Source organism: Impatiens glandulifera, chromosome 7 (assembly GCF_907164915.1).
Source record: "Impatiens glandulifera chromosome 7, dImpGla2.1, whole genome shotgun sequence".
In the NCBI taxonomy this organism is placed as follows: Eukaryota; Viridiplantae; Streptophyta; class Magnoliopsida; order Ericales; family Balsaminaceae; genus Impatiens; species Impatiens glandulifera.
Window position 1 is genome coordinate 49,264,428 of NC_061868.1, and position 58,526 is coordinate 49,322,953.

Sequence of the window (58,526 nt, forward strand, 5' to 3'; positions counted from 1 at the left end):
AGTGAAGGAAATGTGGTCCCCCATGACAAGTTGAAGGATGAGAGAGAGACAGAGAGACAGTGGACAAAAACACAGAGACAGAAGCAGAGACCCGCACGTGAGAGAAGTGCCCCATAATTAACCCTCCATTCTCTTCCACCACTCATTTTTCAACAACTCATCCTTCTCAATTATTTCTATTTTTCAGAGATTTCAAAATATATAAAAGTTTAATTATTTTAAAATTTATAGGAGTAAGTTTCACTCAAACTTCCATTTTTCTATTTCTATTCAAACATATTGATCTCATTATTTATTTGTTTATTTGAAATTAAGTTTCACTAAAAATTGTTTGAATAAATTTTATTTAATTTGTATGAATTAGATTGATCCGACTTATAAACAATAATGGACTTTAATTACCTAATAAATTGTTAATATAAATTTTATAAAAAAATATTATTTTAATTAAATTTAACACTGACATTTAACAAATAAGTTAGATATCTAGAATAGAGAAAATGATAAATTGACACAAATTTTTTTTTATAATGGTTCATTTATATTAAATATAATAAAATTGTTTAAACACAATATGAAAAAATAAAATAAAAAATTTTAAAATTATCGATCATGAAAATAAAAAAAGAATTCAAATATGTTGTCTGCTTTTTGAAACAAAATTAAAAAATTGTCGTAATAATAACGTTAACGTTATGAATTATAGAGATGCATACGACTACTACGAAAATGAAAGATTATAAACCGAAGCAATTAAACATATTAAACACACTAAACATAATTTGTTTATATGCTGAATCAAACTAGCTCTAAATAAATTTACTCCAAATTTAGTTATTGTAAGCATACAACCTGACATTAAAAATCAAATTTGCATATATAGTTAACATCCTATTTCTTTATTTTGCTTAGAAATGTATACTGTAAGATTCATAATTAAAAAAAAAACATATATATCATAACTTATAATAAATTACAAAAATCAAGTCTTTGCAGATTAAATATGAAATCTGACATATGTTATATTATATTACATTTTGAACATCAATATTAAAAAACATTTAAAAATGAGAACATCAAGACATGACAACACAAAATGCACATAATAATTGAACACAAATTTCATTCTAAGCAAAAGGTGTGGAACATTGACCTGTTTGATGGCTACTAGCCAGCTCTGCACACGGCCAAGGGCTAACCCCAACCGCAGCCCCTTTTACATCAGAACATAGCCACGGAGCAGTTTTTCGAGGCTTTGTTCCAGAATTGAGGTTTATATTCGATAAGCAGATCCCGGTGAAAGGCGAACCACTCAACCCGCGTATCAAACCAGGCTGCAAGACATTGTCCCCCCATACAACCCTGATATTTACATTCTTTACTACTGGGAGAGCGTTTGGATTGAAATTTTCATCGGGATGGTCTCCAACATCTCCGGCTATCTTTATACCTGTTCGGGCTTTATCAATGTAAACATTTGAGATATTAATGTTTTTTATGTAACCACCTCTGCCTATGTTTGTTTTCAAATGTACGCCAATTCCCATGTCGTAAAGGTTTATGTGCTCTGCTAATATGTTTTGTACACCGCCAGATGTTTCGCTTCCTATTGCGATTCCTGCAAATGGTGAAGATCCTGACACCCTTCGGATTGTGATCTCGCTGCTGGCCCGGCCATATGCTATTCCATACTCGTCCCATCCACTTTTAACTGCCACCATGTCGTCTCCGGTTGAGATGTATGAATCCTCAATGCATACATGGGAGCTTGAATCTGTGTTTCATTTTTGTTTAGTATGTAAGTTTAGAGAAGAAAAAAACTAGAAAAAATAGACTTTGATGTAGTTTGGGCAATCGGGCGCTACCTGGATCAACCCCATCTGTATTGGGAGAATCGCGTGGCGCGAGTATTGTCACATATTGAATGACAACATTGCTGTCCACAAGGAATTCAAAATTAGACCCGAAAAACAGTTATTCTTATAACATAGGTTAACAATTCAAAGTCTGTCAATATTATGCAATTTGCAGATCCATTTTGGAACTTTTTTTGAAAAAATCATTTATTTGGCAAGAGAAATTATTGGGAGAGGGAATTTGACAAATATGTTATTAAAGAAAGTTTTGTAGCATATCTAAAAAAAAGTTTCATCTAATTCAATAAAAAAAAAAATCATACCAAATTGCTAACAAAAACAATTTACAAAAGTCACCATCATAAAATACTAATTTCCAAAAATAATACAAAAATTATAAGATCTCAAGAATAGATAAAGATGTGAGATTTCTGAGTTAATCTCAAACAATATCTCACAAATCCATCATCACATCATTCAAATCAACTAAAATATCCTCTGTTTATTAAACATATAAATTTTTATTATATATTTCATTTTACTCTAACAAGTTAATTTCTCCAAATAACCCTAGATAGAACAAGGCCAGAGTCTCATAAGATCTTGTTCCATATGTTTGTTGAAATCAATCAATTATTCAAATCATGTAATAAAATATATTTACTGTACTTTTTATAACATCTTAAGAATATTAAGTAAAAATAATAATTTAGTTATTTAACTCAGATAACCCCAAATGATTACATTTTCATCAGACAATATTTTATAAAAAATCTTAAATATCAGAATAATCCTACATGAGTTTAAGTAATCAATCATATAAGATACACAAGAGACAACAAGCTTACCTGCAATAAACTGGATGGATATTCCAGAAAGGGGAGTTTTTGAAGATGACATTGGAAATGAGAATATGCTTGGAGTTCATGAATTCGACAAGACTTGGTCTAGTAAACTGAAGAGTTCTTTGCCTCCACATATTCCACCAAACATTACCCTGCCCATCAATCGTCCCATTTTCTCCTAATAAAAAACAGATTCATTAGTCTAGAACTAATAGAACTATTAGTTAGAGTTGTCTTAAAACATTCTGACCCAACAGTAAAACAGGACATAAACCCTCTTCCATTACTAACCAGTAATAATCACATCATTGAGATTGTCTCCATGAATGAAGCTTATATATCTTCCTCCAGGAAGCTCCCTCCCCCTTCCATATGAAGGCAAAGGACTAATCAAAGGCCAATTTGCTGTATCCTGAAACATTGTTGAAGATGACTTCATACATGTGTAATGTGAATACAAATATAGCTGCCATATATTTTTATTCACATCTAAGACTCAACAAGTAATGTATTGACTTCGATTTGTCTGAATTGGATTGATGAAATGGGAATGTTCTTCGGCAGTTTTGGTTCATTGAAAGTGATGATGTTTTGGGTTTGACAGTGTCTTCATAGTTCTGATGCTAGATGATTGTATGGGTTGTGTTTATTAGGTTCACTTATGTGCCTTTCATAAGTTGTTTGCTGCATTTTGAATTGAGGTGTTTCCTCATTCAATTTGTTTCTTTTCTTTTTTTCGTGACATGAGTTTTGGCTCATTCACTTGGTGTTCAAAGTGTAACTTTTCTGGCTCTATTAATAAAAGGATCAGTGAATTCTTTACCTTATCTAACCATTATCTTATCTATAAGGTAAATTTGATAGTAATTAGTAAATTAATGAAAGATACAGTAGACAAACATTGTTACTGTCATCTAAAAATGGAAGTATAAGACAAAAGGAATAGTATCCTCTTTTGATTTCCAAGGCCAGAACAAGATAGCCAAAGATAATGTAGAATTACTAAATTCATCTGTTTATGTAAGCAGATGAATTATCAAATTTAAATAATTGACATAAATGATTAATAACCAATAGATCATAGTCAATTGCTACAGCTGTTATGTCTGCAACTGATGTAATTGTTATGCACATGCATGTAGGTCCCCAATCCCCATTATCCTATCAATTCTGGAAATAGTTTCAAATAATTTTTTGCTAACACATGTTCCTTTCATTCCATTGATTCATGATCACACAATTTAGTTCAGTTCATTTGAAAATAGCAACTAAAATCATAAGATTCACAGAAAACATGTATAACATTTACCTGAGTTGCTTTGATTACAGCGCCTCTGGCCAAATAGAGAGTCATATGGCTTGTTAAATTGAAGCTCTCTGTTAGATATTCACCAGGAGGTATATAAAGCAGCGTGCCTCCTATCCGTTTCAGATGCTGAATCCGAAAAATGGCCTCCCGAAATGCTTTCGTATTCAGTGTTCTTCCATCACCTACGCCTCCAAAATCCGTAATCGATATCTTATCGTAACGATTCTTCATCGGCACTAGTCCGGAGCAAGTATCAACATCTGCGCTCGATGAACATATAATGCAGAAAATGAAACAAATGATACTATGCGAAAAGGCAGATCTGTGCATATTTCCCTGTGGTAGTAAATGTAGAAAGCTCCAATTCGAAGTTTATAAGTAATGTGGAAAGAACGAAAGAATCTTCAAGTAGATCTGGAAATGTAGATAAGTCCAAATATGGCGTGAATGGGGACTAAAGGCAATGGGGAGGGCGTAAGGGTTAAAAGAAGGAAGACGACACTAGTCGTGGGTTGTCTTTTTGGGGTATTAAATTAAGGGACCCCTCCCCCCCGTAAGGCTGTTGTAATAATACTACAATGCAAGCTGGACCACAGTAATTAAACCCCACTCCACAACGGCTCAACCCCAACTATCCGTTACTTATTTAATATCAAATTAATTTTAAGAGTTTTTTTTTATCATATTTTTTAATACTCTTGTTCTCTATTCAACTGTAATGTAATAATTTATAAATTATATTATTATTGTTCTAACCATTTACTTATTTTCTTCACTTTCTACAAATAATTCTATGCAGTTCCTTTTCAAAAACTAGCTCCAATTTTTTATTTTATTTATATTAATCAATAATATTGTTATAATCATACTTTTTTCTTTATAAATTGAGAGAAATAAGAAATTGATAAATATGGTAACAGGCTTTATCCAATAGGCCTGCCCTAAGTGGGAAGGGCTTTATACAAAAAAATGGAAGTAAAGCTTGCCCACCTGCCCGGCCCATAATAATTTTCCATTTTTTTTATTATATAAAAAGGTTGTAATGGGTGGAACATTTGGTTTTTGATCTCTTACTACTTGAAATAATTTTTTATTTATTATTATAAAAAATAGCATGTGAAGAATGTATGTCCTTAGCTTCAAGATTGACAGCTGAAATAATAATGATAATAATTAAGAGTCAAAATTGCAATTCCCAAACATTAATGAGATTTATCAATTCTTACAAGATTGCCTATTAAAACGGACAAAAAAGGACCATCTCTTCATGTGATGATTAGGAAACATACTGTAAGTTAGCTCTATGACCTAAAATTCAATTACAAACAAGACCATTAATATTTGATTATCAGATTATTAATTTATTAGGGCTTTAAATTAGATCCTTTCTCTTATTAATAATTTGATCCAATTTGATAATAACTAAACACATAGGAGAAAACACTAGTCTAACAATTTGAAGTTGTCATTACTAGGTAAATGATCCTATACAACCCGAAAATCAAAAGTAATTATTTTCATATTATATTAGTGTCTACAAATTAAGGCCTCGGTTCTAAAACAATTTCAGCACCCTTTTCTCGGTCCTATTGTGCACATGGGCCAGTTTATGTTTTTTTGTTTAATAATTCTATTTTGTTTCCCTTCTCTTATATTTCTCTAAAACCGAATTATGTTATTTCTAAAGTTGTTATAAGTTTGTAACCAACTACTCTTGGGTATTTCAGCCGCTATAAATGTTGATGCTCACCCCACTTTTTGGTCATAAATGAAAGCTTGTGAAAGTTGTTACTCTAAATTATTCTCTCGGTCACCTTTATCTTGAACTATTAGGTGTATTCTAGTAATATTCTCTTCTCACATTTGGTTCTTCTCTCTTTAACCTTGAATTCTCTTCTCATATTATTTCCGCTGCGCTTGAGTATAGAATTCCACGCTCGGTCCCAACTATCAAGAACCCGATTCTTGGTATCAAGAACTCGAAAAGCTAAGTTATAATTTCGAACTTAACAGTTTCACACTAGTTAAAACAAACAGGTAAAACATTATTCAATATTACAATAAACAACTCAATTGTATAACAATATAAGTACTTCTCATTTATTATTGATAAGGGGACAATTTTATCTTTAATATAGGACACCATTATTAAACAAAAATACTAAAATACCTTCTCAAATTTACCACCGTAAACGCTCTTACCGAATAAGCTCGAGTAAATCCGACAACAAAAACATATCACTTACAAACAGTAAATTAAAAGAAAATTCCCTTAACAATTCATATCTGATGATGAAAACATAAGACTACAACATGTTTTTTACAATTGCTAGAAGAACACTAATTAGCAAGAACATCCCAAATCAAATCCGCATCAAACGATGGCATACGATCAAGCGGATAAGAATCAAATACCCAATCCTCCATTCCGACCGACGATGAAGACGGACACTCAAACGAAACAGACGACGGCGAATTTCCACACTTCCATTCCCCATCCGAAACAGCCGGAGACACCATTTCATTACTAAAGCTTTCATTCCCACCAACTGAAACAGAGCCATCAACAACAACAACCTTCTTCTTCATCTCTCCAGATCCAGTACTTTTCTTACAAATCTTCTTACCCTTTTCTCTCTTCACCTTCTGACAAATTGCTTGAATCTTAGCATCAACCGCAGTCTTCAAAGCATTAAGTTTCGACCCATCACTGAATCCCAATTTGGTAGCATCCTTAAGATTAGGGAAATTAAGACGAGCATATTCACCTCTGAGTTTATAAGCCGCACGGTCGTAAGCATAAGCAGCAGCTTCAGCCGTTTCGTAAGTACCTAACCAAACCCTCATTCTGTTTTGAGGAAGTCTAATCTCAGCAACCCATTTTCCCCAGTGCCTCTGTCTAACTCCTCTGTACTGTTTCTTCTTACATGGGTTTATGTATTTGCACGATGATGATGATGAAGAATAAGGAGAGGAAGATAGATAATTTGAAGCTGCACGAGAGGCTGATGGGTTTTCTTGGCAAAATTTGTTCAAGATATCTCTTTGACGGAGATAAACAGAGGATCCTAATCCTAATCCTGAAGGCTGATGAATTGGGTTGGTGGTGGTGATTGGATCTGATGATGGGTATAGAGAGAATATTGAATCTAAGGTGTTGCCGCCGGTTAGTATGATTTCTGATAAGGATGATCGGATGTAATTGGCGTTTTCGATGGTAAAGGGGGTTTTGATTTCTTGCATTTTCAAAGAAATTTTGGATTTCAATTTCAAAAATGAGTGATCCAGGCTAAAAAATATATGGATCAGAGATCGAGAGAAGAGATTGAGAGAGAGATTGTAATGAAATTGATCTGCTGTGTTGCCCTATTTATAACACTGCCATAGTCTACATTATACAGAGACAGAAGAAGAAGAAGAAAGAAAGAAAGAAGATTTTCTATGGCTCATGCTTTTCGGTGATAAAAGAAAATTTATAATTATTTTATTAATCAAATGACTATCCTACCCTTCTCCTTTCTTTGGACAGACTGTATTCTTTGGAAATATAGTTACTAAAAAAAATTAAAATTATAATCTATAGTTGTTTGAATTTTCTCCTAATTATTGGGATATATTTTATTGGTATTAGTTTAAAAATTATGATATTCAATAAATTATATTTAAATAAAAGTTACGGTTTCGATTCTTACTTAAAACGTCCTAAAGCTAAAGTAAATGTTATTGTTGGAGTCTTTTTATTAGTGACATAACAAACAAACCTTAATATTTGGGTTATCATTCAAATGGATTTGTCGAATTTTTAACGATCGTGTATTCGTTTGATCACATCATTCATAATATAATTTCTGATATTCATTCCGCAAATCCGGTGTAGTTAATTTTGTGATTTTGTTTCTCTACCAGTCATTTTTAGTATACATAATGAATGATTTTTTGTTTTGTTTTTTTTAATTAAAAATATAAAAGTCTTAATATTATTATAAGAGGGTGAAGAATGTAATTTGATTGCTGAGACATTTTTCTAAGCTTGAGTGTGGACACCGTGTCCGTACTTAAAATTAAAAAGCTAACTTTTGGCTTTTATTGCCAAAGTCAGCTGTATAATCTAGACCCTCTTTATTCATTAATATTATTTTTTTAATAGGTTAATTAAATTATATTCATTTTTTAATTTTAATGAATTGATTGATATATGTTTTTTCCTTTTAGTTTTTTTTTTTTTATAAAAAAAGTAGTTGTATGATAATAATGGTATTTTGCCACGTTATATACATCTTTACTAACATAGGCCCTTTGTTTTAAATTTGTAAAATTCAATTGATAATTAAATTCCAATTACAATATATACTATATATATCACATCATCTAATATTTAATCATTTAAATATATAATCTAATGCGTTATAACCTAAACATTATATGTAATAGTGCATGATAATTTATAGTGAAAAATTATACTCGTAATTTTTTTTTTATCTTTTAAACAATTCTTAACTAACACTTAAATTATTTATTATTATTATATATATTTCAGTGAAATATGTAATACCTTGATGTTTTAATGTGGTTTAAATTAGATAAGATAATGGAGATGCAATGTATGAAGTGACAAGTACCTAATAAAAACAAAAGTGTACTAGTTTTGATTTAACTTTAATACGATTACTATTTATTGTTTTACCATTTTTAGCTAATGTGCACTACTTGTGACCCAAATTCGGGTGGGGCGTTAATTATTACCATGTTCAAACATTTATTTCATGTTTCTTCATTTTTTTTATTAATCAATGTTAGGAATTAGGATACTTTTTTCTTACAAATATGGCCTATTTATTATTTCTTTTTTAAATTTGAGACATTTTTTTTTATTTTTGTGCCATTTTTTTAAAATTGAGTTTTCGAAAAACAAAATTGAATTTTTTTTATATTAGCTAGGAATTATTTCAAAAATTATCAAATTAGAGAGTGAAAAATAAGGAACCTACCCTGACACAAGAATATATTGCCTAAAAATTCCATTAGTATGATCAATCGGTTGCATCTGTTTTAGATTCTATTGATATCTTTAGTATTATTTGTGAGATGTTAACGGATAATAGTTTATAATTTATTATATATATATTTTTAAAAAAATCAATATATTAAAAATGATAAAAAAAAAATATTTAAGCACAACAACAAAATATAACATTAAAAAAAACGTTACTTTAATAGGTTATCGAGCTCGTAAGTTATCGAAAAGAATGATTAACTCCGACGGATTTTATTCGATTTCCAAAATTAATACAAAAAATGTCATAATAATAGTATTATGAATAATACGTACGCATCGAACGACTACGCTAATCAAAAGTGTAGCGATTTTCTCTCAAACCCGATAGTCTACCAAAAAACAATTTGAATGATAACTCAAATATGTATATTTGTCATATCAGCTACATTTATCTAAATTTCCTAACAATTACTCAAAGACTCGAATATCACTAATGAATTACAGTAATACTCCAAAAAAAACCTCTAGATACTAGTCACCTTTGACAATATAAAAGTCAGTTCGTTCAATTCTCCAATAATTATTATTTCAAAAACATTCTAATAAAGGTTGTTTAAATGAGGATAATAAGACATACTAAATTGTTCATTTCTCCAATAATTATTAATTCAACAGAAACATTCTAATAAAATTTATTTTTTCTCGAGGTATAAAAGTCATAAGATTTTCCATTTAAAATACGAATTATATGATTAAAATTATAGGGAATAAGATCCTTAGCTACATAAGTATTGTCGATACAAACCAAATAATATAGTACTAGCTAATTATACAAGTTTAATTTCAAATTAATTATTATTCACCTTTTATTTTGTTATATATATATAGTAGTACGAGACATCCAAACTTATATTAGTCTCCTTATTATTTTCTACACCTTTATAGTCTATATATATTTGTATTTTCTCATTGTAAAAAAAACATATTTTTATTTGACCTAGCTAGCTTGCTAGTTGTACAATATTATATTAATAACATGGTATAAGAGTTAGGGTTAATTAGGAACACAAATTAAGCATGGAAAGAAAAAGTTGGGCCAGTAATTAGACATGACATGTCGAATGTGTGATGAATTGAATGATCTCCACATGAAGATGTCAGCTATATAGATTGAATTAATGATTAATAATTAGCATATATATATAATTAATCACTTGATCTTTGCATGGAAAAACTATAGACAACTACCTAAACCAACCCATGAAAACATCCCATTTCGATCGAATCATCACTAATTATAATAAAGTTAATTAAATTAATTATCAACCACTTATGAATTCATTCATTGGAGACTAGATAGATAGGGTCGGTATCAATGTGGGTCCTAATGTTATGAAGGTGCATTAAAGACGTAAAGTAATTGGATGGACATTGAATTTCAATCGAACGTGATCATGCAGGGTCGGTCTTCAAAAGACACTGCTTGTGATGTGGACCATATATGCATCCACCATCTTCTTCTTCTTCTTTAATTTCTCCTTTTCCCTTTACAATTTTATACACAAGAGCTAGCTTAGCTAGACATGTGAACAAAACCTAACCCATCATCTCACTTTGCCAAGTCAATCCAGAAAAGCATATTTGGACCACTATACTATCTCAATTCTCATGCTTTCTTATCTTCATTCCCCACCTAACTCTTAATTATTTCTTTATTTTGAAATCTATATTACCTTTGTGAAAATTATTAATTAACTTAAAAAAGAAGAAGAAAAAAAAGAAAGAAAGTGTATATATTTTGGCAGGTCATTTTCAAGTAATGAATGTAAATTGCCAGTTGTTAAAAAGAAGAAGGGTATTAGTGGAATTTGACGTTCAAAAAAGTTGTATTTTGGCAGGATATGAATTGGTCAACATTATACACAGTCTGAGTCGACACCGACTTTGAATGGTCCCTTTGTTTCATCGTCCATTTGCCGACGACACGTGTCACATATTGGTGGCCATCACTGACACCCTGTCGTTAAAATCATTTATTCATCAAAAAGTTATTTTTTGACCTATCCTCACAACCTCCTCCGTGACTCAAGCTCAACGATGTCGTTTCAACTCAATTTTTTTTTAATTTTTTTTAAAGTGATGTATGAATGACTTCATTAAGTTCTCAAATTACATCATCATGTGAAATTTCTGGATAAATTCATTAAAAAAATAATAATTGATAATGATTTTGAAAGTGTAGAAATATTATTTTTAATAAAAAAAAGACTTTAGTCATAGTTTTTAAAGATTGAATATATATATGGAGTTAGACATTCTAGATAAAGTTATTTTTTAATAAAATTAGGAAAAGAATACAATATATTGCTACAAAAAGAATGTATAAACCCGTTACGGAATGCTTAAATAATAAATCAATAATTGTGAGTTTATGTATATAAGACACTTGTCTTCTCCGATGATGACTTGATCCGATTTGAACGGGAACCTCATCAATTTTATCTGTAATAGAAAGTGAAAGCTGCTTAAATTTAGTTCATATAAAATTTTCATTTTGGAGATAATAAGAATAAGCTAGGTAGTAGAAGTTGTGTGGTACTAGTACTTACACGCCCATAAAATTAGGGGAAATTACATATGGTATGATATGTTAATAATGTTACTGTCATCTTTTTCAAATAAAGTTTATATTAATGTTATAACTTGTCATCGTCGATCCTTATATGGGACGTGACAGTTATTAGTTGAGGTGTAATTTCCATTTTATAATTCATTAATAGGTATATTGATGAGGTTCTATTTTCAATACATATTGTATATTTATTTATTTATGATTTATTGCATATCATATCATAGTTTTGACTTTGGATGTGTTCATAGCCACTACTTTTGCATTGGAACAATTTAATATGCACACAAAATCTTCTAAAGTCCAACTACAAACTTTTTAGACGATTGTACACGACTAGGTCTCCGGTCAAATGTAATCTTTTCGGAATCAATAAATATCCTCTTTTAAAATCTTATAGTCCTCCGTTTTAAAATATATATGTAAGATGAAAGAACTGAGATTGAAAGAAAATAAAATTTATAAGCAGAGGAAAAACTTTCGAATGAGAGTTCATACTCCTAGATTTTTCTTCATTAGAAACCAGTGATAAAAATTGCATAAAAATAGAAAAATATATTTTTAGAGCCTAAATCTACATCAAGAAAGTATCTAAAAGTACTTTCATTTTGCTCTATTTTATCATGCAATTGGTGTAAGCTTAAATCAAATGAGATTAAATGACTAAGCAAACTAATAATTAGAATACCTTGATTCAAAGATCTTTAGTAAGTTATCAAACCTACCTACAAACTTCTATGTTAGCGCATCATTCTAATTATGCAAAATAATAGTTTAGTTTCCAACTCATTTTCATTTCTTCTTCCAAAATCATTCCTTTGAAAGTGTAATTCCTCCTCATTTGAATCATCTCAACTAATACGATCAAATGCGAATTCATTTCGAAAGAGGGAAATCAAATGACTTGACCAAATTCATTTGGTTTAATTTGGGAGACCAACTTCTTATAAGGTTCTATTTCATTTAAAAAAGTAACCAAATTTTAGAAATTTCTTTGCAACCTTCATTGATATTTAAACTTAATTCGTGTAGTGTAGATTAATTTTACAAAATTTTAGGCAACTATAGAACTATGACTTGCAAAATTCTCAAGTCATTCCATCAAATTATATCACAGGTTATGATCCAAATTTCAGCAACCTCTAAGATAAAACAGTGGACTCTCTTAGCCAAATCAACTTTTGCCCAATCAACTAGTATGAATCAATATCTTGCACTTGCTCAAGACACGAGAACATGAGTTTTTTATCTACGATTTAGAATTCAGAATTGGAGTGAACTTAATAAAATAACTAGTTATATTTTTATTTTTATTAATAATTAAATAAATAAATAATGAATTATATTTCCTCGGAATATCAAACTACCTTTCTTAGCGGCTACCAACAAACAACAAATTCCATCTTTTACTTCCGTTTCAAATTATTTGATTTACTTTGAGCGTCGTACTTCCAAGAGCTTGTTGGGCTGTTGGTTACAAAATGGGCTTCTGCAAATCCGGCCCACCTTGCAGTAATAAAATAAAAATGTTAAGCCATCTGTTTATCAAACCCAGCCCATTTTTTACAATTGATTTTATTTAATTTTATACAAAAAAAAGAAATATATATAAAACGTGATATTATTTTATTTTATTCTTTATAATTTTTAATAATTAATTGACATCTAATTAATTATAGAACTCTACCGAATTTACTATTAAATATTGACCAAGTTTAACGAGTTTATATAGGAATATTTCAAAAATAGATTTGTTGGCACCAAATTTAAAAATTAATATAACTACTGTTTACAACCGATTGGCATGCAATAATTCAATAAAATACTTCTACTTAATTAATTGATGCATAATATAAACTAGTTCATAGATAAAAAAAATTAATATATAAAAACAAATCACATATTTTCTCTGAAGATTCATCTAAAATTTTGAGCATTAAACTATAGTCACTAACTCACTAGGAAAAAGATAAAATTAACTAATTAATATACCCAATACTGACAAGCTCAGCATTAAACAAAGAATTATTTAATTGTCACACATTAAATCCATTGTATAAATGTCAATAATAAAACAATATGAAAATAGTTAAAAGAGGATTTGCAAAGTAACCTGAAATCATAAATCCTTCCGTTATTGCTTCCTTTATCAACAAAATAAAATTATATTTGTAACAATCTTTTCTCAAGATGAAATTCTACCTATATTCATCCTATCAAGTAAAACCTTAATCTATCCAAACCTAAACATAACTAAAAGATCTTTTCAAATTACAAATAAAATAAACAGACCCATCAAACATCAATTATCTGCAATTAGTGTTTTTTGAGTTCAACCACAATTACAGTAATATTTTCTAAGCTGTTCTTGGCCAAAGCTATCTCTGCAAGCATGGCGGCTGCATCCGCCGCCCATCCACCCATAGGAAACTTAAGTAAGAATCTCGCCGTCGCTTTACAAGCTTCTTCGCCGGAAACAGCCCCCCATAAACCCCCACTTCCAATTATCAAAAATTCATCTTCTTCATCTCTGTCTTTAATCAAAACCTCTACCATCTGTGAATTCTGATCATACCCATTCCTCTGTTTCTTATAAACCCTGTCAATCTGCAAGAGAAACTAAATATAAGAAACCCTAGAAATATAAGAAACCCTAGAATGTTTTTTCGATAACAAACCTCTCGATCATTGATTAAAGGAACAGCTTTACCACCACGGCAAAGAACTGCCATGGAATGACAGGTGACAGAAACTATAAGCTTCTTCTCCGTCAAAACAACTACAACTCCGGCCACCGTAATCACTTCCCCTGTATTTGAATGCAAGTGCATATCTTCAAAACTAGCTCTCATGATCTTAGCCCAATCCATTCCACCTTCTTCTCCGGTGGAAGAGCTTTCACAGATTAGTCGACGGTGAAGAAGAATATGGAAACGGGTACTCCAAAAAGACGCTAGATTTCCTCCGTCGTCGGTGCTGTGGTAAACTGCGAATAAAGAGATTTTGTTTGATGAAAGTAATCCTGGCGCCATTGTTATGGCGTCTCCCATTGTATTCTTTCTTCCTGTAAGTGATATTGATCCGTATGGAGGCATAATTGCTTTGAACGGCGACATTGAAAGATGATTTCTTGACTTTCTTGAATAAGAAAGAAGATGATAATGAATTGCTATAAAATTAACAGAGGATTTTTTTTTTAAAAAAAAAAAAGTGGGTTCTGAATAAGAGAGAAGAATTCAAAGAAACCCTAGAAACAACTACTTATTTATAAGGAAGGAAATAAATCTTTTTTTTAGAAATAAACTATTCCGAGAATTTCTTAAAATATTACCTAAAAAATCTAAACTGATCATAAAATATACTGAACTCCTTTCTTAATTTCATATACATAAGCAACCATTTTTATTTATAATAAATAAATTGTTTTAAAAATTAATAATAATAATAATAAGACCATTTGCAATTAGGTCTAAATGATTTTAATAAACTAGAGACATGAGTCAGGTGACTGTATTTATTATTTCAAAGAAAAAAAAATCCCACATCAAACTAAATTACAATAAAAACTCTAAACACCAAAAACAGGCATAAATAAATCGTCACAAAAAAATAAGTGACACAAATTCTGTGTCGAAGGCGCCGATAAATATTGAATAGGCTAATAAGCTAAATGGTTATATGATATAATGCAAGATAAATAAATGAACAAAATTATCACCCCGTAGATCGTTCCTTGTCTCATTGATACAACAATGACTGAGCCATTATTCTTTCTCTATTTGTGTTCATCCTCACTTGTACTAATACTACTACTACTTCTTGGCTGTCTTCTTTCTCGCTTTTACTTGCTTTTCTAGGCTTCTAATCCTTTGACTAAGAATGGCTGAAGGTGGTATCCTCCGATCAACAGGTTTACTTTCATCAGTGGAAGTCGATTCCATAAGCCCTCCTCCTTCTTGCTTTTTCTTTTCAGCCGCGTACTTCTGTGCAGCGGCGTACTTTTTCAGCGCCTCAAAAAACGGGAGAGGTGGTTTTGCATCAACTACTGTTGAGGGTGCTATAGTAATTACGGGAATACCCAACATCTTTTTCACCCCAGGGGCTTTAAGTACTGTAAAACCAAGATAGGGCAAGAAGAACAATAATTACGCAAACACCATAAAAAAAACCCATCTAATTGTCGAGATAAAAAAAAGAAGAAAAACATACCCAATCCATATAAGAGCGAGAAGATATTGGATGTCACCCAATAGAAAAATATAGCCTACAAAGATCGAAACAAAAGTTTGTACTTAAATAAATTTTCCCCATATAGTCGTGTAATCATTTGTACGTTCTTACCATATTACAGAGTTAAATCATTCATGGTTTACTAAATTAAGCTATATTTTCTAACTTAATTATTTAGATTACATGATAAGTTGTGTTATCAAATGAACTTAATTTAAATATAAAATAAGATTTGAGTGAATAAAATTACCTTAGGAAAACTCATTGTGAAAGGAACTGTAAGGGCAGCAAAACCCCTCGACACATTTTTTATTGTTTTAACAGCAGGATTACCTTCCATGCCATCTTGCATATTGCACTGGAGAGTGGGAAAATGGAAGCCAGTTAATTAGCAATAATATAAAACGGGAAGCTAGAAGATTCATTCCAGCAACAAAATCAAGATAAAAAAAGTTGGCCTTGACCTTTCATCCCATATTAGCAAGATTGTGGTTAATAAATAGAACTCAACTCACCTCCACGGTTATCCAAAATGTCAATGCTGCGCAACAAGGAAGTATGTACATGCTATCTGGAGTAGTTAAATCAGTGAACCAAGATAGTCCTCCAGTTTTGAGTGAGGGAACCTTTTCTACCATGTTTGTTATCTGTTGATCAATTGATTGAATTGACAGTCAGGAATCACTTAACCAAATTTTCTAAATGTTTTACCATCAAGCATGATGATATGTTCTTACAGCGAAGAAGAAACTGATAAAAACTGGACCCTGGAAGAGCATGCCCTTCAGTGGGGTGAATGGAGTTACTCCATATCTGCGTTAATAAACAAAACTTAGTGGGAAATGTAGTGAAATAGAAAATAAGTATCCAGTCATGATCAACAACAGCAGGCAATGCCCATGGATATCATATGATTAATGAAATATTAAACAAGTAATTAGACTGAAGCTGTATCAGAAAAATCCAAGGTAGGGAGAGTAATGAAAGAATATACATCATACAAAGTCTGTTATTCGTTATGTAAAGCTGAAACATGTATTTGAATTGAAATGAGTTGTTATAAATGCTGATTTGTTCTATAGAATTTATAAAGAACCAACACATTTGATCCCTACACTACAAGCAAGGAAGAAGTTTCTTACTCCTTGAATAAGGCCTGCATACGTTGTTGCCCTTCAGAAACAGCTTGAGGATCCATGCCCTTGTAAAATCAAGAAATCATTTGGGGTCAGATTAGACAAGAAACAGAAGTGAAGGAGTGCATCATTCTGTAGGCGTAATAGGCAGAAACTGATGAAGGTGAAACAAATCTAGAACGTAGGGCATGCTTCCTTAACCAGTAATATTCTCCTATGATGGTATACACTTGTATGTAAAAGAAGATCTCTATGTAGAAACATAACCAAAATCACAGGATTGATAATCAGGAAATAAAAGAACTTCTTAAGGTAATTCAACATACAAGAAATGTAAGAACTCCCTGATTTAAGCAGGGGGTCAATGTTGTGGGTTGTCATAATCAGGAAATAAAAGAACTTCTTAAGGTAATTCAACATACAAGAAATGTAAGAACTCCCTGATTTAAGCAGGGGGTCAATGTTGTGGGTTGTCATAATCAGGAAATAAAAGAACTTCTTAAGGTAATTCAACATACAAGAAATGTAAGAACTCCCTGATTTAAGCAGGGGGTCAATGTTGTGGGTTGTCGTGCAAGAATAAACTAAAAGACCAGTTGTTACCAAAGTTGGTTTTCATCGTGGTTCTTGGAACATAACATGGGCATATTATTCCATGAATCAATCCGTTTACTAATCGCAAAACAATCTGACTATGGGAAGTGTTCCCTCAATTGAATATCAAGCAACAGTCTTGAGTTGACCAGTAAGCAACTGAAATTACAAAATTGTAAGTTGACATGCATCAAAATTTTATATATTAATTTCATACCCTGGCTGACACTTCTTGTTTGATTTCCTCCAACTTTGGCCGTAAAAGCTGCAACACAAGATCAACAATTAACGCTAGTCCATTTTAATCCTCTGTAGCCCCCCACCCCTCCCAAAAAAATAAAAGTATAAAGAACATAAGGAGTTCATGCTTGGATGAGGATGCACAGCCAAGACATAAGGCATAATAATAAGGTGTTCGATAAAAATAAGAAAGTCCTAAAAACATAAAATTTTGAATTATTTTCAGGTAAGATGTTCAGTATCAAATAAAGTGAATTGACTTAGTTTTTGCACTTGTTTTCGTCATTGTTTAACACATTTAATATATGTGATTAGTTCTATGTTGTTATTAAACCAAACTAAATTTAGAAAAAATATGAACGATCAGAAATTATGTGCTGAATACATAACTTAAGCATGTGATACAAGAATGATGATTGAAAATAACAGAAAAACTTGCAGAAAAAAAGTAAGACATCCAAACTTCCATGTTAAGCTTCAATTAGAAGCTCTAATTTAAAAATTCTAATCATTCTGAAATCTGGAGACTCAAATTGGAATATGGTTCAGGTGGGCAAAATATTTACTAGGAAGTGCTTAAGACTGTACATTAGACATAAAGAGGAGCACTAAAAAATTGTCATTGCAAAAGAATCCACATGACTGTTGACTGAAAATGACATATAAACATGATAACATTTGCAGCTCCCTTTTGTACTTCATACCTTCTTTTCACTCTTAAAGTTTCGAGTTCTACTCGAGAAATCAGATGCTTCTCCAATTACTTTTAAGATGTATGAAATTAAAGTCTTTGAGATATTGAACAAAATATTTCAGACATAAGCTTATAAAGCTTTTGAAAGGAGTCAATTTCTTGAACACAAAATGTAAAAAAAAAATAGTGTATTAGCTTGTCTGATTGACCATCAACAATTGAAAAGTAAACTGAAAAACTTGCACAAACAAGTGATTGAACTTACACTCAGCTGTGTAGTGGATTTAAGCTGGTTTATCAGCAATGGAATTGTTGCTCCACGAATCAGAAAAGTTGTTAAAGCTATAGAGGCCCACCTGGAAAGATAATAGTTTTTTCTCAGATAATTACATATCCCTAGAGCCTGAATTTAAAGATAGTTAGAAGTATAATTTTGATCCCAATTAATGCCATTTATTTATGTTCTGAAGGCAATTATGATGTCAGATTGGTTATCTGAAATGTATCAATAGAGGAATTACCAGCTCCCCATTACATCTTCTTCCACCTAAGACTATCATATAGAGGTAAGTCTCGTAGTCTAATAACATGACACATACTCCTACAATAATTTGTCTGCAAGGGTTATCCACAAGCCTCACATGAACCCAGAGACAAATATGACAAGAAAGAAAAACAGTCTTATTGTAAAAAAATGTGATCAAATGTCATGGATAAATGAAACGGCGTTCTAGAAGAATGGAGGTTATTTTGTTAATAAGTATTAGCTAGTTAGTTTCTTATTAGCGGTTACACTTAGTTTTACTTTTAAACTGCTCTATATAGCATATTTTAAGGCTGGCCTTGTGATTGAATAAAAAACAATAACATTAATAAGGAGAATTGCTAAAGCTTTTGGCCTAGCAGCAAAAATAAATAAACAAGCAAAGCTTCGCCGACATGATTTGTTGGTCAAGATAAGCTTTGTTTAATCCACCACGATTCCCCTTGAGGAGGGAAAGTAATAAAATGTCATGGATATATAATATGGCATTCATAGAGGTTATTTTGTTAATAAGTAACAATTAGTTTCTTATTAGCAGATACCTTTTGTTTCATTGTTATTCATACTGCTATATAAATCAAAACAAGTTAACCAAACCCAATTACAATAATCCAAATAAACTATTTCCAATTTCAACTTCTTCTCAACTTTTTACACTTTTATCAATAGGTCTCACTTCAAAATTATAGCTAGTCAACGATAATTTATAGATATCAATCACGATCAATGTACTACATTGTCCATTAGGGGCTAGATTTAGTATTAACATATAGAAAAGTAAGATTTTGTATTTTCATCATAACAAAATATGAGTGTTACTACTTCATCTTCAGTGTAACATAAGCAAAATGCATCTCCAAACATGACTAGCATAACTTCAAAAACTAACTGTGATAACACTAAATCATAGCATAAAAAAAAGGAGAAGGCTAACCAATTTAATCCAGTATAAGTATGAACAGCATCAATCAGGTGCTGCAAAGCTGCCACAGGAAGGGCAGAATCAGCTGCTGCAATGGCTACTTCATTTGCTATTGGAGTCGCTGCAGAAACAGCAGCAACAGCATCAGTTGTCTTGTCCACTAGAACTTCAGCCATATCAGTCATGTACTCAATCTTATTCGTCTCTTCCCCAATTGCAGTTGACATGTGTCTTCCAAACCCCATGGATGCGGCCATGGATGGAGCAAAGAGCTGAGAACATAATTTAGCTTGGTACAGAGAACCAACCCCAAGAGAATTATTTAAATTGGTCAAAGAGGGTTGATTTTGCTGAAGAAAACTATGGAAAGACCGATCGTTATGGTAGCACTGGTGTTTTCGGTCATCGTCACGATTAATATATGAAAAAGAAGGGCTGAAACGCTGCCTGTAAAAAAGCCCTGCTCTTTCTGAGAGGGTTCGCCTGTACGCCATTTAAGGTTAACAGGCAACTACATCATAGTGCAGATCAACGTTGACAATTAGCAACAAAACAAAACATAAAAAGTATGCAAATCAAAACATGAGGAAATCGAATTACCTTAGAACCCTAAACTCTGCAATTTTCTGCTGTTTGGAGGCGCGAGACTTTACTACTTCAACCTTCGCTTATTGTACTGCCCGTTTTACCCTTTTGATTTTGGGTTTAACTTCAATTTTGCAATTATCTTTACCCCTTTTTCAAATTTTACTTTTAAGTAATTAATTAATTTTAAAGTACTTCATTATTTTTTTTTTGGTGAAGTTTTGTTTGATGTAGGTTTGAAAAAAATAAACAATGTTTTGAAGTCAACAATAGTTTATTTTAATTAAGTAATTAAAAAAATAGTGTTTAATAATATAAAGGTTATACATAATTAAATAATGTTATTTTAATTAAATATTAATAATTTGATAATAAAAGATGTATAGGACTAATAAAATATTTATTTTGGAAATTAAGGAGAACACCTACATCGTCCCCACTTAAATTAAAAGCATTTTCAAATGAAATCAGGCTAATAAAATATTACACTTGCATATAGATTTTAAGGACAATTAAGTTGATTTGTTTAAAATTGTTTTGGTTAACTAAAATGTTTAATAATTGAAAGTTTTTGAATATTTTTTACAATATATATCAATAAAATTATTAAGTATAAAAAGTCAACTTTTCTTGAAATAATAATATATATAGTATTTGTATTTACCAATCCTCCATCCTAAAACTACATAAGTTAAAATGGAATAAATGATTGTGGTTCTAACCAAACCAAATAATTGAGTGAATTAAATTTAGAATAATATTATTATTTACATATGTAATAACAAAAGAATCTATCCTTTTTTGTAAAAATTATAATGAACGGTAAGATCACAAAATTAGAAGAATGGTCTATGTTTTTGGACTGCAATTATTGCAATTCTTACTAATAACCTTTGTAAACAGTTATTGTGTATAGTAAGTAAAAGAGAGGACAACCCACATTCCATTTCATTGTCCATTAGTTACAAATATTTAGGGTTTTACAGAACCCAATTTAGACAAAATGGGTTGCATATATAGTAGACTATAAAGGGATGTTAGAGAATAGGAATAAGAATGTTATTTAAAGCCTTAAGGGTATGGGTGGTTATATATATATATATAGTCTATGATGCCCTATTGTCCATGCAAATGAAAAATAATAATAATAATCTCTCAATAGTTGTATCCATATTCCATTAAGTATGGCCAATCTGACCAGGGCTCAAAGAAACCACCCAGATAAATATGCATGAAATAAATAATAAATTTGGGATGTTCTGTAATTGGGTAATTTTTATCCACACTCACATCTGTTCTGTAAAATGGGAAACACTCTTAATTAGGCTTGCTTTGGCGTTTTCAAATGGGATAATCAAAAGATTTTAGTGTTTCGAGTTTCTAAGTAAACCCATTAGAGTAGCTCAAGTGTGAAAAATCGCCCTAAAGATTTGCCCAAACATCCAAAGTCAATCATGATTCTTATGACAGTAAAATGAGCAAAATGAGCAAAAGCATAACATTATCTCAACCTTAAGTTCTTATGCCTTCAACATCACTTCTCCTAGTCATTTCTGCCTTTACCTTACTAATAATAATAATGCATAATGTCAAATGTTGTAACTGCAGTTACAAGCAAAGCAATTACCAAATCATATGCAGAAAATGACAGACATATAATGAAGAAGAAGAAGAAGAAAATGTATATATTACTAGTAAAACCTTGTTCAAACTAAATTAAAGTATCTTTTGTTTCAAATAGTATGTGCTAATCAACATGTTGCAAGAAATCAGATATATTTCTTCTTATTCAGGTGGCTAATTCAGTAATTCACTATCTTTTCTACATAATTCACTTCTTTATACCTAAAGTTTAGGTCTTCATTAAGCATGCATTCCCAATCTCAGGATCAACTTCATCATCATCATCATCATCAACCCTGCAAATTCAGAATAAAAATTATCAATAACAACAACAGCAGCAGCATAAGCAGACTGACTGAGAGACAGAAAGAGATCATATTCATACCAGAGTTTCATAAACTCGATAATCGCTTGCAGAAACACCCACCAAATCAGTGCCCGGAAAAACATTCTACATAGAAATATCAGATGAGAATTACAAAAACAAGAACAAAAGGAAGAAGATGAATCAATTTCTTACATCGACATGTTTCTGAACATTCTTGGACCTCTTCTTGGGCCTCCTCGCAGGTCTCAATCCAGTCATAGCGTAAACATCTTCTTCAACCTCCTCTCTAGAAAGCGCGACCCAAAACTTCCTCTTCGCTCTCCTTTCCGCCATATGACTTTCACCCAATCCTCTAAGCCTCATCGATTTCACATGCCTTTCACTTTGCGGCAACGGAATTGCAGTTCCGATCTCAACCCCTGCCTTCGACACAACCTTCCTAGGCCTCAGATTCCACGGCTTCGCCGACAATTCATCAGCATCAAAGATCTTCTCGCCACGATCATCGCCTCCGCCGCCGCCTTCGGCGATTCCATCCACAGCCACAGCCACAGCCACCGCTTCCTGATTCTGGGTTGAACAAGACGTGAATGAGAAACGGTTTTGCGCCTGGGATTTACTCTTTGAACCCACATCCGCTTCAATCCGCGACGGAGATGCATTGACATGTACTACCGAACGAGGAGGCGTTGGAGGTGAGTTGTGACCCGATTCTGCCGACCTCCGAAACCTATTGCCGCTGTTGATCTGATTCTTGTGTCCCCATTTCAAACAAGGTAAAGAGAAGTTATGCAGAGGCTGAGACTTCACCGGCGCCGTCGCCATGAAAATGCTAGAATTTCATCCACCGGAGAAAGATGGCCGGAAAAAAGAAGAGAGATAGGGATTATATATATAATACAGGGGCACGGCTTTTGGCTATACGTACAGTACACAATTACCTATATTGCCCTCCAAATCTTGCAGTTATTCCATTCTACTCCCTCTACTTTTAACGCTCATTGTTTCTGAATTTGTCGGCGGCGGTGGCCGCCGTTAATCAGAAGGTGGTTTACAGGCGTAATATACACGTGGCAGTTATGTCTATAATAGGGTACAATGGCAAGTGGGTCCCACCGTAGAAGTGTCTCTTTCCCACTGTTTCTCCCACTTCCTTGCCATGTCAGCATCTAACAAAAATTAATAAAAAATAATAAAAATTTTGGATTGGTAAAAGGGTAATTGAGATGAACAAGTTATTTGGGTTTATTTATTTAATTTGTATCAACATGTTTTATTTTATTTATTTTGTTTTAGTCTTGGAGTCTTAATTAAAGAATGAAAAAACTTCATTATATTAATATTAAATAATTAAAGATGAAGAGAAAAAATTTATAAACAATGAAAATAGTGAGAGAGAAGCCACTACAATTATTTATTTATTTTTAAAAACATATTTATCACTTTTAAGACCAACCCACCATAAATCAAACTCAAAACATACTTTTAAATGGATTTCTTGAACCAAATATATTGACACGTGTTTGTTTTAATTTTGATATACATGGTTGAATTAAAGCAAGGATGATGAAATCAAATTTGTTTATTTTTGGATTTGATTTACTTTATATATTTTTTTATTAATTTATTCTTAAAATATAATAAATTATTGGGTGGGAAGTGGGCCGGTCCTTCTTTTTATGTTATGCAACTAGACCTGCTATATTGGGGAATCAAATGTTGTTTATTAAAAGTTTATAATTGAGGCCCAATATATATATTAGTTTAGGCCCATTTATTATTCATTTGTACTTCAAAGCTTAGATGAGTCCATTATGATTTGTGTGTACTGGGCTACAGGCCTCGGGAAAACTTATTTGGGTTTTTCTGAGTTATATATACTCATAGCTAAGTAGAAACTATTAAATCTTGTTTAAGTGATTAAAATTTAAATAATTAGGTTTTGATTGGATTTTTATAGTTTTCAAAATATATATATATATATATATATATATATATATATATATATTCTTTGTAGGGAATGAATTTTTATCTTACAATTTTGTTTAAAAGTATAATTTAATAATATGAGTAATTAAGATTTAATTATTTGTTTTAAAGGAAACAAACATGCCCTTGAACAATATATTATAATCCATAAATAGTAGAAACATGATGACGAGAAGCTTTAATAAGCTTACCTTCCAATTACTTAAGCATTGTCGGAGCATGACACTAGAATGCTATCAAACCGTCACCTTTTTTTCAGCTCACATATGATTCGTGTTTCATCTTCATATACGTACCTGTCTGTTATAATATAATGAATGTAATCTATATATATATAATGATGCTTAATTTTTAAAGTGTCCGGATTGCCGGGTCGAGAGCTGTGGTTAATTTGGATACTTGGGTCGGATTGTGGGTTGACCCGTTTTTAAATTTAAAACGGTTAAAAATAAAATTAAAAATGATAGAGGTATGTTTCGAACTTGCAACCTAACAAAAACAAATACAACTCTTTAACCAATTAGGCTACAAAGACTTTATATTTTAAATTCAACACCAAATTTGATAAACGCGGGGCGTTTTAATATTAATATAAGTTCAACTTTTTAACTAACTAATATATAATGATGTTGACTAAATGAATACTTAGTTCGGATTGTGGGTTGACCCACCCATAAACTTAAAACGGTTAAAAATAAAATTAAAAATGTTATCTGTAATTTTTTTTACGGTTTTTTATATTATTATTCGTGCAAATGCACGGCTAAATGCTAGTAATAATTTATTACTATAATATATAATTTATTTTATCATTATCAAGTTAGGTCAAATATATGGGCCACCAACCAATAATGATTAGTCGAGTGGCTCCCATATATAAATTATATCTAGTATTTGTATTATAATATATATATATATATATATAATAATAATAATTTTATATTGTAATTAATAAGGGTTATTTATTTCAATTAGTTAAATATATTAATAATAATATGAATTAGTTCAAACTTTAACATGTATGGTTATTTTTATTTAGTTTGCAAAAATATATATATATATATATATATAGTGGCGGACCTAAAGGGCCTCCCCCAACCAGGGTAAAACTTTTAAGATATTATATATATATATTTATCAAGTAAGGCTTTGCCTAAATGGTTTTGGAGCTGAAATGTATAGTAAAGGTTAGGTGATCAAACCCTGCCTCTAACATTTTTTTAATTATATTTATACCAACACTATTTTTAATAAACTAACCCTTCCTAAAACTAATTAATAATTATTGTATTCTAATTTCAAATATAATTTTATTAAAGTAATTATTATTAATATTTTATTTTATACAATTTTTTTTTCTAAAATACAATATTTATAATAATACATAAATTTTAGTTAATATATAAATAACATTTATTTATATAAGTTAAAATATAAAGAATTATATATAAAATAATGAAAATCATATAATATTATTATTTATTTTAAAACTACATTTATATTATAATTTATTTATATATATATTTTATTAATTTTAATATAATTAATAATACAAATTACTTATAAATATAAGGGTAAAATAACCATTTATATAAATATAAGGGTAAAATATTATTTTATATTTTTTAATTTTAAATTAATTTTAAATTATTTCAACAAATAAATGTATTTGTTATATTTTATTTAGGGGTTGTGACACATATTTATTTTTAATCATTTATTTTATGTAGGATATAGAATAATGAAGATATTCTATAAACGAATTTGTACTTCTACATAACATGACCAACATGAGTCTTCTCAATCAATTAATGAGCTTACTAATGAGTCTAATGTTACTGATTAAATATACATGGTTAAAATATAGCATATCAAAAGATGCATCATTTTGTTTTTGGTATTATCTTTTCAAACCTTTAAATAGAGAAAACGTAGATGATACATTTATAGGAGATGAGTACAAAAATTAGAAAAGAGCATTAGAAAGATTCAATCGTCATATGAGAACTTCAAATAATTGTCATAATGAAGCTAGAATTCAATTTGAATCATTTTAAGATCAAAGACATAACGTGAGAAACGTTTTACGTACACATGGTCGTGATATAGAAATAAATTATCACACATGTTTAACGACAATATTTGATGTAACACGCTCTCTATTGAGGCAAGGATTACCTTTTCAATGACATGATGAGTCAAGTAGTTCATCAAATAAATGAAATTTTCTTGAATTGATTGATTGATATAGTCAACGTAATGAAGATATTTGTCTTCTTTTGTACCGACTCATGGGCAAGAATAATTTAGTAATTGTGCTTATTAGTATTTTTATGTAATTATCGAGTAAAATTTTAATTAAAAAATGAATTTTTTGATAGTCAAAAAATGCTACGTTATTAGGTATTTGGCCCCCCCGAGAAAATATTTCTGGGTCCGCCACTATATATATATATATATATATATATATATATGCAAGGAACCCTAAACATTAAAAATAATATATTTAATCAACTATATTTCATTATTTTTATTAAATATAATTTAATATTATTATAAATTTTTAAATATCATAAAATATAGAAACTTTAAACATCGGGACAAATACTGATTTTATGTGGAATTACTTGTAACTTACTAGGTTCTTCTTGTTGAGTTATTTTAAAAAGATAAACTTATATATCAATCGAACTTGAACCTACTAATAGAATTCTTATCGGTAGGGATCTCACTCAAAATTCGACACGTAACGATTTTAGTGTAAAGTAATATGTTTCAATAAAGATTAAAGATAATTAGTAGGATGAATTGAATTATTCATCCTCAAAAAGTTGCAATCTGATGCTCTCAAGTTGGCCAAACCTAATTTACTTTTAAAGATGTGGATATTGAGCTACCCAGTCTAACTAAAAAAGGGGTAGCAAAGTCTGCAAAGCCAACTTTATATGTAAAAGCAATTAACAAATATATATATATATATATTAATATATTAAAATAGAAATGGATTATAAAAAATGCTAGGTTATAAGTAGAAACGTAGGAATTGTATTTTGTTTCCTTAAAACAACCTTAAATAATTAAATGAAAAAAAAAAGCAAAGATTCTGATAAATGCTAATTAATCTCTAATCACGTATCCTGACCGAACATTATGGTCCCACGTACAATTATAAACCTTCAATTTGGAGCTACAAAGCACGTGACATGTGCTTTTGTCGTTCGGGGAATTATATTTCCAACTGTTTACAATAATGCTTTCAATAATGCAACATCCAACGGCTTACACCGTTCCTCAAGGACATCGATCAGTAATTCAATTTTATTATTATTTGTTTATTAATAAATAAAAAATTATTGTCTTCTGTTAATATCTAAAAATGTAAATGTTAAATAATATATTTTATTTGAATTATAGAGAACTAACCACTCTTGTGGGGTAAATGTTAAATAATGTTATAAATTTTTAAAAACAATAAAATATTAAAATATTAATTTACTTTTTTATAATTTAAAAAAAAAAAAGCTTAGATAAAAATTATTCAATAATAATCCAACTTGTTTTAGTGGACTCCAAATTAAATAATTGATCAAGCATATATATAAAGACTCAATTGTCCGATTCTTTTTTTCTTTTTTAAATATACGTTTAATGAAAATTGTAATTGTGTGACGATGAATAGGAAGTAACTTCATCACTTATTAAAAGCGGAGTTAAATAAATAGCATTTAGAACTAATTTTTTTTTTTAAGATATTTGATGTTCAATGACTCAAATATTTTTATTGTTGGAAACTAAAGTATATAAATTGATTGATGTTCTTTATAATAATTTTGCATTGTTCACTAAATTGTTCATTTAAAAAAAAAATTATGTTGTTCATTAATGAGATCATATAGTTGTTACAATTTTGTTTGATATTAATTTTTTTCTGAAATAAGACCCAAAATTTAATATTTTTTATTTCAAATTATCTATTTTATCACATTAATTTACCATTTATTTAATATTTTATCTCGTCTTCTTAAAAAGATAAAATTAAAAAATATATTTATAAAAAAAAAAGATAAACTAAAAATTGATCCAAAACTTTGAAGGAGAATGTGTGAAAAAGTAGGTGAGAAATATATAATTCTATCTATAATTTATAATTGATAACATCTTTATAATATATATATATATATATATATATTTATTTGTAAAGTTAAATTTATAAAATTAAAATTATTTATTTTAAAATATAAATAAATATTTATTCAACAATTTTAGACTTTATTGTAATTGAAACAAACATATGACATAAGGTATGATTATGTTAGGCCTCCTCAAACTAATCAATTATAATTTATTGACAACTTTAACTTAAAAAGAAAGTGTAAATAGTGTAAAATAAATGACCATTTAAAAATTCTGTGTTAAATTAAATAGTGATGATCATTATTTATTTAATCCTAACAATTTAATAAATAAATTCCAATATACAAGACCTTAAAAGTATTAAAAAATCATTTTATATGTATTTACCTTGTTTAGCAGAATGAAATGATTAATATAAGTGTAAATGATTAATATAAGTGTATGATTATGTATAAAGATCGTGATTACCAAAAATACAAATGAGAAGTAATCAATAATGAAATGGAATTTATGATGCCTATAATTGGAATATTAATTAATTAATTAATTAATTAGGTCTGGATCTAGGAATTAAGTGGTTAATTAACAATTATTAGATGTCACAACTCATGCTTAGTGTTCTTGACAAGGATCTGTATCTTTCATGATTGTGTCATTTGTTTTTTAGTTATAAATCAATATCTCTTCATGTGCACTTAATTATACCTAGATATGTCTACATGTTTAGTTTAATTTCTCAATTTTAAAATATTATTAATTTGTATAGTTACTCTAACTAAGTCTTCGTTTGAAGTAATATGTTTATTGGGTTTTTATTAATTTTTTCTTAAAAAAACCTTGTTTGATATTAAAACTAAATAAAATTCAAAAAAACTTACTTCCTCAAACGGAATTTAAATAAAAATCACAAATAACCTATTTTTTATTTTTTTATAAAGATTATTTTATAAAATAAAAAATCATAAAATTAATAATAATAATAGAGAAGCTCTGAACAAATGGATGCGTATAATGATGACATATTAAATTTGAATTGAAGATAATTGGGTGGGCTCAAAAAAGCTTTTCTTCCCATCATCATTATTATTAATAATATTAAAATTGATTGGTTAATAATTATTGATTTAATTGAGAGTATGCGTGATAGCTGTCCCACGTGTTCCCTCATCATGCCCCTTCTCTTGATTTTATATAAATATCACATTTACCCCTTGCCTTTTTCTTGAAATTATTAAAAATAATATAAAATTAATTACAAATAACACAAGTGGTGGATACGACGTGGAATACAGGCATTACATAAAGCACACGTGCACTTGGGTCAAATCTACGCTGTACTACGGTCAAATCTTCTCTCATTTTATTACTTTAATTAACAAATTTATTAAAAAAACATATTAAATTATCAAAACTTATATTTTATAAAAGAAATAAGTACACATTTTAATGAAAAATTAGATGAAACCAGACTTAATCTAATTAATGCATCATTTATACATATATAATTCATTAGATTAGTATTTATACATCATTTTTTTTAAACTAATGATTCATTAGATTAATATTTTGCTTTTTAACTTGTGTTTTTAGATTTCGTTATGAATCTTTTCTATTGACACTGTTAATTTACATTTGTTAGATATTGAGGTCTATTAAATATTATTAAAATCAATATTATCAAGTTATTGTGACCCTTTACTAATCATTGATGTTGAGATTATCATTTAATCATTCCCCTTCCTAGCGTGAAATATTATCTCAAATGTCTTAACCCATCAAAAGATTAAGAAATAAAAACTTTTATTGTTTAGACAGTTCATGTTATATTGTTATTTATACACAGAGTTTTGATTTAAGATTTTAATCATTCAATGTTTCATGACTAGTAGCATTTTGTTTCATGGAGAGATGAATTCTCCCCTTTCAGATCTTGAAACTTCTTAAAATGATGGGTTAGGATCAAGATATGCCTTAAGTTAATCATCTCTCAATCATGGCCTTATTGTCCAATTCAAAAAAAAAAAAGTTATTCTCTTAAGATAAAAAGAAATGAAGATATAAAGTAGACTTCAACCTCTTTAATTAGGTCTTCTTCTCTATTAAGGTAGAAACATATTTCTATAATAGATGACTCAAAAGTTATAATTTTTAGCATATAGTTAGTAATTGATGAGTTGTATTTTCCTTATGTCATGTGTTGAAGTTTGTGGGCTAGAATAATTCGTTCATATTCATCGTGTAGTCTTATTAAATAAGCTATTACCTTCAAATTAAATCAAAAGTTTAGTAAATAAATCAAATAAAATTAATAAATTAAAATAATTGTTTTTTAAAAAATAATTAAATATTTTTTCATTTACTCTATACTATATAGTCACTTAATTTAATTTATTAATTAAAAAAAAATGGAAAGAAAAAATATGGAGAGGAAAGAGGGGGAGAGAGTTCAAATGATTGTAGAGAGAGTGGATGTCGGAGGAGAGAGGAACAAGATGACACGCACGGCTGTAGATTTGGGTCCCACATGTGCTGGTGGTGGGAAAATAGTTGATGCTTCCCAACCACGTGTCCACCAGCAACGCATGTTTGCTCCACGTGACTTCATGGCCCCTTTTCTTTTCTTTTCTTCTTTTTCCACTAAAAATAAAACTATTAATTTAAATAGTCAAACCCACCTTTTTTGTTTCATATAAACTTTTTATTTTTATTTTTTATAAATTATTTTATTTATAGAATAAAAATTAATAATTATTTAAGTTACATGAAAAACAAAATCCTAATTTATTATAAATTTTTTGTAAAAATAAATTAATATTTTAATAAAAAAATGAAATTTTCATCAAACAAACAAGACTAATAAAAGATAGACAGACACATTCACGCATCTTTCGTTTTGCTTTTTCACAACCCCTCCCCCGTTCCACGTGATCTCCACCTTCCTCTGTCTCCTCGTGGGTCCCACTTCTTGGCGTAACTCTTTCTCAAAAAAGGCCCCCCATTTTTTTCAATCTCTAATTATTTACACTTTACTTATCCAACTATAAAATATATATAATTAATTAAATAAATTAAATTTATAACCAAAAGTTTTATTTGAAAATTAAAGTTTATTCTTAAAAAAAAAAAAAGTTAATAAAATCTTATCAATTATATGAATAATTAAAATGAGTTAAAAAAGTAGGATAAAATCTGTCTTTTTTCTTTTTTTTATAATGGAGAAATAAAGAGTTATATATGATTGAGATAATTTGTGTCCCATCTGACACACCATATGTCATGATTGATACTTCTTTTATTTATTTCTATATAACAACAATCAACCCTTCTCTATCCTCCTCATAATCCATTCATATTCCTAACTTTCCTTTCTCTCTAGAAAGACCAAACCTTTACTTGTTCACAATCTGTTCATACTTTTACTTTACCCCAAAAATGATGAAGGAAGATTTGGGTTTGACCCTCAGCTTAAGCTTCTCGCCGCCGGTCGACAACCACCGGCCGGATCCTCTCCTTCAGTTGAATCTGATGCCATCTTGGACCAACAAGACCCAGACCCAGATCATGACCTTCCCTGCTTCTCTAGGTATGTAGTACCCATCTCTTAGATCTTAATTAGTACTCTGTTTTTTTTAATATTGGATCTAAATCATCTATTGTCAACAGATCATCATCATCGGAGTTCGGATACTGGGTCGTTCTTTAAGGGAATTGATGTGAATCATTCTCCGGCGACCGTTGTTGATTGCGAGGAAGAACCGGTGGTTTCGTCCCCGAACAGTACGATCTCTAGCGTGATGAGCGGGGGGAAGAGAACTAGTAGCGATCTACTTGCAGAGGAGAATGATGCAGAAAGAGGAATTAGTGATGAAGAAGATGGAGATGGGTCTAGGAAGAAACTTCGTCTTTCTAAAGATCAATCGGCCACACTTGAAGAAAGCTTCAAAGAACACAATACTCTGAACCCAGTAAGTAAATTTTGAATCTTTTTAGTCTTTTAGTGTTTATCATATAGAAAATTGCCATGATTTCTTATCGAGGGTTGGGTTTTGTTTTAATTACAGAAACAAAAACAAGCTTTGGCTAAACGATTGGGGCTTAGGCCACGACAAGTGGAGGTCTGGTTTCAGAACAGAAGAGCAAGGTTAGTTTTATATAATAAAAGTGTTTTAATTAATTTACTTTAGAGTTTAATTATGAATTAATGATTATGATTTGATTTTGCAGAACTAAATTGAAGCAGACAGAAGTTGACTGTGAATTCTTAAAGAGATGTTGTGATAATCTGACAGAAGAGAATCGAAGGTTACAAAAAGAGGTTCAAGAACTGAGAGCTTTAAAGTTGACACCTCAGTTTTACATGCAGATGGCTCCTCCGACAACCTTAACTCTATGTCCTTCATGTGAGCGGGTAGGGCCGGCGACAACACCATCGTCCGCCGCCGTAGATCCACGGTCTATTAACAGAGCCAACGTACCTTTTAACCACCACCCTTGGGCTGCCGTCCCTCAACGGCAGTTTATGTAGACAAACTGGGGTGGGGGTAGTTTGGTCATGTGGTTAATTTGGGACAAAGATATGGGTAGATGGGGATTTGGTGGGTCATGATATGTTTTAAATTATTGATCCCATCTTAATCTTTTTTTATAGAAACTAAAGAAAATGACTATGTACTTAATTAGCTAGGTTAGTGTTATGCTAATTAAAAAAAATATGCAAGAGGAGTTTGAATCATGTGGTTGCATGTGTAATGTAAAGGAATCTAATTATTTATTTTATAAAGGTTTGTATTCTATGGCTGTATTAATTTATGTTCTTTCTTCACAATTAAAAAGATTATAATATTATATTTGATAACAAGATTCCATAACTCATCTCATGGCCCAATCATTATATATGAATCCAGATCTAAGCACATCCAACAGAATTCTTCAGTTCAGCTTATTTAATTGTCAAACGGGCCCAAATAAACTGTTTAAGCTTTGTTTGTTCTTACTGAATTCTTAAGTTCGGGCCCAAATAAACTGTTTAAGCTTTGTTTGTTCTTACTGAATTCTCAAGTTCGGGCCCAAATAAACTGTTTAATCTTTGTTTGTTCATACAGAATTCTCAAGTCCGGGCCCAATTAAACTGTTTAAGCTTTGTTTGTTTGTTTGTGTTGTATTGAGTTGATTTTGAAAAAGAAAATTGCATTTAGTTAATAGACATGAATGACAAAAATCACCCATTTATTTATGTAGTTTATTATCACACGAAATTATAATAATTGCACAAAATAAATTTTTTCAAAATGATTTCAAGAAATCATAAAGACGTTTATATTATTATATTTTATTTTATTATTTAATTAGGAAGCACATCACCTAGAGTTTGACCCTCCACTCAAACTTAAATTGTTTAAGTGAAAATATAACCCGTAAAATTTGATTTTTTTAACTATCATTTTTGTTGATATAACTATCTTAATAGGTTAGATAATATTTTATTATGTGAATTTGAAATTAGTATAAAGTAATATTTCATACTTTTATTTATCATTTAAATTAAATAAATTTAGTATTTTAACCTAAAAGATTTATTTTTGGTCAATAAATTTTATTTTACTGCTTTATTTATTTAAATGTTATTATTATAATTTTTTTAGTAATTGTATTTCAAATAATTTTGGGTAGTGTCATTATTATAATGGTCATTGAGTCTCCAATCATTCAATTTTTTTTATAGTCACGTATTTATTTTTTTATTGTAATGTTCTATTTTGTTTGTAAATTTTGTATTTGGTGATTTTTTTGTATTTTAGTTAATTTTTAAATGTGATTGCAATGTTTAATGTCACACAATGTTTATTTTTATTTTTAAATAATTTGATTGAAAAATTTATTTTCAAACTTAATATACTTTGATTTTTAAATTATCCTAAAATCTAAATAATTATCTTAAACATAAATTTAGAATTTCTTTGATATATATCTCAACCACAATTTTAAATAAATATTAGTTCAATTGATTTACTTGTATTTATATTTTGATAGACATTGACTTGGTGTCATTGTATCCACAAAAGTTTAAAAAAGATTAGGACAATTATAAGAATAGTTATATAAGCATATATTTTTTAAATAGAGTTAAAGGAATATTATTATTTTATATTTTGTTATTATATTTTTATACCTTTATAAAAAAAATTCAAAAATATTTCCAAAAGCTCAAAATCATTAAAAATAGTTGTTTATGTATTATTACATTAACACTTGTAAGCTAAAAAATTATATACTCTGTTAATAAATTGAAAATAATTATTTTGACGTATTTATAAATAAATAAAATTAAAATAATTAACTCTAAAGTCAAAAAGATTAATTAAATAATTAATTAAATTAATTTTAGTGATAATTAAAACCTAATTAATTATGAAAAATGGCCAAATAAAATAAACAAAATTATTGAGGATAAATGTTATATTTATTTTATCTCAAAATAATTTTAAAAAAATTTAAGGAATTAAAATAAAAAATTTATGATAAAATGTAGTACCTATTTTATCCCCAAAAATCATTTATTTAACCAAAAATATACCAATAAATTAACTAATATTTTTCATATTTATATTAAATATTTTATGTATTTTAAAATTTCAAATAATCATTAAGTTTTAAAATAAAAATAAAATCAGTAATACAGTGTAAGATTCGCTGCAGTAAGAATTACAACCATCTGATATGCGATTAATTTTCTTCCGACGCCTAAGCGCTGCGTGCGTCGTCTAGTGCAACAAAGGAAGCGTGTTTCCGCAAAGTAGACGATCAATTAACGTGCGTGTTAGCTCTCTGTCAACCGAAAAACAATAGAACTCCCAAAATGCAACGACGCGATGACAGAACGCCAATTGACAGCTCCGCGCCTGCGTTCTCATTCGAAACAACGATTTTTTGTTCCCCGATCGTTGTCTTCGTCGCGACGCCTGATGGATAACCATCCGCAAACATCTTTGATTTAACAAAGATAGAATTTTGTTGTTTCTGGACAGATTGACTTCGTTAAAAAGGTGAAATGATCACTCTACCACGATGATCATTTCCTCTACATTTATAGGCATCAATGGTGCCTATTCCGACAACTGGCCGGAAGAATAGTCAAATGGTGTTTGACTAATTCAAGCCACTTGGCTTCCACTGACTCGGGCAGGCTATAAATAGTTTCTCTTAACAATTATGAAGCTAAGAGATATCATTTCAAGCCAAATATCAAAATATTTTGTCAATAAAGCTTAAAGTTTATGATTTTTCAAAATTTTCGTGTAAGGCCTTAAAAACTTGGATCTAGACATCCTCAAAACTTCCTTAAGGTCTAAGTAGTGTTCTCTAACATTTACTAAATTTTCAATAATCTTTTAATTCTTATTTCCAATTTGAAATTAAATTTTTTATATTTTAGTTTTCATAAGCTTGTATGCTGCCTGATCCTTGAATTTGATTATTGAAATTGATGCTACAATCATTTATGAGTTTTATGTGAAAGTTATACCTATTCAATTGGTCAAAAACGAAAAAACTCACATTTAAATTTGGAAAAATTAAAAAGCGATTTTTCTGTTCTTTGGTTAATCCTCAAGAACAACAGCTTAAAAACTTCCAAACATAATTGTAATTATGTTGGACAACTATTTGGATCATATTTGATACATTCCAATTATTTGATCAAAACAAAAAAAATCAAAATTAATGAAAATTTTGAATTTTTGAATGGACCAGTGATCATTTTTTGTATCAATCAAATATATAAAGTATAAGAAATCTATTGGCAAAATTCTTATACTTCAAAACAACTTTAAAACCAAAAACCTAATTTTTTCCCATAAAAAGTTTTGAACGAAGAGATCATCACTCATGTCGAATATTACATTGGAATGATATTTATAATGTTCCTGTGAGCTTTGTGAAACTATCCAAGCTTTTGGATCAAATAATCAAAGCCTCCATCAAAATTGCAAAATTTGAGACTAAGACCGCGAAATTTAATATAGGACCGAGAAGTCCAACCGATGTTCTTCATCTAGGACCGAGAGGTTCGACAAATGATTTTTATATTAGACTGAGAAGTCAAACACCTATGACCGAGGACTCTCGCACCCGACTAAGAACTCCCGAACTTAGGACCGATGACTTCCACTTAAGATCGAGGTGTCCGACCGAGAAGTTGAACCTAGGACCGAAGAGTCTCGCACCTAACTAAGAACTCTTGAATCTAGGACTGATGACTTCCACTCAGGACTGAGGCGTCCGACCAAGAATTTTGACACCTAACTAAGAATTCTAGCCAAGGACTAGGATGACTTAGCACCTTAACCGAGGGACTTTCGCACCCCGATCGAGGATCCTGAACCTAGACTAGGACATAGGGTTTTTTATCCTTGACCGATAAAAACGAACCCAAGACCTAGGCCTATTTGGTTCCAATTTTCAAATTCCAAAATTATTTTTGGGATTTTCCACAAAAAATTTTTTGACAAATGTTCGTTTATGATTTATTTTTAAATCTTAATTCTTTTTAAATTGATGTTTTTCAAGTATTTTTCTCTTTAGTCATCATTAACAATATGTATTAGCATTTACATAATTTTTGTTACAAAATAATAAATACGCAAAAACTTAAGGATGTTGGTCCAAGAAGAGAATCACTCACAAAACTTTGAGAAACTTCTATAAAATCTTAAAAAAACAATTACAAGAGTTGTTATCTCTCTCTTATTTTTCTTCCTCTAATAAGAGTAACATACACTTTATTTATACTAAAATAAAAAAAAAACTCATAATTTTCTAATTTAATGAAATTTATTGAAAATATTCTATTTTCCTCATTATTGCAAATATTTTGTTTTCTTCATCATTGCAAATCTGTCGTTTTCCTCATTAATGCAGATCTTCCATTTATTTGTAAACGTTGTAACAGCCAGGAGTAATACAACAAATGATGTCTAGGACTGAAAAAATAATCGATTAAATAAACGTTATACAAACGATTTTCAAATATAAATATTTAATTAAAGATAATTTTAAAAACAGGTACGAGAGATGAAACGCCAAAGTCCTTTCATGAGTATACCAAACTATAAATTTGAATAAACTCTGGGTAAAATACGTTTGTACAAGTATGCATTTTTATTGATTTTTAAAAATTAATTGACAACTATGTTTAAAATAAATAATATTTTAAATTAATTGTTTAATTAATTTAATCTAGATTTTCAATAATCAAATTTTAATTTTGATTAAAACAAATGTAAAAATTATTTTAATTTTAGCCCAAATTAATTAATTTTATAATTAATTTCAAAAAGCCGTCAAGTCTACCTTCTCGTTTGGTAAGGAGGCAATGATGGGCGTTCACTAGTCTTTCTCCTCTTCCTGTCCTATCAACTATAGGACTATGCAGATAAGTTTTTGACAAACAAATTGATGTTAAAGTTTTCGAATTACAACTTACAACCCCAAATCTGCGTAATAAGTTGTTACTGTAACTTTATGTAATAAACTCACGCAACAAATTATAATCAAACACACATTTGTGTTTAAATTCAATTTTTTCTCTCTCATCATTTTTAAATATTTTTTTATTAATTCTCTCTCATTTATTTCATTATTTTCTAATTATTTTATTCATTCTCTCTCATTTATTTAATATCTTTCTAATCATTTTATTTATTCTTTTTCATATATTTATAATATTTTTATATATTTATATAAAATTATGATAATAAAAAAGCATACATTTAAATATATTTTTATTTATAATATATGTATCCTAATATATAAAATAATTAAGTAAAATATATATATTTTTTATTTATAATTATAGTTTCAGAAATCAACCTAGATAATACAAATAGGGTGAGAGAACTCGAAAATAAATTAATAATTTAAAGTTTGGATAGGAGAGGAAGAATTGAAAGGTTAAAAATATATATAATAATAATAAATTACTTTCTTTATTCATATCATTTATTTTAAAATATATTAATTTTTAATTTAAGTCCTTTATTAATATTTAAAATTATATATTAACAAAATTTATAAATATTAATATATTAATATAATTTATTTTCAAATATATACTATTTTTTAATTTTAATCATTTATTAATATTTAAAATTAAATTAATATATATAACATTATATATATAATATTAAATATTAAATAATATTATAAATATAAAAAATAAATAAATTGGGCCTGTAAGTTGAATCATACCTTCCAAATTTAACGATTAAATAAGTTGAAATTATATCAAATACTTCCGAATAAACTGACGTAAATAAACTGAATCAAACTAGCCCTAAATAAGTCCAATTTATTTAATAGGTATAATATGAATTTTATTCTTTATTAAAATAATATATATTTTTTTTTTATTGGTTTGTATTTATTAAAATAATTATTATATAATTAAATATTATTTTTATTTTAAATTATATAATTGAATTCAATAATTAAAATATTATATTTTTTAAAATAATTTTTTATAATATATTAATATTTTTTTTAAAAAAAATCACTACTAATAATTATTTTTTAAAATAACCCACAATCAAACGAATATTTAAACTAAAAATTGAAAGCATTAAGTAGTAACTTGCTTCATTTTTCATTATAACGGTGTATCTCTCTTTAAGAATAATAAAATAATTTGTGAAATCTGGTTTTTATATACTAATTTTGTCAGTAATTGTTATACAAATTTTGTTAGACGATTTGTTTTTAAATATTTTATTATTATTATAAATGAATACCGAATAAAATTATTTTAAAAAATAATAAGTGAATATAATTTTAAAATAATAAGAAAAAACCAAAATATATATAAAAAAAAGTTAAAGTATTTACAAGGGTCTAAAAGTCAATTATGTAGACCCTATCTTATCCTATCCATCAATAATGAATACAATGAGACAAGACGTTGCCTACCCTTTCTTCCTTTTGTCAAGGCCTTGTTTGAAGTAGTATTATTTGAATGTAATTCAATCATCAATCATTATATAAACAAATTATGAAATTTTTTTTTGTAATAATTCACATATAATATTTTTTTTTATGAGAAACCTTTTAAGCATAACTATACTCAAGACATGAATTATTCACTAATATAATAATTTTAAACAATACAAACTACTGAATTGCTATTGAGCTCAATAATTTTACCTAATCCATCTTTTCATTGATTTATTTAATAAAATAAAGCTACGTAAGCAACTCCCAAATGACATCACGCATTTATGGGTGAAAATGATGTGCCTGACTTAGCTCATCCCACTTGTTTATTTAAACTATTAATTGATTTAATAATTATAATGTTTTTTTATATTTAAATTTTATAATATTAAAATAAAAATATTTTAATTAATAAATGAAATAATTAAAAAGAGAATTTTTTTTATATTTTTATTGCATTAGGAGGTTTAATAATGATATATGAATTGAATATACTTACTAATCATATTTTTTAGATGAATATATTTGTAATTGTTTTAATTTTTAGTTATTTATTCAATTAGATAACTTTATAAATACAATTATTATTTTAAAGGATAAAATCCAGTAGTAAAAGTACACTTATAGAAGGATTAACGGTGAATAACCAAAGAAAGGGTGCGGGGTTAAGGGAGATAACGGCGGCAGGTTGAAGATACCGGCGCTGCTGTTATTCTGATCCCAAATATCTCTCCAACTTGACGGCGTTAGTGGAAACTCCGTCTTGTTTTTCAAGTTTCGGTTACATTCCTCATCTAACTTTTCTCTCTTCACCTCTTTTTCATGTTCTTCTTCTTCAATAACCGCTCTCCCCCTCTTTCTACCTTCATCCTCCGCCGGCGTTACTCCGGCAGCCGACGATGTATTAGACGAAGACGGCGGCGGCTCATTGTCGGATTTTCCAGCTTCCAGAGGAAAATTGAGTATTGCTTTGCTCCCTCGCATGGCGAATGCAGAGCGATCATATGCTTTTGCCGCTTCAGCAGCAGTATCGAAAGTTCCGAGCCAAACTCTAGATCCTTTACGTTTTGGATCTCTGATCTCAGCAGCGTATTTTCCCCACGGTCTGCGACGGACTCCTCTATAGTGCCTTCTATCTTCTTCGATTTCTGATTTTGCTTCCACGGCCGCTGGTTTAGTGATCGGTTCAGTCCGCTCCAATTTCTTCTTCGCCGGTAGATCGACCTTCAACATCGGCTTCCGATTGCTGAAACTCGATCCACGACTTGTAGTCTCCTGTTTCGTCGAATTCGTGGAATCGAGATCGATAATCTTAAGTCCAGATTCAAATTCGAAGAAATTATCAGTTTCATTCTGCTGCTGGAAAGTCTGGGATGGAATAGGCAGGAACTCGAACTCTTGCGGTTGGAGGTAATCGGAGATAGTAATTGAATCTGCAGATTCAGAGGAGGAGGTTGAATTAGAGAAAGAGGTCTGAACAGGAGAGAGGTCGCCTAGGAGATGATGTCTGATGAGATCGATGGCGGAGACTTGAGTAGATAGCGCCATGGATGGATGGATGATGAAAAGTGCAAGTTATGGATTAGGAAAGAATTGATGAGTGAAAAGAAAGTGGAAGAAGGGAAGGTTATATAGAGGAAGACCTTAAGAAGGAGACCTTCGAGGATGGTCCGCGAAGAAGGAACGAAGCATCCCTCTCCAAATGGGGCCCCCCATTAGAGATAAGGGAAAATGAAGCGGTTACTATTTCTTGTACTAATCACCAGCATAACTTATTAAAAATATATATCAATATTACTATAAAATCCTTGTTAGTGTAAATTTACTAATTATAATAATTTTAAATGTGAATATTTTTTATTGGCTTATTTTTGTTGTTAAAAATTCTTCAATTTCTTTATAATTAGAAAATTATAGGGATAAAGACATCTTCCAAATCTCGCATTTTTAGTCTCTCCAATTCATGTCTTCCAATAGCAACTAACAATTTCCGACATAACCCATTGTATTCCAGTCTGTTGGGTCAAATTATTTTGACTAAAATAAACAAAGTAATAAGTTTATTTAATGTTAACGATAATTTATGTTAAACTTAGTTGTGAATAAAGTTGAATGGCCTATTTGTTTTGTGCATGAACAAATATAAGACAGCTCTACCTTAGATGCGGTCTAAAGCAAACTGTCTTAGACGTCTTACGCAGTTAGACGAGGTCTAACTCTTTTAGACGGAGTCGGAAAGAAAGAACAGTTAGACGAGGTCTAACTCCTTTAGACGGAGTCGGAAAGAAAGAGTAGTTAGACGAGGTCTAACTCCTTCAGACGCGGTCTGAAGGGAAGCGTAGTTAGACGAGGTCTAACTCCTTCAGACGCGGTCTGAAGGGAAGCGTAGTTAAACGATGTCTAACTCTTTCAGACGGAGTCTGAAGGGAAGCGTAGTTAGACGAGGTCTAACTCCTTCAGACGCGGTCTGAATGGATGCATAGTTTGACGAGGTTTAACTTTTTCAGACGCGGTCTGAATGGATGCGTAGTTAGACGAGGTCTAACTTCTTCAAACACGGTCTGAAGGGATGCGTAGTTAGACGAGGTCTAACTTCTTCAGACGCGGTCTGAAGGAAAACGTAGTTAGACGATGTCTAAATGTCTAACCCCTTTAGACGCAGTTTAAATGAGAACGTCTAATGCCTTGTTTTAACAGTTGTCTAAAGGAAGCATCCGTCTATCCACGATCAATTAGCTGCCTACTCCACTTCATTCTGCTCCACTTCTTTCAACAGTCTGACAAGCCAACTAATTACATCAATAAATGAACGCCACGTACGCGAATATCTCTCAATCGTATTTCCAGTAGAAGACAAGATTAGATAATATTTGGTGCACTACTCGTTCAGTACGACCACAATCCAAACATTTAGAGCCTACTATACTCTCGTACTATAGGCGGCCGTCCAACGGACACATGCCATGTGTCCTCAAAGAATATTCGACCAACTATATATGGAAGCCAAAGAACAACGGTCGAACCGGCCTCACTCATTCGATTCAAGAAAGTTTCTGAAATCAAACATCTCTCTTACTATCTAGATGCGATCACACTGTAATTGTATATTGTCTTTTCTATGAGAATCTTCAGTACTGTAAGTTGAACAAATGTTGTTTTGTTCAACAGAGAGTTAGCTAGATCAGTGAGTTGTATTTGTTTCAAAGTATTTTAGTGGATATCCTTCCGGTTGTGGAAGAATGGGTGACGTATGAGTTTTATCTCTGAACATCCATAAAACTCTTGGTGTTCTTTATTTTCTGCCATTTGCATTTAGTTGTCTAAAGCTTTAAATCCGATGAACACTTCCGCACTTGAATCTATTTCAAGAATTTGGAGGATTTGTGAATAATAAAAACAGATATTAATCCTTCACAGAATTATTATCGAAGAGTTTATCGTAAGTTGTTCACATAGTCAGACCATAGTCTCTATTGGTAACACCGATCCTATCACAGGAAAATTCCACAAAAGTCTCTATATATTTGCAATAACATAACAATGTAAAAGTAGATGAGAAGCTGTTTCAACCTCCTTATAACAAATACGACAACGACTCATAATAATCATGCATTTTTTCATACATCTATCGTCAGTGAGAATTCCGTCGTGAATAACACTCCAACCAAAAGATAAGATCTTAGTAGGCATCTTAGACTCCCATAAATTTTCTCAACAAAGATCAATCGGGCTAACCTTTTTGAACAAAGTGTAATAATATCTCACATGAAAGTTATTCAGATCACGCCACCGCATAGAATCCCGAGAAGACGGGTTTAACCCCTTATATCTAACCATTAACAAAAGTCTATCATTGGACATGATTTCTTCACTGTTCAATATTCTTTTATATCTAATACGATTAGTAAACCACTAGACCCAATGTCAAACATATTTTGACCGATAAATCTCTACAAATAGAAATAGAAGCAAGCTCGGGGAAAACCTTCGCCAAACACATATCACCACACCAAGTGTCGTCCTCAAAACTAATTGAACTTCTATCACCCACAATAAAAATCAATGCTCCCGATAAACCTTCTACATGCATAAATACCACTCAAAATGTTACAATTCACGGATCTATAAGAATTTTTGGTAAACCAACCATACTTATCCTTACCATATTTACATTTAATCAAATTTATCCCAACTACTACACGATTTGGATAATAAAGCTTTATTAACGGAAACAATATCGCAAATTCCCAGTCTCCCATACTCTTTTATTAATTTAACCTTATCTCAGCTCACTAAATGAGAATATAAGGAATCAGACGATCCCCATAAGAATTTACATATAATTCTCTCTATCTTCACGACCACAAACTTAGGGATGACAAAAGGAGACATCATATAAGTTGGCATTGAAGAAAGAGAACTTTGATAAGAACTAATCGACCTCCATTATAAATCATCTTACTTTTCCATATAGGAATCTTTCTCTCCATCTTACTTATAATCGGGTCCCAAAAAGCTTTGGAACTAGATTTAACCCTAGAGGGAGCCCGAGATACATAAACGGAAAAGTTCTAATTTTAAATCCCATAATACAAGTCAATCTAATATTTCTCCTAGACGAAGCTGAATTAGAGAAGAAGATATTAGACTTACCCAAATTAACACGCAGTCCCGAACATGCTCCGAATAACCAAAGAATATCATGAAGGTGCTTGACATTTCTCACAATAGCCCGACTCATGCAAAGAGTGTCATCTGCAAATAATAAATGAGATACAGAGAACGGAGATCATCTCGCACCGCACTCCACCCCACGAAACAAACTTGCATCCTTAGCAAACGACATCATTTTAGAAAGGTCTTACATGACAATTACAAATAAGAAATGGGACAGAGGGTCCCCTTGTCTTAAACCCCTTGAACTTTCAAAGAAACCATGAGAACTCTCATTCACGATAATATAGAATTTTGCCGTCGATACACAAAATCTAATTCATCTGATCAATTTCCCCCCATACCTAGTCTACCCATAATATAAAAAAGGAACTCCCAATTAACATGATCATATGCTTTCTCGATATCGTGTTTGACAAAAGCAAATTTATCGTCTCTAGAGTTAATACAGTCATTGACGATTAGTGCCACATCGAAAATTTGACGGCTTTTGATGAAAGTCATCTGATTGCCAGAGATAACCGTACCTAAAATTCCACGCATTTTGTTTGCCAAACATTTCGAGATAATCTTATAAAATGATGTAACCAGACTAATGGGTCGGAAATTCTTCACGTCGATAGTACCGGTTGCCTTAGGAATTAAGACAATCAACGTAGAATTCCAACCTTTCTTAAAGGATGAAAATCGATAGATGTGATTCATATCCTCCATAATATTAGTATTAGGGAACTCCCAAGCATTTTTTAAATAACCCAGGATAAAACCGTCACTCTTGGGAGACTTATCACTACTACAATCCATTATTGATGCCTCCACCTCCTCGATAGAAAAAGGAGATTCCAACATGCATTTCTCATTTGTATTTATAGATGCAAAACTGATTTTATTCAGCTTTGGTCTAACCCGAAATGATTCATTAAACAAATCTTTGTAAAATTAAATAATAATATTAGATATAGTTGGTTCGTTCTCATTCATCACACTAACAATGAATATCAAGTTAATAGCGTTATTTTTCGTTTGTGCTTTAGAGATGCCATAGAAATACTTGGTGTTTTTATCACCTTCCCGCAACCAAATCGTTATAGTATTCATGTTTAATATTATAAGAGTAATATAAAGAGCGAGAAATGTATTGACAAGAAAAAAACAAATATGTTAGTAAGGTTTAGAAAAGAAAATTAATGTATATAACTTATTTTTATTTTTTAAAAAGGTCTAATATATTAAAAATGAAAAAAAAAATCGTTTAAACACATAATATGAAAAATGTCGTGAAAAAAAACGATACTTAATAAATTATCGAGTTCGTAACTTTCCGACAGATTCTATTAATTGATTTTTCTGAACGAATATTAGAAAACATTATAATAATAATAATAATAATAATAATAATATTATAAATTGTTAGATAAAATAAGACCGGTTCAAATAAATCTAACTTAAATAAACTTTCCATGCAGGAACAAGGTACCGAACCGGAACCGGCTAAAGAAAACTAGCCGGTCAAGCTACCAAACCGATCAAGAATACTTGGAACGTGACCGCACAAAGAAAGGATCGGCCAAAGCCTAAAACTGGAATCATCAAACAGCCGATCATCCACAAGGCAGAGAAATAACCGGAAGAAGTCCGGTTACATTACTCATACCAAAAGCCACTCGGCTAAGTCAAGCGGCCGACCAGTACAAGAAGACAATTTGGGTATCTGCTGAGAATGATACCAAAGGAACAGACTGAATACTTCCATATCCATGCAAGTCTGAGGAAAGACTGTAGGCTGCAGAAAACAGTACTACCGGATCCCTCCACTTCGGGATAAGCCAGAAAGGAAATCTTCCAAGTACAGACAACTGTCCAACAGACAGTGCCTACATCAAGTAAAAGACAAACCCGGTAGGCTTGTCTTACAAACCGGAAGAACAGACCGGCAGGTCTGAGACAGAATACCAGGTCTGAGGTTGACCATCAGGTCTGAGGAAACGACCGCAGGTCTGAACCTCTGAAACACTGAATCACTGCACCTCTGCTCAGCCAATCAGATTCAAGGAAGTGAAATATGACCGTTGGCATATTTCACCTATAAAAGGAGGCAGTTGCAGAAGAGTAAATGCGGGACATTAAGAGACATTCAGTGAGACAAGTGAAGCGTTAAGAGCATTTACTACAAGTGATAAATTTGTGTTATTCTAAGAAAGCCTAAGTGCTAAAGTCAAAGTGTGTATCACAATTTCGGTGTGAATTGTAATAGTATTATCGAGCAGGAAATAAGTCTCGATCGGATTGTACTTGTATTCCTTAGTGAATATCCTTCTCGCAGTTTCGAGAGGAAGGGGTGACGTAGGAGTTTTATCTCCGAACATCCATAAAATCTGTCTTGTTATTTACTTTCTGACGGCTTCATTATCTAACCGACTAACTTAACCACACCGCTCTAAACCGACTCTATACTAACCATACCGAATTTCCAGATCACCAAAACCGACCCACCATCCTTCAAATCTCCATCATCCAAAACCGGCCTTGTCCATCAAACAAGTGTGCTGCTTCAACCTGAAAGCAAACCTCTTCCGCGCTTGAACCTAGTTCAAGGGTTTGTGACAGGTTGTGAAGTATTGAAACCCCGGTGTTAATCTCTAACCGGATTAACCACCACCTTACGAGTAAGAACCGCTAACCGGCTCAACCCCCGGTCCTCCAGCGGCTACCTAGATCCTAACAATAAATGATACGCATTAGACGACTACGATTATTAAAAGTTTGACGATTTCTCTTCAACCAAATAGTCTACCAAAAAATAAATTGAATGGTAATCCAAATATATAGATCTACAATATCAGCCACAATATCAACCGCATTAACTCAAACTTTTCGGTAATTACACAAAATCTCGAACATCGCCTAATGAATCTCAATAGTACTTTAGAAAATAATTCAAATACTATTTACTCATCAAAATGCAAAATCATATTAAAATATTTGTTTATATGATTTTTAATTCAACATTATCTAAGATATTAAATATTACTTATTTCATTTTCATAGATACCTTTAAAACAGAATAATGATACAGTTTTATTATAGTTTATTACCTTCAAAATAAAATTAAATAATAATGAATAATTATTAGGATCTACAATTTTGTATTTAGTTTTCCTTAATACCACAATCTTTAATTTTATTTTATTTTTGTAAATTAATAACTTTATTTTTATATTGTACTTTTCAAATAGTTCAAGTGTAAAACTTTTTAAATAAATTGAAAATTATTATTGTGTGTGGTATTATATTAGTTTTCTTACTATTAAAAATAAAATATACATTTAAATAAACAATAAAAACGTTTATAAGAATTATGCATTTCATTCACATTACTTTTTTTATTATCATTTCGATTCCATCAACTTCCAATATTATATTGCAAGTTTTATTATCCTCTTAATTCACAACACAATTTTTACCATAAATCATCACCTTCAAAGGAAACCATCGGAGAAAATTCCAAAGCTATCAACAACAGCGTCGACTTGATTCCAATCCATGATCCACGTTGATAACGATGGCGAACAAGCCATCTCATTCTCATGACTAAAGTCAGATTCCATTATCTTCTCCATATTCATCTGCTCTCCGTTTCCTTGATTTTCAACATCGATTTCTATTTTTCTTCCACTTAATTTCCTCTCGATGGTAACCGTCTCTTTAGACCAGTGTTCTACCTCAAGAGGGAAATTAAGAACAGCTTTCCTTCCACGAATCTTAAACGCTGCACGATCATATGCCCTAGCCGCTTCAATTGGAGAATCATACGTCCCAAGCCACAATCGACAACCACGTCGTTTCGGATCTCGAATCTCCGCAGCGTACTTTCCCCAAGGCCTTTGCCGGACTCCCCTGTATCCTCTCTTCTTCCTCTGCTGTTGTCCGAAATCCAACCATTCTACTTTCTTCTTCTCCGGATTCCAATCGACATTATTATTATTCTTATAAGAAGTCATAATAGAGCTCGGTTTTGCTATTTTGTTTGTTCCTTCAACAACCTCAAATTCAAATAAACCTCGTTGATTCCGGTTAAAAGATAGCGAATTATTGTCAAAACTGATTAGGAATTGATTGTTAGAAGCAGTACAATAGTCGTCGGAGAATCCAAACAACATTGAATCAGAACCTGAAGTTGACAGGGAAGTGCAACTATTGTCGCCGACGTGAAAACTTCCGGCAAATGAAGTCGTCTCTAAAGGAGAGAATTCGCCGAGAAGGTGTTGCTTGATGAGTTCGATTGCAGAAGCTTCATGATCTGCCATTGCCGCCATTAACAAAACTTGAGATCGTTTATATTTGCAGTCAGAAAGATGAATGAATCAGAGTTATTTATATATGAAAAAAGATAGACGTGTTCATGTAGCTTCTACGATAGGGAGAGGAAGATTCAGTACAATCGAGGTTACTACAATCTTAGCCGTCCATCTTCATGATCAAAACCATGCATTAGAACAGATCAGATTACCAGTATTCCAAATTATTTATTTTATTGCATACAAATTAGCACATGTTATATTTCATTCATTTTAATATTATATTACTTTAATGTAATACCCATAAAATATTATAGTATTACAAGCTCGTTACACGAGACAATTTTTAAAGACAAAGCGTTAAATTTAGGATAAAATAATCCTTAACTATTTTACATTAATGATTTTGTATTTCAGGGAAGCAGTTTACGCAGGATTTCTTGAATCTATTTACTAGTAATTAAGTAGTGATTTTATTTACAAAATTCATTTATTTAATGACTTAATTATTATTTAAGTGATTTTTACTCAATCTAGTCTAACTTTGAATTGTTTCATAACCAATTTAAACTATTTTTTTTTTCATATGTACAAAAGTGTAGTCTACTTTTTCTAAAATATTATTTTTATTTCTTAATTAATTTATTATGTCATTTTTTTTTGAAAATTAACGATATTTAGAAATATTTTTTCGAGATCTATACATTTTATTTGGTTGAAGATGGTTTGTGTGACTAAAAATAATGTGTATTCTTGAGAAAAATTTTAAATAGAAATAAATTCGGTATTTTTTTTTCAGAATTTCAAAATGATATAACTTTATCTACCAAATTGAACATATTTATATTTATAATTGAGTATTTTTTTTTTGAGATATACATGTTTCAAATAACGGAGTTTAAATGTTTTATGAATGTGTGATGTGTGGTAATAGATGAAAAATTTTAAAAAAATAATTTATGATGAGTTAGTTATAAAAATAAAAATGTTATATTAGTATAAGAGGATGAACATGTTTGACAAAATTCTCAGATTATTCAAATTGTATACGATGGAGTTTCATATCTTACCCTTTATGAAAGATGGCAGTTCAAAAAATATATATAAATATAAACTATCCATATTTGAGCCTTAAATAAAAAATTGCATTTTCATATTGTAAGTTGTAACCATTCAAATAATTTGTTCTTTTGTTATTAGTTATTTGAATAATAAATTATTTTTATTTAATAGATGATTATGATTAATAATGTAAAAGCAAATTACAACTAACCCTCCATGTGGTGAAGGGTTGTTTTTGTTTATTAATTTAATGAAATAAATATATACAAGGACAACAAAATGAACACATGGCCCGAAAGAATATAGGATTTTTTCTCAACTTTGACTCGTTTGACTTTGAATTTTCTAAATGTCATATATATTTTTATTTACCCAGAAAAATGTGGTCGGTTTCTCTCTTTTATTGATTATTATCCTAAAGTTTCATTTCACTGTAAAGTTTATCCCAAGAGAACAAACAACAATTTCCTTCCTTATTTTGTACACGTGTCCATCAACTAAACTTGATATTGAACACCTCACCTACATAGTACACCTCTTCCTCAATGCATATATTGTCGTTTCTCTCTATCCATTATCTATTGATAAAACCTCTTCATTAATTAGCTAGTTCTGTTCTGAAATATTCAAGCATCAGCAAATCCAATTGAAATAATATAATGGTATCAAATTTACATAACCGATCTCACCCAGTGGCGAAGACCACAACCGCTGCCATAGTAGCTGGTTCCTTCATGGTTCTATACGGACTCACAAACGCTGCAACCGTGATGGCCCTGGTTTTGGCCACGCCGCCAATGGTTATCTGCAGCCCTGTGCTGATACTTGCTGTAATCTCGATGTTCTTAATCGGTGTTGGGTTCATTGGATCGGCGGCGTTCGCGGCCACTTCAGCGTTCGTCTTCTACTGGATTTATGGGTACCTTTCAGATAAGAACCCGATGGGGTCGGAGCATCTGGACCGTTTTAATTAATCTTGTTTTGAATAAGATCTCTCGCGAAACCAAGAACCGCCTCCAACCGCACCACTAAGATATATTTATGTTTAATCCTTTATAATATCAACGTTCAATATAATAAAATTGTATTATGGCTTCACATTTTGTTATTAAGTGTAGTATTACTTTAAGAACTCTTTACAATAAATGAGACTTGGGAAAAAAATTGAGAGGAAATTACGTGAAAATGAGTCACAAATTTTATCTCCACATCATCTCTACCCAATTATTTTCCATCATACTCATTTATATTATGTTCATTAAAAAAATATTAGTTATATGTTTTTGTATTTCTATAAATAATTAATTTTTTTATATTTATTTAAATATAAAATTAATTAAATATAGACAAAAATAAATAAATAAATAAATATATATAAATAAATAAATAAATAAATAGTAAGAAGAAATTTTGATTAGGTAATGTTATCAATTACCATTGCTATGGGCCTATGGCATAGCAATTAATCTGATTGGCATACAAGAAATTAATCTCTCAAATATTAGTACTTGTATTATTTTTTAATGTCAATAGTTATGAGAAATGAAAGTGCAGTTTAACTTAATTTTGAGTCATTTTAGTTTTCTAATTTTTTTTGTTATGAAAAATAGAAGTGAGAACAATTATATGTTAATGTGATTTAAATTATTTATGTCTACTTATATTTTTTATTTGCTATAAATTATTCAGTTTATTTGTTAAATATATTTAATTTGATTTATACTTATTACCTAGTTTATTCATATTTATAAGCTATGCAAAATCATGAATTAACTCTTTATTTTAAATTTTAAATTAGAAAATTAATTCAATCTTTTAAAATAAATAAAACACTAAAATGTAAAAAAAAAATAAACAAACAAAGCCTAGAGTGAATGGGCGGGCCGGCTACTGGACAAGGGTCTCGGCCTTCGGTCAATGACGCTTGGATGTAGGGAATTCTTATATTTAAGATTTTATTTTCAATAATTATATATTTATTTTATTATAACATTTTTATTTAATACATTTATATATATATATATATATATAGTATATTTTTAAAGAGTATATATTAATATTCTTATTTAATAGATTATTATGTTTAACTTTTTAATTAAAATTAAACTTGTATTTAATTTAAAAAATATTTAAAAATAATATTTTAATTAATTTCTAAGCTTTATGCACAATATTTTGTATTATATATTTATTTTATTATTGAATATTCAAATTTTATTTTATTTTATGTACTAATATCGATTAATGATTAAAGTTTTTAAATTTAAAAGAAATGTCAAAGTTTAATGATATTGTAAAATGTGTTAAATGAGAATATGTATAATGTAAGAAAAGAATTTAAATTAAGAGGAATGATAGAGAGAGCGACTCTGAGACAGCGACTGGGAACGCGATGATCTACGTGGCTGACAGGTGGAATTAATAAATAAATAAAAATATAATAATAATTAAAACACGATTGTAGAATATTCTTATTAATTAATTTCTCTCTCCTCTTATTAAATAATTTCTCTCTCTATCTCTACAAATTAAATTATTTCATTTATCCATATTCTCACGATTATTATTTTACTTATCTCTCATTTAACCAGTTAAAATAACTCAATAATTTACAACAAACTCTCACATTAAATATTTTAATAATATGTTTAAATAAATTATAAACCCTAAACCCTAAATCCTAAATCCTAAACCCTAAACTCTAAACTCTAAATCCTAAATCCTAAATACTAAACCCTAAATTTTAAACCCTAATTAATATTACTAATTAGTTAATTATGAATTTATCTCTTTTATTTTTATTTTATTTTTATGACTTTTCAATTCATTTATTTATCAAATATTTTTATGCCTCTTTTTTTCTTTTTTTTTATTATTTTATATGATAGAAATGATTTAATAAGAACAGAGATATTTTTTTCTTTTTTTTATTATTTTATATGATAGAAATTATTTAACAAGAAGAGAGAGAAAATAATTAATAATAGAAGAGAGAAAATAATTAATAATAGAAGAGAGAAAATAATTAATAATAGGAGAGAATATTCTACCTGTCAACCGAAGTAGGCATCGCTCTCTCAGTCGCTGTCTCAAGTCGCGCTCTCTATCATTTTTTTTAAATTAAATAGTGTAATATATATATGAGAAATGATACAGACAGCTACTGGGAGAGCGATTCTCCCAGCGACTGTCTACGTGGCAGGCCACGTAGGCTAGATAAAAAAAAAAAAAAATCTAAAAACCCAAAAGCCCAGAAGCCCGCCCTTTCATCTTCCATTTGCCATTTTCATCCTCTCAAACATTTTAAGGTTTCTCTCTCTCAAGTTCATCTGCAATTCTAGCGATTTTCGTCCGTTCTCCGTCGAATACGATTTTCGACCTCTCTCCATTCTCATCTTCGGTTGTCCGCTCTCTAGCGCCTTCATTGTCTGCAATTTCCGTCTGATTTTTGACCTCCGTCCGTTCTCCATCGACTACGATTTCTGACCTCCCTCCATTCGGTTGTCCGCTCCCTATCTCCCGCTTCCAGTTTGTAACCCCTGAATGTAGAGAGGTTTGTCCAAGTATCATTATTAATTGTTCAAGAAAATATTGTAATGTCGTTATTTTCTCTGTTTTTAATAAGAGAAATGAATTGTATTTAGTTTTGTTCATAAACTATATATAACTGAAATGTCATGTTCTTTTAACTACAATGTCATGTTCTTTCAACTATAATGTTATGTTTTTAACACTACAATGTCATGTCATGTTTTGCACTAAAATAAAATGTCTATTAAACTGCAGTTCATTTTAAAAAAATTGAATGTCATGTTTATTATTTCAAAACATGACATTCAAGCTTAATACAACATTAAAATTGATAATTTTCATTTTTAATATTTTTTCATTGAGAAATGATACAGACAGCTACATTACATTACACTTTCAACTGTAATGTCATGTTCTTTCAAATGCAATGTCATGTTCTTTCAACCGCAATGTTATGTTTTTAACACTGCAATGTCATGTCATGTTTTTAATACTGAAATTTCTCTCTTATTCTTCAGCTTCATGGGTGAACCATCATCATCCCCTCCCAATGTTCAAATCCCCATTGTTGGCATGACTTTTAAATCTGAAAATGAACTTCGTGAGTATTATAATGCTTACGCACAATCAAAGGGTTTTGGCATTTGTAAGTTAGGAGCAAGAAATGGGCAAGATGGAAAGCAAAAGTGGTTCTCCATTGCATGTGCTAAAAATGGTGTATTTACATTATTCATTAGAATAGTTTCTGCATTTTCTGGATTTTTATTGTTCTTAAGATTTTCTGCATTTTCTGCATTTTCATTATTCATTTAACATGACATTTTAGTTGAAACAACGTGACATTGCATTAGAATAATTTCTGCATTTTTTGAATTTGTATTGTTCTTAGGATTTTCTGCATTTTCTGCATTTTTATTGCATTTTCTGCATTTTTATTGCATTTTCTGGATTTTTTTTCATTTTTATTGTTCATTTCATTGTTTCTGCATTTTCAATGTAGGATCATGTCTCTACTCAAGAACAATTGAATGATCAAGTATCGACTCAAGAACAATGGAATGATCCAGTCTCGACTCAACTTTCATTCACATCACTTTTGTCATGTCAACTTTCCCATGTTGCCGATACATATGGGGACAACATTCAACGTAAATAGTAATTGTATAAATATTTTGATTAAGCACTGTTCGAATTTGTAACATGACATTGCAGTTCAAGTAACATGATATTGTAGTTCAAGTAACATGACATTGCAGTTCAAGTAACATGACAATACAGTTTACAGTATTAACCAATAAAAAACAGTTCACAGTTTATAAACAACATGACAATGCAACTTATAAAAATAACATGACATTATAGTTAAGTTCTCAATTGTATCATGCACATTCTTCCAAGCATCAACACTTGAATTCTCCACATTCTCCGAATCAGCTTCATTCTCCACATCATGCACATTCTCCACTGTAGGTAACTGAATCCTATCAACAACCCTCCCTTGGCCGAATCCCCCATGTTCCTCTTCTTTTTGTACTCTTTCAGATACCATCTTGTCATCCCAACATGACAAGATAGGGAATTGTCTCTTGAATTTACTTCTTGTACTATAATCTAATACCCTGTCCAGGTAACACAACTGAAACAAAGACACGACAATGCAGTTAATATGTTATGACATTGTAGAAACGTGACATTATATGTTATGACATTGCAGTTAAGAAAAATAACAGGACAGTTCAGTTAAATGATATTGTTATTCACCTAACAAGACATTGCAGTTCATAAAACCTGACAATGCAATTAAGAAAATAACAGGACAGTGCATTTAAGATAACATGGCATTGTTGTTCACCTAACATGACAAAATAGTTCAAGTAACATTACATTGCAATTCGTGAAACATGACATTGCAGATCATGTAGCATGACATTGCAGTTCATTACAGTTCATTACAGTTCATTACATAATGCATTTAACAGAGTTCATAAACATGAAATTGCATAAATAAAACATAATGTTGTTAACAAAATTAACTAAACAATGCAGTTAAGAAAAATAACAGGACAGTTCAGTTAAATGATATTGTTATTCACCTAACAAGACATTGCAATTCATAAAACATGACAATGCAATTAAGAAAATAACAGGACAGTGCATTTAAGATAACATGGCATTGTTGTTCACCTAACATGACAAAATAGTTCAAGTAACATTACATTGCAATTCGTGAAACATGACATTGCAGATCATGTAGCATGACATTGCAGTTCATTACAGTTCATTACATAATGCATTTAACAGAGTTCATAAACATGAAATTGCATAAATAAAACATAATGTTGTTAACAAAATTAACTAGACAATGCAGTTAACTGTTGTTCGTTTGTTACCTTCGTTCTTCTTCCTCATTCTGTTTATTCTTCTTCTTCACTTCATTCTTCTTCTTCACTGTTTTCATCTTTTTTGCTTCGTTCTTCTTAGAAGCATCATATATAACCACTTGTTTATTTGATTCCTAAACATTACAAAAATGTCGCAAGTTATATTATATAACCGAATGTACTAAAGTAAAAAATGATGAAGAAGTTACCATTTTGTGTGGAACGAAGAACGCGAGCAGACGATGGATTTTCTCTGATGATTAATGTTAGGGTTTTCTCTGAAGAACGCGAGCAGACGATGGAAATTGCTAGGATTCGAAAGCAGATGGATTTGAGAAAGAGAGGGAAATATGTGAATGTCTTGGAAGATGTTGAAGATGGTTGAGTTAATCAATTGCGTCTGTAGCCGATGAACTTGAGAGAGAGAAACCCTAATGTTTGAGAAGATGAAAATCTGTAGCCGATGAACTTGAGAGAGAGAAACCCTAATGTTTGAGAAGATGAAAATGGCAAATGGAAGATGAAAGGCGAGCTTATAGGCTTTTGGGTTTTTAGTTTTTTTTTTTTTCTGGCCTACGTGGCCTGCCACGTAGACAGTCGCTGGGAGAATCGCTCTCCCAGTAGCTGTCTGTATCATTTCTCTATATATATATATGAGGAATGATAGAGAGCGCGACTCTGAGACAGCGACTGTGAGCGCGATGCCTACGTGGTGTGCTACGTGGGTTGACAGGTAGAATATTCTATTTTTATTAATTATTTTATCTCTCTTCTTATTAATTAATTTCTCTCTCCTCTTATTAAATTAATTTATCTCATTTATCCATATTCTCACGATTATTATTTTACTCATTTATTTGATATTTATTATCTCTCGTTTAAAGGTTAAAATAAATCAATGATTTACAACAAATTCTCACATTAAATATTTTAATAATATGTTTAAATAAATTCTAAACCCTAAACCTTAAATCCTAAACTCTAAATCCTAAACTCTAAAATCTAAATACTAAATTCTAAACCCTAAACCCTAATTAATATCAATGATTAGTTGAATTATGAATTTATCTCTTTTATTTTTATTTTATTTTTATGACTTTTCAATTCCTTTATTTATCAAATATTTTTTATGGCCTCTTTTTTCTTTTTTTTATTATTTTTTTTTTATATTGACTTATTAATATTTTTTTAGTTTTATTACTTATAAATATTATAAATAAATGTTTATCTAATATTTCTATTTTCACGATTAATTATTTTCTCTCCAGTAACTAATTATTAATAATAGTAAAGAGAAAATAATTAATAAAAGGAAAGAGAATATTCTACCTACCTGTCAACCCACGTAGGCATCGCGCTCCCAGTCGCTGTCTCAAGTCGTGCGCTCTATCATTTTTCGTATATAGGAGAGCAATTGACAGGTAGAATATTCTCTCTCCTATTATTAATTATTTTCTCTCCTATTATTAATTATTTTCTCTCTCTTCTTATTAAATAATTTTTATCATATAAAATAAGAAAAATAAGAAAAAAGAGACCATAAAAAATAAATAAAAAATATTTGATAAATATATATATATATATAAGTATTAATATTATAATTTTATTTATGAAACAAGAACTAAGATGGATGTTGAAGTATGTGTTTGTAGCCTTCTTCTAACTCAAAATGTTGATTATGCATAGCAATTAGCCTCTGTAATAAACAAATTTGATAAATAAAAATTTTAAACACAAAACAAAATGTACTTTAATTTCAATTAATTTCAATAGGCAGCAGACACGGCGGTGTGGGCAGAGGCGGCAGCCTTGACGTGGGCAATGGCAGCTTTAAGATTCCAGAATAATATAAAATTTTAAATATATACACTGTATTTATGAATTGAATATATATATATATATATATTAATAATTATGAAGTTATATAATATATAAATAAATATATTAAGAAATAAATAAATTATATAATATATAAATAAATATATTAAGAAATAAATAGAGAGAGAAAATACTTTTATAATTAATTTTATAGACGGTATAATTTTTTTATATGAAATTATGTGTGACTTTATGAAATGAAATTAAAATAAAAAAATTTTAAATTTTAATCCCACTCATTAAATGATAAATCATTCATCATAAAAATAATAATTTATCTAGTATTATTTGTTTATTAAATAATTATGAGAAGAAAAAAAAATATTAATATTATATATTGTAGAAAAATAATATGAAATAATTTATTTTCAATTTTATCTTCATTTAATATAGTAGGTGGGCTATAATAAGATTGTAATATAATAATATAAAAATTTTAAAATTTTAAAATTATTTATGATTGAAATATATATATAATATTTTACAAATTAAATATATGTATAAAATATTCAAATGAGTTCAAAAGTTTTTAAATATACACCTCCACTCAATTTTTATATTATACTTATAAAATTAAATTAAATTAATATAAAAACATCAATATAATAATAATTTATTGAATAAAATCATAAAAATTTAATCTATAAATAATTATTGTTTAAAATATTTTTTAATTAAAAAAATGTGAGAATATATAAACAATAATTAATAAAGAAAGTTTTTTAAATTGTATACAAATAATAACAAATGCAAAACTTAAGTAAATTTTTATTTATTCATATACATCCTTCTTCTCATATTTTTTAAATAACAATTTATTCTATTTTTTTTTAATTAATATATATACATTTCTTCTTATACTTGAAAAAAAAGTTGTTATGCGTCAATTTGTATTAATATTAATTTAAAATAAGTTACAAACTTTAATATTTTATTTAAGTATATTTATAAAAAAAAATCAATACATTATATTAATTTATTTTGAGGGTTGATAATTTTTTATTATATCAAATCTTATTGATATATTTTTTCAATTGGAATTATTTGATTGCATACAAAATTTTG

The 58,526-nt window shown here is 29.9% G+C and overlaps 8 protein-coding genes across 8 annotated transcripts; 1 reads left to right on the forward strand and 7 right to left on the reverse strand.

Moving 5' to 3' along the window:
- Positions 1-954: 954 nt before the first annotated feature.
- On the reverse strand, positions 955-4,466 carry LOC124945528 (probable polygalacturonase). The gene is made up of 5 exons (XM_047485983.1): positions 4,011-4,466; positions 2,993-3,113; positions 2,705-2,879; positions 1,866-1,936; positions 955-1,774 (listed from the first exon to the last, which is right to left on the reverse strand). Exons 1-5 carry the CDS (start codon positions 4,338-4,340, stop codon positions 1,128-1,130), a joined length of 1,344 nt encoding a protein of 447 aa, XP_047341939.1. The 5' UTR covers positions 4,341-4,466; the 3' UTR covers positions 955-1,127.
- A 1,742-nt stretch (positions 4,467-6,208) lies between these two features.
- LOC124945906 (ethylene-responsive transcription factor ERF061-like) lies at positions 6,209-7,358 on the reverse strand. The gene has a single exon (XM_047486428.1). It carries the CDS (start codon positions 7,251-7,253, stop codon positions 6,351-6,353), a length of 903 nt encoding a protein of 300 aa, XP_047342384.1. The 5' UTR covers positions 7,254-7,358; the 3' UTR covers positions 6,209-6,350.
- A 6,485-nt stretch (positions 7,359-13,843) lies between these two features.
- LOC124910791 (probable protein phosphatase 2C 8) lies at positions 13,844-14,820 on the reverse strand. The gene is made up of 2 exons (XM_047451469.1): positions 14,314-14,820; positions 13,844-14,242 (listed from the first exon to the last, which is right to left on the reverse strand). Exons 1-2 carry the CDS (start codon positions 14,749-14,751, stop codon positions 13,952-13,954), a joined length of 729 nt encoding a protein of 242 aa, XP_047307425.1. The 5' UTR covers positions 14,752-14,820; the 3' UTR covers positions 13,844-13,951.
- A 322-nt stretch (positions 14,821-15,142) lies between these two features.
- Positions 15,143-20,651, reverse strand: LOC124910292 (mitochondrial inner membrane protein OXA1-like). The gene is made up of 10 exons (XM_047450919.1): positions 20,596-20,651; positions 20,008-20,506; positions 18,795-18,885; positions 17,813-17,860; positions 17,008-17,066; positions 16,603-16,678; positions 16,381-16,512; positions 16,116-16,223; positions 15,845-15,899; positions 15,143-15,746 (listed from the first exon to the last, which is right to left on the reverse strand). The coding sequence occupies exons 2-10, from the start codon at positions 20,487-20,489 to the stop codon at positions 15,448-15,450; spliced, it is 1,350 nt and encodes a 449-aa protein (XP_047306875.1). The 5' UTR covers positions 20,490-20,506; positions 20,596-20,651; the 3' UTR covers positions 15,143-15,447.
- Positions 20,652-22,216: 1,565 nt separating this feature from the next.
- Positions 22,217-23,393, reverse strand: LOC124946195. Its single transcript, XM_047486767.1, has 3 exons — positions 22,724-23,393; positions 22,589-22,654; positions 22,217-22,499 (listed from the first exon to the last, which is right to left on the reverse strand). Exons 1-3 carry the CDS (start codon positions 23,354-23,356, stop codon positions 22,494-22,496), a joined length of 705 nt encoding a protein of 234 aa, XP_047342723.1. The 5' UTR covers positions 23,357-23,393; the 3' UTR covers positions 22,217-22,493.
- Positions 23,394-31,989: 8,596 nt separating this feature from the next.
- On the forward strand, positions 31,990-33,448 carry LOC124945634 (homeobox-leucine zipper protein HAT3-like). Its single transcript, XM_047486099.1, has 4 exons — positions 31,990-32,237; positions 32,318-32,619; positions 32,716-32,795; positions 32,879-33,448. The coding sequence occupies exons 1-4, from the start codon at positions 32,087-32,089 to the stop codon at positions 33,177-33,179; spliced, it is 834 nt and encodes a 277-aa protein (XP_047342055.1). The 5' UTR covers positions 31,990-32,086; the 3' UTR covers positions 33,180-33,448.
- Positions 33,449-40,201: 6,753 nt separating this feature from the next.
- On the reverse strand, positions 40,202-41,250 carry LOC124946028 (ethylene-responsive transcription factor ERF105-like). Its single transcript, XM_047486580.1, has one exon. The coding sequence runs from the start codon at positions 41,183-41,185 to the stop codon at positions 40,259-40,261; it is 927 nt and encodes a 308-aa protein (XP_047342536.1). The 5' UTR covers positions 41,186-41,250; the 3' UTR covers positions 40,202-40,258.
- Positions 41,251-47,790: 6,540 nt separating this feature from the next.
- On the reverse strand, positions 47,791-48,627 carry LOC124910137 (ethylene-responsive transcription factor ERF104-like). The gene has a single exon (XM_047450753.1). The coding sequence runs from the start codon at positions 48,625-48,627 to the stop codon at positions 47,791-47,793; it is 837 nt and encodes a 278-aa protein (XP_047306709.1).
- Between the last annotated feature and the right edge of the window lie 9,899 nt (positions 48,628-58,526).

Excerpts from the sequence above, each read along its gene's own strand:
- LOC124945528 (XM_047485983.1), bottom strand. The coding sequence starts at position 4,340 with ATGCACAGATCTGCCTTTTCGCATAGTATCATTTGTTTCATTTTCTGC. Across the intron at positions 2,880-2,992 it reads CAATGATGTGATTATTACTG|GAGAAAATGGGACGATTGAT; the intron begins GTTAGTAATGGA and ends GTTTTTTATTAG. Across the intron at positions 1,937-2,704 it reads ATCCATCCAGTTTATTGCAG|CAATGTTGTCATTCAATATG; the intron begins GTAAGCTTGTTG and ends CCTTGTGGACAG.
- LOC124945906 (XM_047486428.1), bottom strand. The coding sequence starts at position 7,253 with ATGCAAGAAATCAAAACCCCCTTTACCATCGAAAACGCCAATTACATC.
- LOC124910791 (XM_047451469.1), bottom strand. The coding sequence starts at position 14,751 with ATGTCGCCGTTCAAAGCAATTATGCCTCCATACGGATCAATATCACTT. Across the intron at positions 14,243-14,313 it reads CTTTAATCAATGATCGAGAG|ATTGACAGGGTTTATAAGAA; the intron begins GTTTGTTATCGA and ends TTTCTCTTGCAG.
- LOC124910292 (XM_047450919.1), bottom strand. The coding sequence starts at position 20,489 with ATGGCGTACAGGCGAACCCTCTCAGAAAGAGCAGGGCTTTTTTACAGG. Across the intron at positions 17,861-18,794 it reads AATCCACTACACAGCTGAGT|CTTTTACGGCCAAAGTTGGA; the intron begins GTAAGTTCAATC and ends CTTGTGTTGCAG. Across the intron at positions 16,224-16,380 it reads CATTTTGGATAACCGTGGAG|TGCAATATGCAAGATGGCAT; the intron begins GTGAGTTGAGTT and ends CCCACTCTCCAG.
- LOC124946195 (XM_047486767.1), bottom strand. The coding sequence starts at position 23,356 with ATGGCGACGGCGCCGGTGAAGTCTCAGCCTCTGCATAACTTCTCTTTA. Across the intron at positions 22,655-22,723 it reads ATGTTCAGAAACATGTCGAT|AATGTTTTTCCGGGCACTGA; the intron begins GTAAGAAATTGA and ends ATTTCTATGTAG.
- LOC124945634 (XM_047486099.1), top strand. The coding sequence starts at position 32,087 with ATGATGAAGGAAGATTTGGGTTTGACCCTCAGCTTAAGCTTCTCGCCG. Across the intron at positions 32,238-32,317 it reads GACCTTCCCTGCTTCTCTAG|ATCATCATCATCGGAGTTCG; the intron begins GTATGTAGTACC and ends TATTGTCAACAG. Across the intron at positions 32,620-32,715 it reads AACACAATACTCTGAACCCA|AAACAAAAACAAGCTTTGGC; the intron begins GTAAGTAAATTT and ends TTTTAATTACAG.
- LOC124946028 (XM_047486580.1), bottom strand. The coding sequence starts at position 41,185 with ATGGCGCTATCTACTCAAGTCTCCGCCATCGATCTCATCAGACATCAT.
- LOC124910137 (XM_047450753.1), bottom strand. The coding sequence starts at position 48,627 with ATGGCGGCAATGGCAGATCATGAAGCTTCTGCAATCGAACTCATCAAG.